General features: G+C 37.2%; 4 protein-coding genes across 4 annotated transcripts; 3 read left to right on the top strand and 1 right to left on the bottom strand.

Annotated features, from left to right (window-relative positions):
* Positions 1–29,035: 29,035 nt before the first annotated feature.
* LOC141638224 (uncharacterized) lies at positions 29,036–39,621 on the top strand. Its single transcript, XM_074447642.1, has 3 exons — positions 29,036–29,278; positions 29,385–31,633; positions 39,468–39,621. Exons 1-3 carry the CDS (start codon positions 29,036–29,038, stop codon positions 39,619–39,621), a joined length of 2,646 nt encoding a protein of 881 aa, XP_074303743.1.
* A 2,884-nt stretch (positions 39,622–42,505) lies between these two features.
* Positions 42,506–43,804, bottom strand: LOC141638212 (putative F-box protein At4g22030). Its single transcript, XM_074447620.1, has one exon. The coding sequence runs from the start codon at positions 43,802–43,804 to the stop codon at positions 42,506–42,508; it is 1,299 nt and encodes a 432-aa protein (XP_074303721.1).
* A 180-nt stretch (positions 43,805–43,984) lies between these two features.
* Positions 43,985–50,171, top strand: LOC141638205 (uncharacterized). The gene is made up of 2 exons (XM_074447610.1): positions 43,985–45,042; positions 45,632–50,171. The coding sequence occupies exons 1-2, from the start codon at positions 43,985–43,987 to the stop codon at positions 50,169–50,171; spliced, it is 5,598 nt and encodes a 1,865-aa protein (XP_074303711.1).
* An 8,524-nt stretch (positions 50,172–58,695) lies between these two features.
* LOC141638197 (putative F-box protein At4g22030) lies at positions 58,696–59,937 on the top strand. Its single transcript, XM_074447605.1, has one exon. It carries the CDS (start codon positions 58,696–58,698, stop codon positions 59,935–59,937), a length of 1,242 nt encoding a protein of 413 aa, XP_074303706.1.
* The last annotated feature ends 12,152 nt before the right edge of the window (positions 59,938–72,089 follow it).

Below are 72,089 nucleotides of genomic sequence, written 5' to 3'. Positions count from 1 at the left end.
AGAGTTGATTCTATGGAACGTCTGGAGTCAAAAATTGCGGAGATAATATGCAAGTTAAAGAAGATATTTCCCCCGTCTTCTTTCAGTTCCATGGAGCATTTGCCTCTTCACCTACCTTATGAAGCGAAAGTTGGAGGACCTGTTCAATATCGATGGATGTATCCATTTGAGAGATTTCGTAATCATTTTTTAAAAAAAAAGGTTGGCAACAAAGCTCGAGAGGAGGGTTCAATATGCAACGCTTTTTTGTTAGAAGAAATTTCAAATTTCTATTCTTTTTATTTCGAAGATCACATTGACACAAAAGTAAAAGACTTAGATGTTGATGTAAATTCCGATGACCAGTTGAAATCTAAGTTACCTGAGTTATTCAATGATGACATGAGAACTACAACCGGGAAATGTATACAGAGGTAGTTAACTGAGAAAGAGTATGAAGAAGCTCATTTTTATGTGCTAAGGAACTGTGGAGATTTTTTAGAGACTTATGAAAAGTAAGTTAATACTTCATCATTACTCAATTGTTTTTTAATTATCAAATTAGATCGAATTTATAGGTAATACATAACTAAAACATGCTTTCCCTACTTATAGGGAATTTGAGACACATATTAAAATCAATTTTCCTGATGTCACATCCTCTGATGATGTTTGGGCATCACATGACAAAAGTTTTCCGAAATGGTTCCGAAATCAAGTAAGTGATGATACATTTTCTTTCAAATTGAACTACACATTTAGATTTCTTATTAGATATTGAAAAAAATATAACAACTTAATTAACATTTTTTTATTCATAGGTTCATAGATTGAAGGATCATCTAATAATAGCTTTAGCATTGGGTCCTAGTAACATGGTGAAGTCTTGGAGACGGTATTCCATCAACGGCTATAAGTTTCGAGCTTTTAAGGAGGGAGTTGATGTTTCGAAGTCTACGTTAAGGAATGGGGTTTTTGTGAATTCAACTGAAGGGTTGGAACCCTAAATTGAGCTTTCTTATTATGCCGAGCAAAGGGTTTATAGGGTTATATTGTTTAAATGTGATTGGCTTGATAATTCCCCACAAGGACTTAGTATCCATAAGATTTATGGACTTGTAGATGTAAACGAGAAAAAGAAACTTCGTGGACATAACCCATTTGTGGCAGCTTTTCAAGTCGATCAAGTTTGTTATGCTCCTTATCCAACCATTAAGAAGGGTAATCAAGGTATTCGATGGTCCACGGTTTTTAAAACCAAGGCAAGATCACAAGTTGATGATCCTATTAAGGAAAATGTCTTTCAAGAATATGTGGTTGTGAATGATCACTTAATTTCACCGATTTTGTTGGGAGATATATAGGATGAAGATGTATACGAAGTGGCAGTGGAAAGAGGTCAAGGGGAATATGACAGAGACGTCGGAGAAGAAGGGGATGAAGATGAAGTTGAAGAACTTATTAGATACAAAAATGAGGAATCAGAGGAAGAAGTAGGAGTGCTTTTTTCAGATGATGAACCTGTTTTGATTTGTAGTGACAGTGATAGTGAGGAGGACTAGTTGTAGTTGTCAATTATTAATACATTTGTAAAAAACTTTAAAGTTTAAACATTCAATAAAATTTGCCCTCTGTTTTTTATTACTTGTCGTTCTAGCCTATTTGGTTTTTTGTTTTATACATGTCGTTTCAGCTTAACATCAATAGTGTGTTTCAATTTCCAAGGTTTGGTTATAAGAAACCTCTCAATTCAGCCAATCGAAAAATTCCCCCTCTTATTCTCCTTAAATTGGGAGATAACCTTTTTCTATGTAGGTAAGATAATACTCCCTCATATTCACTAACATCTTCCATATTTCCTAAATCGGAAAATTCACAAAAATCTTCCACTTTCCTTATTTGTCTATTATTTGTGGTTAATATAACATCTAACCCTACATTCTCTCTCATACTTTTATTTTCCTCCACCTACTATAACTCCGCTAAATATTGGTCCAAAAGTAATGTGGAAGATCATATAGAATATGAGGGAGTAGGACTTAAGACCTTGACAATAGATATACTCCTTCCACAAACCTATTTTCACCTCATTTGCTTTATTGCGGTCTCCAAAATAACACTTTGACCATGTTTTTTTGAAGTCTATATGTTACTTGGTTTTTCTTGAATTTTTTTGTTCGTGAAATATGTCATAAATAAGTGTAACTTTGACTTTCCAAAATCAAATAGGGTGAAAATAAATTTGTGAAGGGAGTATACCGTACATGCATGTTTTAATGCAAGGAGGAACAAATAGAAATATCGTGGATTTAGTAGAATAGTTGAAAGGAGTTGTACGTTAAAATCTGAAAAAAAAAATGTAAGTGAGTCACGCATAACCATCATATCTCAACCAAATTTATGCATTGCCATATTTTATACACAAATTCGCACTTTAAACAGATATTATCTGTCTAAAGTTATAAACGGATAGTATTTCTTCCACAAAATGAGAGTAAATAGTGTGAGTGAGTGGTAAATGGATACTCCGCTTACCCACTCACTTGCATTTTACGAAAGGGATAATATCCATCCGTTTATAGCTTTAGATGAATAGTGTACGTCTACAATAGGACAAATTAATTTTTATAATTGGAGTATGTTATTCAATTCTATTCGGTATGCTCCTCTTAACATTGTAGTGCATGATTATATTATACAATCAAGATATGAAAAATTGAGAATCATAGATGTATAATAAAATAATAAAGAGTGTACTCATTATAAAAACTACTCTTATTTTTTAGTTAGAATCCAGTAGAAATATTTTACTTTTTTATGGTAACTATTAATTACTTTTCTTTCCGTTTTCCATATATGACGTTTTTGTTTTTCGTGGTCATCCTTTAACTTTAATCTTTACAAGTTATAAAAATTACACCATTAAAGTCCTTATGAAAAAAACCTCTATAGGAGTATACTTCATGATATTTTTTCCTTATATTTTGACATTGAAGAGGAAAAGGAGCATCTCGAAAGTGAGAATGACATCTTATATATATATATATATATATATATATATATATATATATATATATATATATATATATATATATATATATATATATATAGTATTAGGATCAAGTGAGTCCATGTCTTACATGTGAGTCCATAAGTCCTCCTTAGAGGCCTTAGATGGGGAAGTTGGATGGCTGAGATTGAAAGCAAAAAAGAGGGTTTAATTAGCTAATATTTCACTCTCTCTCTACATATACTAATTAATCCCTAACTAATCCTAATTATCCACTAATTTAATATATATACATTTCCACTCATTTACTTTCTCACTCATCTTTCACAATTTCAATAATCCAATCTCTCTAAAACCCAAATATTAAAAAAAACCCAACAAATTACTCCCTTTATTCTTCCTCACAGCCCACCACCTACCCTACCGCCGCACGCCACCCGCCTCACAACCCACCACCCAACCCACCACCTCGCCCGACAACACCCTCACCCCACCCGCCACTACTATTACCACGGCACCACCACCAACGCCAAAATATCACCCGCCACTGTCGTTCCCGCCCCTCACGCCACCAACATCAGCCGCCATCTTCCTTCTCTTCTTTTTTTTGTCTTCATTTCGTCACTGCCGCCACGCTACTTACGGCCGTCACCTCTGCTATCAAATATCGACTCGGCCATCACCTCTCCTCTCAGATCTGGAGCTATTAGTGTCGTGGTGGTCGTGCGGTTAGTGGGTTGTATGTAGTGTTTGATTTTTTAAAACAAAATTTCAAAACTAGCCCATAATTTCTCGTTTAGCAAAATTAATGGACTGATTTCTCAGATCTGAAGATGTTATTGTTGTTATTAACATTGGGTTTTGTTTTACGTTTTACAGGAAAACAAAGAACAAGGCAAAGTGTGGTGGGGTCCGTGGTGTATACTAGTATTTTTTTTAATTGGTACTAACATCTCCGTACCAATTAAAAAATGGGGATGGTTGTGTTCAGATTTGTAGATGCACTAACATCTACTCCGTATTTTTTTAAAAAAGTTTTAGATTTGTTTTTTTTTCTTTTTTTTAAGAGAAAACTAGGGGATGGTTGTGTTCAGGGGGGACTCCAATCCTAGATCTACTAATTTTTTTATATTATTATATAAAAAAATTGTTACTTTTTTAAGTTCAAGTTACATTTTACTTTATTAGAATTACACTAATTTTTATTAAAATTACACTTTTTTCTGTTAAAATAACACTTCTTAAAATTATTGTTTTCTTAATTAAAATTACATTTTTCTGTTAGAATTACACTTTTAGTTGTTAGAATTACACTTTTTTCTGTTAAAATTACACTTTTTTTTTGCTAGAATAACACTTTTTTCGGCTAAAATTACACTTTTAGTTGTTAGAATTATACTTTTTTCTGTTAAAATTACACTTTTTTTTGCTAGAATAACACTTTTTTCGGCTAAAATTACACTTTTTGTTGTTAGAATTACACATTTTTCTGTTAAAATTATACTTTTTTTTGCTAGAATAACACTTTTTTGGCTAAAATTACACTTTTTGTTGTTAGAATTACACTTTTTGTTGTTAGAATTACATTATTTTTTGTTAGAATTACACTTGCTCTATTGGACTAATGTTACACTCTCAATGGACTTGGTCATATTCTCATATTCTCATTGGACTAATGTTACATTCTCAATGGACTAAAATTACATTCTCAGTGGACTGAAATTATACTTTTCTGGACTAAAATTACACTTTTCTGGACTAAAATTACATTCTCCTTGACTAGAAATAACAATCTCATTGGACTGAAATTACACTTACCTGGACTAAAATAACACTTTTTGTCATTAACATAACACTCGTAAAATGCTAAATTACAATAACTTGTGATAAAATGACAAAAATTCAAAATATTATTCGTTAAAATCACTCGGAAAAGATTGAAGTTAAACTTGTAAAACGCTAAATTCTCGAAAATATTTCTTAAAATTACACTTTTTGCCGTTAGAATTATACTCGTAAAATCCTAAAATGTCGAAAACTTGTCTCGAAAAAAAAAACGAAAAAAACGAAACAGTCGAAAACTTGTCTCGAAAAAAAAAAACGAAAAAAACCGAAACAGGAAAAATGTTGACAAAATTTTCATAAACTTTGAAGTATAAGACAAAATATGGTGTTAATTGTGTATGATAATGAATTACTGAATGTATTATTAAAACTAGAGAGAGAAGTGAATTAATTAGTGTTAAGTGTGTTTTTTGTTTTCAATCTCAACCTTCCACCATGCATGATCCAAGGGTTGTGGGAGGGACTTATGGACTCAAAAAAAAAAAGGGACTTAGAAGAACTTTGCTCTATATATATATATATAGTGTAAAGATCAAGTAAGTCCATGTCTTACATTTGAGTCTATAAGTCTCATTGTGAGCCTTTAGATGAAGAAGTTGGAGGGCTGAGATTAAAAGCAAAAATAAGGGGATTAATGCCTAACAAAACACTCTCCCTCTCTACTTTACTAATCAACATTAATTAATTATTAATCCACTATATAACATTTTTTCTCACAATAACTTCTCACTCATCCCTCACAATTTCATCCATTCATCTCTCTAAAATCCCAATTAAATCAAATACCCAAAAAATCCACTTCAAAATCAAAAAAATTCAAAATTCAAAATCCAAAAAAAGAAAAAATTCCCCCTCCTCCAGCCACCCCGCCTCCTCTCTAAAATTCAAAATCCAAACAGCCACCCCGCACCCCACCGGCCACCACCATATACACCAATGACAACGACACTCACAACCACCATGATCCACCGCCCAAATCTACCGCACCAACACCACCGCACATCCACACCACGTCCTCGCCACCACTCCTGTCACCACGCAGCCACCACCCACGACACCATCCCCTCGCAACCACCGTTCACTACCCACGACCCTCAATAACACCCACACCACGACCACCGCTACCACCCACAACGCCACCACGAACATCCCCACCCACCACGACCATCGACAACAACTCCCCATATCTCGCCTGCTGCCACCGACCACAACAACCACCCTCAACCAGCCCTTCCACGTCGTCTGCTCCCTCCGCCGCTCACAACAACCAGCCCTCAACCACCTTTTCGATTTTTTTTCATATTTATTTTGTTGTTTTCTCAAATTTTAAAAAACAAGTCCAGCCGCCTACCTTCCTCCGTCATGCCCTCCTTTTCAGATTTGATTTTTTGATTTTTTTTCTTCTTCCATCATCACTGTTTCTCGTTTATTTCAGATCTAACAATTTTTTTTTTTAAAAGTTGTGATGAGGAGGAGTGAAGGTGTTTGTTTTTAAAGTTGTGATGAGGAGGAGTGAGGGTGTTTGTTTTTATTCGTTTCCATCATCACAATTTTTTTCTTCTTGTTATTTGTTTTTATTTGGTGAAATCTCCTTTTTATTATTAGATCTTAAATTATAATTTTAATTATTGGGATATTCTCTCGTGTACCCCTCAACTTTTTCGTTTTCTAAGGTGTACCCCTCGTTTTTCACAAAAAAACTTTGACCGACAATAATTCTCTATTACGAGTTCAGAAAATGGTAATTTTTTTTTGTAAACAAATTATCTCGTCAAGACCTTGAATTTGAAAAAAAAATTCACTGTGTTTTGAACTCGTAGCTGGTAGTTATGTTTGGTCAAACATTTTTTAACGAATAAACTTTGACCGACCATAATTCCCGGCTACGAGTTGAGACGTCGGTGATTTTTTTTCTCAAACTGAAGACCTATTAAAGACGGTCAATGTGGAAACAAAATTTATCGTATTCTGAACTTGTAGCCAATAATTATTGACGGTCAAAGTTTTTTCGCATGAAAAGAGGGGTATATCGTAGAAAATGAAAAAGTTAAGGGGTACACGAGAGAATATCCCATAATTATTTTATGCTATCTTTGTATTTTAATCTTAGATCTATTAAATAGATCTTACATTATTGTTAAAATTTTCAAATTTTAGATTTTAATCTTTTATCTATTAAAATTACATTTTTTTCTATTAAAATTACACTTTTTTTCTGTTAAAATTACATTTTTTCCTATTATTAAAGTTAAATATCATTTTTATGTATAGATGGTAATAGATCTATTTTTTTCAGATCTCGTTTTTATGTATATTTTAAAAAAAAATCGCATTCTTGTTTATTACCATCTATACATAAAAAAAAAATCGCATTCTTGTTACAACTTTTCTCTATACATAAAAAAAAACCGCATTCTTGTTTTTATTTTGTGAATTTTTTTATTTTAGTCTTGCATTTATTAAGTACTTCTCATATAATTTGTTAAAATTATACTTTTCTCCATTAAAATTACACTTTTCTCCATTAAAATTACACTTTTTTCTGTAAAAATTATACTTTTTTCTGCTAGAATAACACTTTTTTCGGCTAAAATTACATTTTTTGTTGTTAGAATTACACTTTTTTCCGTTAGAATTACACTTTCTGTTAAAATTACACTTTTCTTCATTAAAATTACACTTTTTCTGTTAAAATTACACTTTTCTCCATTAAAATTACACTTTTTGTTTTTGTTAAAATTATACTTTTTTCTGCTAGAATAACACTTTTTTCGGCTAAAATTACACTTTTTCTACTAGAATTACACTTACTACTATTGGACTAATGTTACATTCTCCATGGACTTGGTCATATTCTCATATTCTCATTGGACTAATGTTACTCTTAATGGACTAAAATTACATTCTCGATGGATCGAAATTATACTTTTTGACTAAAATTACACTTTTTTTTCGGACTAAAATTACATTCTCCTTGACTAAAAATAACAATCTCATTGGACTGAAATTACACTTACCTGGACTAAAATAACACTTTTTGTCATTAAAATAACACTCGTAAAATGCTAAATTACAATAACTTGTGATAAAATGACAAAAATTCAAAATATTATTCGTTAAAATCACTCAGAAAAGATTGAAGTTAAACTTGTAAAACGCTAAATTCTCGAAAATATTCCTTAAAATTACACTTTTTCCTGTTAGAATTACACTCGTAAAATCCTAAAATGTCGAAAACTTGTCTCGAAAAAAAAAAAAAAAGAAAACCGAAACAGAAAAATGTTAACAAAATTTTCATAAACTTTGAAGTATAAGACAAAATATGGTGTTAATTGTGTATGATAATGAATTAGTGAATGTATTATTAAAACTAGAGAGAGAAGTGAATTAATTAGTGTTAAGTGTGTTTTTTGCTTTCAATCTCAACCTTCCACCATGCATGATCCAAGGGTTGTGGAGGGACTTATGGACTCAAAAAAAAAAGGGACTTAGCAGAAAAAGTGTAATTTTAGCGGAGAAAAGTGTAATTTTAACAGAAAAAAGCGTAATTCTAACAAAAACAAAAAGTGTAATTTTAGCGAAAAAAGTGTTATTCTAGCGAGAAAAAGTATAATTTTAAGAGAAAAAAGTGTAATTTTAATGAAGAAAAGTGTAATTTTAACAGAAAAAGGTGTAATTCTAACAACAAAAAGTGTAATTTTAGCCGAAAAAAGTGTTATTCTAGCAGAAAAAAGTATAATTTTAACAGAAAAAAGTGTAATTTTAATGAAGAAAAGGGTAATTTTAACAGAAAAAAGTGTAATTCTAACAATAAAAAGCGTAATTTTTGCCGAAAAAAGTGTTATTCTAGCAGAAAAAAGTATAATTTTAACAGAAAAAAGTGTAATTTTAACAGAAAAAAGTGTAATTTTAACAGAAAAAAGTGTAATTCTAACAGAAAAAAGTGTAATTCTAACAACAAAAAGTGTAATTTTAGCCGAAAAAAGTGTTATTCTAGCAGAAAAAAGTATAATTTTAGCGAGAAAAAAGTAATTTTAATGGAGACAAGTGTAATTTATTAGATCTAAGACTAAAATAAAACGATCTAATATAACAACAATTGAAGATCTCACAAAATTAAACAACTTATGTGAGATCTTTTTTTCGATCTATTTCAAAAACCTAGATCTAAAATTTTAAAAATAATAAGAAGCCAACAATAAGGAAAAAAAACCACTGAAAAACAAAACGAAACACAGATCTAACAGAAAAACCATTAACCTTCAGATCTTTTTTTTTTAAAAAAAAAACAATATATCATATCCATCACCTAATTTTTTTATTAGAAAAAAATCTGAAACTTTTTAAAAAATAATACGGAGTAGATGTTAGTACATACTACATAGTAGTACAATTAAAAATAAAAATATTAGTACCCAACCGTCCCCACCACACTCCACCTTCTTCTTTGTTTGTTGTAAAACAAACCCAAAAATACACACTACAAACAACTCAAGTTTGAAACAAAACCCAGTTTAGAATTTTTGTTTAAAAAAATTTGATACACAATTTACTACTAATGAAACACACTAAAATAAACAAACAAAATAACCAAAAAAAAAAAATCAAAAGTAGATATATTCAGATCTGGTATGAGAAATAAAAATAAAAAACCAAAAATCAAACACTGTAAAACTGTGAATGGAAGAAGAAGAAAAAAAAGTAGATCTGGAAAACGAAGAAGGGTAGGAAAGTCGTGGTGGGGAAGGGAGCTCCGGGTGGTGGCAATGATGTTGGTTGTCGATGGTGGCAGTGGTGGGTGGGGATGTGGGTGGTAGCGGTGGTCGTGGTGTCAGGTGGTGTGGGTGTCAGATGGAGGTCGGGGTGGTGGAGAGAGAAGGACGGCGTTGTTGGTGGGGTTGGGTGGTGGTGTGTCGGATTATGGTTGTTATTGTGGTGTGGTGGCTGTGTGGACGTGATGGTGGTGTGGTAGTGGTGTGGTGGTCAGAAGGTGGTGGCTGGTGATGTCGTTTTCAGCGTTGTTTTTGTTGTTGTGGGGTGGTGTGTCGGATTCGATGCGTGGTGGTGGGATGGTGGTAGGTGGTGTCGAGTGGTCAGGTGGTGGAGGATGCGAGCGTGGGTGGTGGGTGTGGCCGTGAGGAGGTGAGGGTGGGTGGTGTCGGGATGGAGGGTGAAGGTGGTGGTGGATAGTGGGGGCCAGTGGGTGAGTAAGATGGAGGGAAATGTTTTGATTTCTTTGGTTTTGAATTTCTTTGGTTTTTGAGAAAGGAGAGGTTTTGAGAGATAAAGTGAGTGGAATTGTGTGGATGAGAGATAAATAAGTGTAAAAATAAATTATATATAGTGAATTAGTTTTTAATTAGGTGGATTAGTGAGGGTAGAGTGAGAAAGTATTAAATTGGCTAATTAATCACCTTTTTTCCCTTTTAATCTCAACCATCCATCTCCTTCATTCAATGGTCCTAAAGAGGACTTATGGACTCAAAGGGAAGAGGTGGACTTTCTTGATCCTAATACTATCTATATATATATATATATATATATATATATATATATATATATATATATATATATATATATATATATATATATATATATATGTTGAAGCGTACTGGGATTCGCCACATGTCAACCCAATTTTAAATACAAGTATTAATTACAAATTTGAACATTAAATATAAACATAATAAATGCTTTGTACAAATCTCAAAGAAAATATTAATTACAACTTAATAAATTTTATTACGGTGATTTGATTCTAAATTTATTAAAAAAAATATTTTGATAAAAATTCTAGAATGTAAATAATTACGTTTATTGCGAAAAATGCTTCAAATTGAGTATAATTTTCATTATATTTATTGAAACTTTTGATTTGTAGAGATGATTAAAGTGAGTGTCTCATAATATTTTATGTTTACGTAAAAAGACATTTTTAGAAAGGTATAAAACTTAGACCATTAAATCATAAGAAAAATATATTTGGAAGAGTCATTGTATTTCTTAAAAAACATAACTTAAAGAACACTACTTAGAGATAAATTTTTATGTGGGAATGAAAAAAAATATATTATTGCGAGAAATTGAATAGATATGTGATTTTAATAGGTTTAAATAGTGTGATAGCGAGTATGTGTACGAGTATGTATGTACACAGTGATCGCGAATGCATTTGAATAATCAAAACAAAAGTAATGATTATTAAATAATATAGTATTATAAAAGACATGAAAAAGTAGAAAAAAAATGTTACATTTTCCTTTAATATCTTTAATTAAAATACGTATACGTTAAGTATAAATATTGATTATGTCTAGCTAAATATTACTTTTAGTTAAATATTTTATATGTTATATTTTAAATACTTAATTCTCAAAAAATATTATTTGAGAAAGTTTAACCTATTTTATTTACAGTTAACTCTTAAACATCATTTATATATAGTTGTTTAAAAATGCAAAAGGTGCAATTTTTATAGATATGTTTGACACATAACAGATGCAAAATACAATCAAAACATTTGAATAGTTGAGTTTGAACTCTATATGTTATTACATAAATATCACACGTTATAGAATAAAAGAATTGAAAATTACATAAAATTATATTCAAATCATTTTGAACAAATATTAATTAATTTGGAACCTAACGTATTGTGAAATGATATAAATTGAAAACTTAATGTTGATTGTTGCATTATTCGAATAAATTTTATTTTAATTAATATGATATTTGAACAGTCACAAAATAGTTTATAAAACTTTGATCATCATAATTAATTATCACTTATTAATTTTAATTTAAATTGTATGAATTTTATTTTAAAATATTGAAAATAAATCTATAAAAATGAAATTTATTTTTATTTATAAGTAAAAATATTAAAGGTCATATATAAATTATGTTATTTTTCTTCAATTATAATAATTAAATTTTTAAACAGGATGCGCGAAGTGCATGATACTACCCAGTATATATATAAAACTGGGTTAAAGCGCTGTGGATGCGCCACGTATCAACCCAGCTTTAAATACAAGTATTAATTACAGCTGAACATTAAATATAAACATAATAATTGTTGTATAAATCTCAGTAAAATATTAATTATAGCTTAATAAATTTTATTATAAAATTACATTACATAATTACGGTGATTTTATTCTAAATTTATTAAAAAGTTATTTTGATAAAAATCCTAAAATGTAAATAACTACGTTTATTACGAAAAATGCTTCAAATTGAGTATAATTTCATTATATTTATTGAAATATTTTGATTTGTAGAGATGATTAAAGTGAGTGTCTCATAATATTTTATATTTACGTAAAAATACATTTTGAGAAAGCTATAAAACTTAGACCATTAAATCCTAAGAAAAATATATTTGGAAGAGTCAATTAAATCCTAAGAAAAATATATTTGGAATAGTCGTTGTATTTCTTAAAAACATAACTTAAAACAAAACTACTAAGAGATAAGTTTTTATGTGGTAATGAAAAAAAATATATTGAGAAAAATTGAATACATATGAGATTTTGATAGGTTTAAATAATGTGATAACAAAAGTATGTGTACGAGTATGTATGTACACAGTGATCGCGAATGCATTTGAATAATCAAAGCAAAAGTAATGATTATTAAATAATAGGGCAAATTGATAACTTATACCTACTTTAATACCATTTTTTAAAACTTATACCTAGAATAACTTTCTTTAAAAACTTATACCTAAAATCCTATTTTCTTTCAAATTTAATACCAAATATCAAAAAATGACTTAAATTGACCATTTTACCCTTTCTAATTAACTCACTTATCCTTTATCCACCCCATCATTCCACTAACCCCAACATCCATCTTATATACCCTCACTACATCACCACAAACCACCTCCTCTTCAACCGGCACCTGCCCCGGCGCCATTGCCGCCCCCACAACGGTCTTAATAATAATAAAAAAAAATGAATAAGTAACATGATTTCAGAACTCGAATAAAATCACATCCCTCACTCTTTAACCTCCGTCGTCGCAATCCCCGGATAACTTGAATTCGATTAATAAGAATGACATGATTGGGACTGCGCAATGGAAGTGGGAGTTGGAGCCAGAGTCGATTTTGATGTCAATGAGGATGACGATCTGGAGGGTGAAATTAGGATTCCGTTGAGTTGAGCGCGATTAGGGTCATGATTTTTGTGGATTTCTTGAAAACGTGCTTCATTGTTTTTGTTGGTGGTGTGATTGTGTGGGTGACACACTACTGACACTTGATAGGAAAAGTGGATGACAGTAGAAGAGATTTAGGGGAAGTGTTAATTGTGTTGTTGTTGAGAACAGGTAGGCGACAATAGTATATGGGTGTGTTCGACAGGTTTAAGAGCTAAAACGGGTCGCTAGCGGAACAAATATAAGCTGTCGGTGATAGCAACGGTGGTGGTACCGGTGGGGACGGAGGGGGTTACATGGTGATTGTTATAAAGGTGGGGTTATTAGGTTATATGGTGGAGGGATTAATTAGTAAGGGCAAGTCGGTCTTTTTTTTGTCTTTTTGGTAGTTTTGTATTAAGTTTGAAAGAAAATAGGATTTTAGGTATAAGTTTTTAAAGAAAGTTATTTTAGGTATAAGTTTTAAAAAATGGTATTAAAGTAGGTATAAGTTATCAATTTACCCTAAATAATATAGTATTATAGAAGACATGAAAAAGCAGAAAAAAAACGTTACATTTTTCTTTAATATCTTCAATTAAAATACGTATACGTCAAGTATAAATATTGATTATGACTGTCTAAATACTTTTAGTTAACAATTTTATATGTTATATTTTAAATACTTTGAAGTTAAACCTCAAAAAAATATTATTTGAGAAAGTTTAACCTATTTTATTTACAGGTAAACTCTTAAGCATCATTTATATATATAGTTGTTTAAAAATATAAAAGGTGCAATTTTTATAGATATGTTTGATACATAACAGATGCAATACACAATACAAACATTTGAATAAGTTGAGTTTGAACTCTATATGTTTGATACATAAATATCACACGTTATATATAAGAAAATTAAAAATTTCATAAAATTATATTCACATTATTTTGAACAAATATTAATTGATTTGAAACCTAACGTATTGTGAAATGATATAATTTGAGAACTTAATGCTGACTGTTGCATTTTCGAATAAATTTTATTTTAATTAATATGATATTTGATCAGTCCCAAAATAATTTATAAAACGCTGATCAACATAATTAATTATCACTTATTTGTTTTAATTAAAATTGTATGTATTTTATTTTAACATATGGAAAATAAACCTAAAAAAATTAAATTTGAGAATAATTTATTTTTATTTATAAGTAAAAATATTAAAGGTCTTATATAAATTATGTTCTTTTCTTCAATTATAATAATTAAATTTTAAAACAAATGCCGCAAAGCGCGGATACTACCTAGTATATAAACAAAAATCAATAGATGACTAATAAGACACCTTGAGTTTGATTTTCTTTTTTACTGATTGATTTTTATTATTAGAGGTATATTTATTTTTTAAAATTCTAAAAATCAATAGGTATTGGGTCTTTGTATTAATTGGAATCGTCTTGCGGTCAAAGTTGTAAGATGGTCATTTACATCAATTTATCATTTTCTTTCTAATAGAAAGTTTGTCAAAGTCCAATTTTAGTAAAGGATAAACTTACTTCATCATAATTTATTAGAGTTAGTCTTGGTGAAGACGGGTCGGAGCAAGTGACGGGTAATGCCACTCACAAAACGGATAGGGGGGATAAGGTGGGGGCACCCACATGTGCTTCCCTCTCTCCTCTATTTGGGTCATTTGTGCGAGAAAATGGTGTCCGTCACTCCAAAGTGACGGATACGTGCCGTCTTCAATGAGATTTTGTGAATTTATTAAGGGTTCATCATAGTGATATCGTTTGAATATTTATTCTTACTGCCCTGCGTAAGCTTTTACTAACTAAAATACATACTGAAAACCCAATCTATCCATCAACATCCATAGCTTGAAATTGAGATGCAACAATGTTCAAATTAGGGGCCATTAAAAAAAAAAAAAAAACTCATACTACTACTAACTCAGATGTACATACGCTAAAATATGCATATCGTTTTTTACTACTACTAACTCAGATTTACGTACAATAAAACATGCATATTGTTAAAAAGCATCAACTCGTTCTCTCTCTAGTTTTCTCTCCCCCTTCTCTCTAAAAAACAAAACCCTAAATCCTCCCCCTTTGCTGCCGTCGTTCTCCTCCTTCCTCCCACCGCCACCCATCAACACCCTACCATGTCGCCGGAGATGGGGTCTCTCAAGACCTTTCTCCGGCGACCCGTCTCCTCTCTTCCGATTAACCCTCCTCCCCTTTCTTACCCACACCCGGTTCTGGATCGTACAGATATGCCCGTTTCTCTCGGTCTGCGTGGTGTATCTGGGCTGTTCGGGTCTTATCGGACGAGTTTGTTGAGGTGGTGTGGCAGGGTGGTGCTTGGATCTGGCGATGTTGTGAGTTGGTAGGGAGGCGGTGGCTTCCGTTTTTTTCCTGTGTTCCGCTTTTTTTCCTTAATTTGTTTAATTTCCGCTTTCGTTTTTGTTTCGTCTCTCTTTCTGAGGGTTCTGTCCCCGTCTATCGGTGGTGTCCTTCTCTCAGTTTGAGAGCTTTCGTTTTCTGGTTCGTTTGCAGTTTTCTAATAAGTTAGTAGAAGATCAGCGTTGTTATAGATCGTTATATGGTTTTACATATTTTGTCCGATTCATGGCTACAATAAATCACGTCAGAAGATATGGATACTCGTCAAGGAAGATTCGAAGACCCTCTTATGGATAAAAGCCTTTTACGGTGAATCGATGATAGAGACTCTGTTGCCATTAAGGGACATAGATTGTTAGTCGCTCGTTGATGAGCTGGACTAGGTGGGATGGGCTGCGGTCACCCACTGGCGGCGAGGATTACCTGTTGTGATGGGTAATCTGGCAGGGCTACACACTTCGGTGTGTAGTCGGTTACTGTGCGAGATCGGGAGACTAGGTTAGAGGATGATCAGCTGGTTACATTGTTCACCTGTTTTACATTTGATTAGTCGGTCATCGACCCGTGTTGTTTTGTGGTATCTGCGGTGATCCATTCGGGAATGGTGAGCGGTTAATTAACAGTGCTTGTTGATTGTGGCTGCTAGGATTGGAGAGATCGCGTCATTACGCTACCAGTCTAGAAGTGTTGTGTCATGAGTGTTGTAGTTTTATCTTTGGTATAAAGAGTTTGTATTGAGTTGTATTGTATAAGGTACATTAATATTTTATAATTGTTCTTTTATTGTCTGATTTGATCTACTTCCTCGGGAAACCGAGATGGTGACACTGTCATACACTGGAATGGTCCTTGGTAAGGCGTCCTGGTGTGCGGGGGTGTTACAAAGTGGTATCAGAGTCGACGATTTTGGAACCTGAACCAATGAACCTAATGAATGTAGGGTGTCAACTAAATTGAACCTGGTGTATGTGCGTTGGGAGCCCTAACCGATGCTAGATTTTGGGTGAGAAGGCGCCCTCATTTCAAAATCACAGCCCCATTGAACTTAAGCCAGACACGGGAATAAGGGTAGCTAGTAAGAGTCGTTGGTTGCTTAGTGGTGGTCGTTGTGTGCATCTGTGTTTATGTAAAGCGTATCAATGTGTAAGGAAAAGTCTAGAGTTGGTGAATGAATCGTAGCGAAGAGTGATGAGAGGTAAGCCCATTTAATTGTTCCACAATGGTTGCGTATGTGATAATAGCTGTCTTGTAAATGTTGGTTAAAGGTAAGTATATTATGATTAGCGGAACGTGTAATAATGTAATACATAAGTTAAACCTTGCGGTTACTGTGGTTAAATAGTTACATATGTTTAAGGTGACATGTGAATTATTCTTTAGTAAGAGTAAGGTATGTAGGTAGAAGTAACGACAAGTTGATGATGTATGTGCAAAAGAATTCGTGTTGGTGTGTGTTAATGTGGTAGAAGTAAGCTCTAATAGTGACGAGCCGGTTGCACAGAACTCCGAACGATGTTATTTATTTTGCAGGAACAATGAAAAATATGATTTCGTCTTGACCTTTGGAAACTCGACCGAGTAGATAACTGTACTCGACGGAGTAGACCATACTCGGCCGAGTATAAAGCTGCTCGACCGAGTGTCCGTTTGGTGAAAATTAAAATCGCTACTGACCTTGAAAACTCGACCGAGCAAGAAGGATACTCGACCGAGTAGTCGACACTCGGCCGAGAATGCCCGACACTCGACCGAGTATTGTTTTATCGGGACTTAAGTGGGTTATACAAAAACCCTATTCTCGTCCCATTCTTTCTTATTTCCGCCTCCCATATTCACTTTCCTCTCTCTCTAAAACTCCATACCCTACCTTTCTCAAGCTTTTTGGGTCAATCCTTGGTGATTAATTCATTCTCCCTTGCTATAAATCAACCCAAGGTAAGGTTTTAATTCGATTTTTCTCTTTGTTTTCAAAGTTATGGTATGATTTCAGCTATACTTCGAATTTTCATTTTGGGCAACTGAAATTGAGTCTTCATCTTGTTATTTCTTGGATCTAATCGTATATAAACCTCGTGTATGCCCTTGTTTAAGCAATTTCATGGTTTAAAATTTGATTTCTGTATTCTAGGGTTGCTAAAAACGAAATACTTTCTGTTGTTGTTTATCCTTTGGTTTGAGACAACTTGAAGCTTATAACCATATAATTTGTAAGGTATTTGGTGATTTTCTGATAAAATTTGTCTTAAAAGATCGTTTCAAAATCTGTATACAATTGAAAACAGTCTGTTTTTTTGCGATAAGAGTTGGTGTGTCAATCCCCTGTTAAAACTTGTTCTTTTGCAGCATGGTGAAAACCAGAGGCCTACCCAACAAAAGAACTCGTGCTAATGTCCAGCTTGAGACGGGTCAGTCAAGCAGTGAACTTGTAGTTCCACCGGTGGAGACACATCCATCGGTAATTTTCTCTGATTTCAATCAACGTAAGGCTTTTGTGGCCCTTATGCGTCGTCCTTTCCGTCCCACCCGCTGTATTAATCCTGGTATTCTTGAGACTTTAGGAATTAAGGAGGACATATTTCATATCTTTCGGATTCTGGGTATGGAGGGGTTATATCACCTGAGGAAGAAATCTTACCCCCACTTGACCTTGGAGTTTTTGAGCTCCTATGTTTATGACAAAAAGGGAAAGACCGTCTCTTTTCGCCTCATGAATGAGGATCATGAGCTTACCCTAGATGAGTTTGCTGACCATTTGGGTCTAGAGGCCGAGGGGGAGGGGTACCTTAGTGATGTGGCCAAGAACAGTGGTGCACCTCTTTACCTTCCATATTTGATGGCAGACCTGCCCCTAGTGCCAGTCCCATGCTGATTAATGATGTGCAGCACGTTTCTCTTCGTATGTTTCTGAGGATGTTGACCTGTTTGCTGTACTCGAGAGACGACGTGAGCAAGCTCAATTCTCACGAAGTCATGCTCCTTATGTCTTACCTTAACCTACACCATCAGAAACCATTCTATTACAGTGCTCCAGGGGTAGTGTGCTCTAGTCTTAAGCGCATGGCACAGTCCGATACCCGACACATTGCTTGCGGGGCCATAGTGACCCGCCTAGCTCAGCGCCTAACAGATTTTGAGACCCCACCTCCTGAGGGGGATGAGTATGTAGAGATTGTGCCTACCATGGACGCTCAGTACTGGCGTCAGAACAGATGGTTGAGGAAGATGGATGACGGGTCTTATGCCTGAAGGGTGAGGGGATCTATGTGGATGGTGCTTCCAGACCCAGCCCATCTCCCTGTTGTTGACCATTTGGATGAGTGGGAGCCTTGTGCCATTCCTAGGCCTGAGCCCCAGACCTACCTGATTGACCCAAGGATTCTCTTGGACCTACCTGAGCCTGTCACCGTGCCTGAGGGACAGCAGCAGGTACCTCCCCCACCTCGAGAGCGCCATAGGGTGAGGCAGTCTAGGGCAGACCCGGTTGTACCTGATCCCTCTTACTCCGCCCCTGACTTCTACCCATACCAGTACTCACCCTACCCCACAGTGCACGACCCCAGGATGCAGCCGAGTGACCTGGCTGAGCGGATCTCCACTACTTTGGTGCTCCGCAACATGCATGAGATGGCCCATAACCAGGGCATAGGGACACAGCTAGCACAGCCTGTCTGGTGGAGAGGACCGGGAGTGGACACGAGAGTATTCCACAGCTACGGAGTTGATCCGAGTTACTAGAGGCCACCGGAGGAGACAGGGTTTGGCTGCCTCGCGTGACCGTATGGAACCAACTACGGTAGCCAGCTCGGAGGGGATTACTCAGCAGTAGCAGGTTTTCCAAGAGCGGGCAGTTCAGGTGCAGGTACTTCTGGTGCAGGTGGTGACGATAACATGGAGGAGGGTCCTGGTTATTGATCTTGTGTTGTTATATTGCTTAGATTGACTTCTTTGGTGTCGGATTTATTTCTTTTGTGTTGGATTTATTACTTTTGCGTTGGATGTTCACTTTCGGGATTTATTATTTACTGTTGGATGACTGTACTCGGCCATAAGGCCGTTATTTACTTAACTTATCGTGTGGAGACGTGTTGGATTTCGTTATGTTAGGAATTAGTTATGTTTGGTATTGTTGTGGAGAGTTTGGTTGCAGGTTAATTTGTGAATGCTCTACGTGATGGTGTCAAAAGCCCTCTGCCTGTCATAACTCGACCGAGTATAGCCACTACTCGACCGAGTAGAGCTTACTCGGCCGAGTATACAAATATACTCGACCGAGTAGAGCTTACTCGACCGAGTAGCCATTCATACTCGGCCGATTATTGCTGAGAGACCATGACGTGTGATAGTTACGAATCGCAAGAATTATGTGAATACTTGTATGAAGGAGTCTGTACGTGCCTTATATTGTCGTTTGTGTAATCAATTGTCCAAAAGATGGACTATGATCATGTCACAGGTATGCGATTGCTTGGATAACATTTTAATTTGTAAATGTTTAGTTATATAGCATTGGTTAATATCCAGGAACTTAAATTGTTCGAGGTGATACATGAGTCTTTAAACAATATAGGAATGTAACACAATATCCAGACGATGTTGTAGCCGTCACCAGTCTTATATGTGTATATGTTTGATTACAGTTATAATCGCTCCAACTGGATGAGTGAAACTAGTGGTCGGTACATGTCTAACCTAAAAGCTTATGAATAAAGCTGCTATCATTTGCTAACCCCATATTTGGATTTATATACACTACTTAATTGCGGAAACATTCTGTCTCTATGAGTCACAAGCGTGTAATGTCATAAAGTAAGTTGTGCAACAAGAGTTTATGGGTAATGTCACAGTCATGATGTGTGCGTTGGCTTTGGGTACGGGAAGTAGCTAGCGGTGAACTTCGGGGACGAAGTTCCTATAAGAGGGGAAGAGTAATGTCGCGAGGACAAATGATAAAATTATGTCTATAATACTTGAACCACTTCTACTTCTACGTTGGTATTTGGAATCACACTATGTTACACGTTATTATTGAAGTTCATTACGTTTCCTTGAAGTTGTATCTATGTTATATTATAGGTAGCTTGAACGTTCAATCCTGTATGGGTGTGTAGGATGTGTACTTTTGGTAGTCGTTGTGTTGCTTTCACCGGATTAGTATACGAAAAACATGTGGTATGGGATTTGAACGTACCTTGCTGTGAGTCTATGAGGGAGTATCCTTTCCGTATATTTTGTACGTGTTAACTGTGGTGGTATGTTTGTTGGTTGAATAATGCGATGTGGTGGTAGTATCGAGTACGGCCGGAGTTCGTATGTCGTTATGTGTGTAGTATTGGTGTCTCAAAATAAATATTCTACGGAAATTCTCTACAAAAATAGGACACAGATTTGATTGACTGAAAGTCATTTTGTTAAAAGAATTTTGTTAAATGCAGTCTATAACAATTAATTAATTGTCTTTAAAAAGGAATCTTATCAAATTAAAATCAAACAAAAACGACTTGACTTTTTCAAAGATATTTACTAACCTAATTAATTTTTGGTAAAAGAGAAGCGGACTAACCTAATTAATGTCAATATCTTTCCCTAATCATATACTGTAATTTCCCAATCATAAAGCCTTATTCATAAAGATAATTTCATTTTAATCAAAATTCGAGCCTTAAATCTCGCCTAAGATTGAGCATAATACTACTTAACTTTACTTTTTTTTTTTCTTCTATACACACTCTGTAAGTCATAACATTTAAAATATCAAGCTCCCAACGGCCAACACAAATTGTTCGTATTCTACATCAAAACAATTCCATCGTAGTACCAAAAAAAAAAAATCACTCCCTCCACTTTCATTTCAACATGTCCAAGAGTAGTATGCTTACCAAAGTTACCACTATGGGCACGATCATCGGAAACATGCATCAGTTAGCTTGATTCGGTCATAATCGATGCAAAGGTAAACTTAATATCTGATTGTAGATGAACATTATTCAATCTACTTAAAACATTTGAACATGTTATCAAGCGAGAGGAAGAGTGTATTTTCTCAAACATAGAGTGTATTTACTTGATGTGTGATTGTATCTGTTTTCCATAAATATCTTCTATATCTGAGTTTTACAACAGGTTTTAACATAGTGAGTAGCCCGATCATATCAGCTTCCGGGTTTAGCATGAAGATTTACTGACATGTTGGAGCAGATTGACACCACTTAGGTATGCAAACCATAATAATACTTTCATTTTTAACTATCTTACACATTACTGATAAACATCGTAATATTTTGAATGAACACAGATGTTGCAGGCAGTTTAGCAACTATAGTAAGGTTCAATTCAATTGACCAAGAATAAGGCGTGAAATTGACGACAATTAAACTAATCATTTGTGGAGTACGTACGTATACCCTACATGCAACACTTTTCATTCTCACAACTAATGAATGTTGTATATTTTTAGAAAAGTAAATTGATATCTGTTAAATTTTCCCGCATCTATTTGGGGAGAATAAGCAGAGTAATTTGCCTTCGTCGAGAATTGGAATAAAGTTATTGGAAGCCAATAATAGCGTCCAAAATACGCAACCTACTATTTGGAACGGTAAGTGTTGTAGGAAATTTTATGCAACCTATAAATATTTGGGTGCGTGGTGAGAGTTTGATGGACGATAAATTCCATTATTATGTTCTTCATTAGACATTGATTTAAAGTTTAGTGATTGAGTCATATTGTTTTAAGTATGTTTGAGATAGTTATCCAAATACTTTAGGATATTCTTGTTGGTTTTGTTGTTGTTATGTTGGTGTTTATTACTTTGTACTTAACAACTGAAATAATAGTTTTGTCTATTTTACAAAAGTATCCCCAAAAAAAACAATTATTTGTCTCCAAACCTAATTTAAAAGGTTAAACTGGAAATCAAATATACTTATTGTTACACAACCCTTTAAGCCAACACTTCGTATCTTTTAGCGAGTGTAGGTCATTTTTATTAGTCATGGACAGTCACGGTGTGTATGTGCTACATAAACAAAATTATTACGCACCCCTTTGAGCCAATAATCTTTAGGAATTTGTAAAGTACGTAATTAGAATATAATTTGTGATACTTTATTTAGTTCGTCATTTCATTTATATTCTCGCTTATGTGTTCGCATTATTTTCGGTCACTTTTCTACAGATTGAAACAACACATGTGGAAGGAACCCGCTTAGAGCTATGAAAATGCTATTGAATGTAAAACTCACCCCAACTCAAATCTGTATATAAAAACCCGAGAATTATAAATCTTCAAAGCATATTATTAACTTCGCTTTGATGATAGTCTACTTTGTCGGTTTTGCTACTTTATACGGACTAACTCATATATCACTGAAAAAGTGTGAAAGAACTGATTGGACAAATTTCGGCTAAATTATTGTCAGCTTGAATTCTCAATTGCATTCCTTTTGGGCGTAATTGACACAAACGATGGGAGATGAGAAGGAAGTTAATGGGAAGATATGAGTCAAACAAAAATTTGTTGTTAATGACCTTATAACAGTGTGCAATTCACATAACGAAAGCAACTACTCTGTAACATTCTACAATGCTAAGACATCACATTTTTTACGTGTAAATGCGGTAATAATAAAACTAATAATGTATTGAAGGTGTCAGTGGGGGGTTGTTCAGGTCATATATGATCATGGCTACGTTCAGGTTGGGTTAGTTGGATCAATTCTTAGCTTGGGTATGGGTTGGGTTCAAATCATTGCCGGGTAAGGTTGTTTAGATAAATTTGTCGGGTCGGGTTTGGTCGAGTCAGTTATTATCAGGCAGGCTCATTGTTGGGGCGGTCGTTATCAGATCCGGTAATTATGATAATTTGACGGGTTTGGGACCGGGTTTTGCTTGGTTTCGAGCATCAATTCATTACAAGGTCAATTTTTTTTTTGATTATATTAACACTTTGAGTTGAGTGATGGTCATTATTGAACGAAATTATAAGGTAAGTTACTTTTAAGTATTTTATAAGTCGTTCATAATGTTGATTTATTTTTTTTCTTTATCGGCTTCACTTTTCGTTTGAGTTATATTTCGAGTAAATGTCGATTAGATTTCAATCGAGTCAACTTGGGTTACCTTTTGAGTCAATTTCGGGTGCTATTTCGGGTCAGGTTAGATGTCGGATAAAGTTAGGTAAGATAGAGTCAAAACATTTATCGGATCAATTCATGAATCGTGATAGATGTCATCTCAGACCGGGTAGGACTCGGTTTCGGGTCGAACTCAGTTTCGAGTCGTCGTTAATCGGGTTTTATTGGGTTACGGGTTATCATTGGTTCAAGTCGGGTCGATTTCATACTTTCACGGGTTACGGAGTTTCATCGGGTCACGTCGGGTCAGTTTCAGTTTGCAACATTTTCAGATCCTATCAGGCCGAGTTTGCTCGGGTTCTGGGTGGATCTCATTGGAGTATTATTTATCAATTTGGTGTACTTCCACCATTTAATTTTTTATTGTGTTACTTTTATTTTCTTATTGTTGGATAATTGAAGATTATAATAAAAAAATCTTAGCAGGATTTAACAAGTTAAAAAAAAAAAATCACAAAGTACTATAAATAAACTTACGAAATATAACTTCACAAATATATGCATAAACAAAATAACTTTTAGAAGTTTACTTAAAATCTACTAATGAACTAAACTTTGACTTTCACAACAAAAAAACCACACACAATTTCTACTTCGATCAACACTTTTCATAGCCACCCGTGCAATGCACGGGTACAAAAACTAGTTGAAGTTCATTACGTTTCCTTGAAATTGTATATATGTTATATTGTAGGTAGCTTGAACGTTCAATCCTGTATGGGTGTGTAGGATGTGTACTTTTGGTAGTCGTTGTGTTGCTTTCACCGGATTAGTATACGAAAAACATGTGGTATGGGATTTGAACGTACCTTGCTGTGAGTCTATGAGGGAGTATCCTTTCCGTATATTTTGTACGTGTTAACTGTGGTGGTATGTTTGTTGGTTGAATAATGCGATGTGGTGGTAGTATCGAGTACGGCCGGAGTTCGTATGTCGTTATGTGTGTGGATTGTGTTTTCGGGGTCTTGTTGTTGATGTCGTGGAGACGGAACTTCGGGGACGAAGTTCTTTTTAAGGGGGAAGACCGTAATACCCAGGATATTTAAGGACCTTGTTGATGACTCGTTGACCAAGACCGACATTGGGGAGGAATGGGGAAGGACCGGACTTACAACACATATTTGATAGGATGACTTACTCGACCTAGTAGAGGCTACTCGGCCGAGTATCTTCAATACTCGACCGAGTAGAGCCTACTCGGCCGAGTACTGCGGTACTCGACCGAGTATGGTCTGCTTTGTTGACGCGTTAATATAAAAAACGAAGTTCGCGAGATTTATTTTATTTCCCATTTTCTCGACAGTTCCTCTTTCTCTAACCCTAGCCTGCCTCCCTCTCCTATCACCCATTTCTACACACTCTCATGAGTATAGGATAAACCTTCACAAAGGGAAGGACGGGATTCACTTAGAAAGGATGGCGTGCGTGGCTGTCGCCGTCGAGGCATGTGATAGGTAAGTTTCTGCCTTGTGCTTCTTTTGGGTAGTTCGTTGAGGATAGTTGTGTAATAGGAATGGTTATCGTTGTAGGATGCGTACTAAAGTCCTGCTTGGCTGTTATAGATGTCTCCCATGGTCGTGTCGAGATAGGGTTTCCCTACTCAGTTTACTGTTCATTGTTAAGACATGGTTGTTTTGGTGAATATTGTTATCTCACGATCATCGGAGTATGAGTGTTGTGGTGACGGTGTTGGTGTGGAGATGTTGTGACTACTGTGATGTTGTGTGATTGTGATTATGATTGTGGTGGAGTCACTTGCGGGAGTGGCTTCACACCCTAGTTCGCCCTCCGTGGAACCCGCCACGGGAGGGGATGTGCACATTAAGGGACATGGATTGTTAGTCGCTCGTTGATGAGCTGGACAAGGTGGGATGGGCTGCGGTCACTCACTGGCGGCGAGGATTACCTGTTGCGATGGGTAATCTGGCGGGGCTACACACTTTGGTGTGTAGTCGGTTATTGTGCGAGATCGGGAGACCGGGTTAGAGGATGATCACCGTGGTTACATTGTTCACTGTTTTACATTTGATTAGTCGATCGACCCCGTGTTGTTTTGTGGTATCTGCGGTGATCCATTCGGGATAGTGAGCGATTGGCTTAGCGACTCTCGTTGATTGTGGTCGCTAGGATTGGAGGGATCGAGTCATCACGCTACCGGTCTAGAAGTCTTTGTGTCATGAGTGTTGTAGTTTTATCTTTGGTATAAAGAGTTTGTATTTAGTTGTATTGTATAAGCTACATTAATATTTTATAATTGTTCTTTTATTGTCTGATTTGATCTACTTCCTCGGGAAACCGAGATGGTGACACCGTCATACACTGGAATGGTCCTTGGTAAGGCGTCCTGGTGTGCGGGGGTGTTACACACAACTCAGCCATTTGTCATCCCGTAAAAGGATAGAAGCACCGTTATCAATAGACCAGGTGAGGTGGTTTTGAGGGTAGCCCCCCCACCCCAACATTCCTCCAAATATGGGAGCCATAGGAGAAGGAGCGGGGGAAGGGGGACAAGTATTTGCTATGGATGGCTTTGGCACTCAGGGGGGATTTATCGAGGAGGAGTTTAAAGCTAAGTTTGGTAGAGAGAGCATCATTGAGCGGTTTGATGGCTCTGATGCCAAGACCACCGAGGGAGAGAGGAAGGGTGACGAGGTCCCAGTTAGCAAGATGAAGCTTGCTAGCAAAAGTACTAGACCAGAGGAAGCTTCTAGTAGCTCTATCAATGTCGCGAAGAATAGAGGAGGGGAGACGGATGCATTGCATCACATGAGAAGGGATGGCATTGAGGGTGGACTTGATGAGACAGATTCTATCGGCTCGAGAGAGGAACCTAGTATTCCAGGTGGCAAGCTTGATGTGAATGTTATCGAGGATAAAGTGAAGGTCAGATCTTTTGGGTTTTTTCCCAAGGAGGGGGAACCCAAGATAAGTGCCAAGGTTGTTGGCCCTTTTAATATTGAGGGCATCTTCAAAGAGTTTTATCTCGGAAGGGGGGGAGGGGGGTGTTCTTGGAAAAAATGAGCTTGCTCTTAAGGCAATTAATTTTTTGCCCAGAGGTGGAGCAGAAGGAAAGGATGGTGTCTTGGAGGGTTCAAAGGTTCCTGTCCGTCGTCCTCCCAATAACAAGGATGTCATCAGCGAAAAGGAGATGAGAGTAGCGCCGCCTTTCCCAAGGGGAAAAGGAGTCCAGTCGTTATCACATCAAGCTTGGTGGATAAGGTTGGAAAGGGCTTCCATGCAAATGATGAAAATATAAGGGGAGAGATGGTCTCTTTGGCGGATTCCACGGGAGGGAAGAAAGTTATCGAGAGGGGAACCGTTAAGGTTGACATGAGCGGAGACCATGAAAATGCAACTCATGATGAGAGCTATATTTTCCTGGTCAATGTTGACAGAGAAGAGGCAGGTTCTTATGAAATCCCATTCAAGCCCACAAAGGCCTTCTCTAAGTCGAGTTTGAGAGCGAACCACCCAAGCTTGCTTTTGGAAGAGTGCATCGAGTGAAGGATCTCAGAAGCAATGATGAAGTTTGTGTCAGTTCCCCTTCCGGGAATGGAGCGGCCTTGGTTGAGGGAGATGATATTATGCATGTGGGGCTTAAGACGGTTGACAATGATTTTTGTGACCATCTTATAGGTGGTATTACAGAGGTGATGGGGTGAAAGTTGGTAATGAATTGAGGGGAAGGAATTTTTCGGATGAGGGAGATAGTTGTTAGATTTATGGTGATGGGGACAAGCTTAGTGGAAAAGATGCGTTGGATGAAGGGGATGATGTCAACATTAACTACATCCCAACAATTTTTGAAGAACCAGGCTTTGAGGGAGATAGTTGTTCCATTACTAATTGCTAACCAAAAAACATAGTTCTTTGATAATTCCCAACTATCATTAATTTAAGATAAAATAGAAAAAAATGATCTTTAAAAGCACAAAATTTACTCTATAATTCTATAACGAAGAATATAATTTATACTCCTTTATAAACTCATAAATAAACTGAAAGAGTTGCTTACCATATTTTCTTTGCACAAAATCTCATTTGTGACGGCACGTATCCGTCACTTTGGAGTGACGGATACCATTTTCCCTCACAAATGACCCAAATAGAGGAGAGAGGGAATCACATGGGGGTGCCCCCACCTTGTCCCCCTATTCGTTTTGTGAGTGTCATTATCCGTCACTTGCTCCGACCCGTCTTCAGCAAGACTAATTGTTTTCTTTGATACCACTTAACATTGCTAGGAGTATTATCTGTACATGCAAAAAGAAAACATAAATAAATATCAACAAAATTAAGAATACAAAATATAACAAATAGAAAAAAAAAAAACATATTAATGTTACATTAATAAAACAACTACCACTACTACTATTGTAAGTTAAATTTAAAAAAAAAACATAATGAATCAACTATTGCGTTCTTAAGGGAAAAAATCAAAAAGGAAAAGGAGAAGCTTTGAAATTTAAAGTATAAAATTTGGATTGAAACTTTGATCGTAAAGGCAATATATATATATATATATATATATATATATATATATATATATATATATATATATATATATATATATATATAAAACAATTTGAGGTTGATGTAAATACTACTCCGTAATTAAGTCTTCATACTAACATAATTGATACATAAAATATTTATTTAATTCAAACGATAAAGTTCAATATAATTCGGTACTTTAATTCATATAGGATTGGGTAGTTAATAGAATTGTTATACGATATTTTTTTTAGTTATAATTATTTAGCATTATTTATTAGACTGAGGCGTTTGGCTAATGTCGAAGACTCTATAATCGCTCGAAAAAAGCTTCCTTTTATTAATATAGATAGATAAATAGATAGATAAAGATATAGATATAGATTTATCATTATCGACCGAAACAACGCTCGCAATGTTCAAGGAAAGATCCTCGACCCACATAAGACTACCTTGTTATCTTCTCTACGAACAAAAGAAAAACAACTACCATAAACAGATTATAAATAACAAAAATATTCTCAAAAATTAAACTAATTATATCGTCTCTAGCTTCCACTTCTGCGAAGATGCCATGCCACTTTGCTTCTTTGAGTCCGGTTAGGACCGCTTAATAGCACATCCGCTCCCTCCTTTTCTAGCCCCCTCATCACTCTCTCATTATCTTCCCATAATTTTTGTTAGGTACGAGTATGTTATAGCTAATCTGAGTTAGTTAGTTTGTTACAAGTTTGTTAAATGCCACTTTTGTAGTTAGTTACAATAGGTTAAGATGAGTTAGTTAGCCCAGACTTGTCTATAAATACCTTCATGTAATCATTGTTTCAGCATTCAATACAACAATTACATTCTCATTCTCTTCTTCTCTCTTTCTCTTCTATCTCTACAATAATCAATTACTCGAGCTATCAAACTTAGCTCCTGTATTAGTTCTGGGTTTAGTACTCGAATTATATAGAATTCCTGTACTATAACATTGGTATCAGTAGTCTCGATCCTGCGACCTAAGGTGCTACAATGGCGAAAGTAAATAAAGAATCTGGGAATGAATTGGACGACAAATTAAAGTCCTTACAAGAGCGATTCAAAGAAGAATTGGAGGAACAAAATGCCCAATTACAGCAGCAAAACAAGGAATATCAGCAACAAATGGCAGAATTAAGGGTCGAAATGCTGCAATTTATGAAGCATATGGAGAAAAGATCCAGAATTGGGGATGATGATGATGATCCTGCCAGTGTTCATCTTTCTAAATCAGGGGTTCCAAGTTTTCGAACCCGCACACAACAAATCCTCTTATGGGTATGCTCCTAAACTACAATTCCCTACTTTTAATGGTTTAAGTGCGCGTTCTTGGGTGAAAAAGTGCAAAAGATACTTTGATTTGTGCCAAATCCCAGAAGAACAACGAATTGATTTGATGTCCTTACACATGTTAGATAAAGCAGAAATTTGGGTAAATAGTTATTTGGGCACTGTTAAGCAAATTGAGTGGGAAACTTTTGTGACTGATTTGTATGCAAGATTTCCTGATAATCATGAGAATAATGTTGTTGAATTGTTTAATAAATTGGAACAAACTGGATCTTTGGAGGATTATGTGGATAAGTTTGAATCTTTAAAAGCATTTATGTTGCAAAAAAATAAGTGTTTAACTGAGAATTATTTTGTGGAGAGTTTTGTTGGAGGATTGAAGCCAAGTTTAAAGCCATTTGTTAGAGCATTTCAACCTGTCACCATTGCTAAGGCACTTGAACTTGCTCGTTTGCAAGAAGAAAATTTGTCCATAAAATTCAATAAATTCAGTTCCAACACAAAATCTTTCACAGCAACTACAAAACAGCCCCCTTTGTTACCTACTCCTTCATTTTCCAAGAATACTTATACACCCCAACCTCAAACAGTGATTTCTCCTACTGTTAGTGTGGGTTCATCAACTGAGAAACCATTGAAAATGCCTACAAGGAAGGAGATGGACGACAGAAAGGCTAAAGGCCTTTGCATGTATTGTGGTGATCCTTATACTCCTGGCCATCACCTTATACATAAAAAACCCACCTTGTTTTGGATTGAAACTGATGATCAGGAAGACTCTCAGGATGATTTTGAGTCTTTAGATGAGGAGGAAGGTTTGTCTGTGGCTTGCATATCAGCAAATGCTATCACTGGTTCAACTAATTTTCAAACCATGAGGGTCACTGGATTTCACAACAAAAGACCATTGCAAATTTTAATTGACAGTGGTAGTACTCATAACTTTGTGGATGAAGGGACTGCTACGAAACTTGGGTGTAAAATAGAGGAAATTACCCCCAAGGCAGTTAAGGTGGCAGATGGGAAACAAATTTTAGTGAAACAAATTTGTAAAGGATTTTCATGGAAGCTCCAGAACACCACCTTCACTTCAGATTTGATGGTTTTACCCTTAGGCTGTTGTGATATTGTCTTAGGGGTTCAATGGTTGTCTTCTTTGGGACCAATCGTTTGGGATTTTCAAAAATTAACAATGGAATTTCACTTACATGGGACAAAGCATTTGTTAAGGGGTCTTGCACCAAAAAAGTTTAAGTCTGTTAGTGGGAAGCACATGAATAAATTGTTTGATCAAGAGGGGCAGTTTGCTTTACTGCAAGTTTGTGACATGCCATCCTCATACTGGACAGAACAAATTGAATGCTCACTGCTAATGGTTGCCCCTGCAATTGATAGTACAGGTGCTATGGATACCATACTAACTAAGTATGGTGGGCTGTTTGAGGAACCCACAACACTACCTCCATTCAGGCCTCATTTTGACCACATAATTCCAGTAAAGGTTGGTTCTCACCCTGTGAATAAACGGCCTTATAGATACCCTGTTTTACAAAAGAATATCATTGAAAAAATGGTGAATGAGTTGTTAGACAAAGGTGTAATTCAAACCAGTTGCAATCCTTATGCCTCTCCTGTGGTTTTGGTGGGCAAGAAAGATGGGTCATGGAGATTATGTGTGGATTATAGGGATGTAAATAATCAAACTGTGAAGGATAAATTTCCAATACCTCTTTTGGATGATTTATTGGATGAACTTGGTGGAGCTAGTGTATTCACAAAACTGGATCTCAGGGCTGGTTACCATCAATTAAGAATGCACAAAGAAGATGTCTACAAAACAGCATTCAAGACTCATGAAGGGCACTATGAATTTGTGGTTATGCCATTCGGACTTACTAATGCTCCTGCCTCATTTCAGAGTCTTATGAATTACATTCTCAAACCTTTCCTCAGGAAATTTGTGTTAGTCTTTTTTGATGATATATTGATCTATAGCAAGGATCATGATACTCATTTGAAACATGTTGAGAGTGTGTTTTCTGTGCTCTTATCCAACAATTTATTCCTGAAAAAAAGCAAGTGTGCTTTTGCTGTTGCCAAGGTTAAATATTTGGGACACTACATCTCAACAGCAGGAGTTGCCACTGATCCAAGTAAAGTTGCAGCAGTTCAGTCTTGGCCTCTTCCCTCTACTTTGAAACAACTTCGAGGATTTTTGGGGTTATCAGGGTATTACAGGCGGTTTGTCAAAGGCTATGGGCAGATTGTCAAACCATTGACTGACCTACTCAAGAAAGACAAGTTTTCTTGGAATAAAGAAGCTAACACAGCCTTTGACACCCTCAAGACTTTGTGTAACACCCCCATTTATTTAAGGGCCTGAACTAGGACTCCTCAGATAAAGAAGGGTGTTACCATCTCGGAAATCCGAGGCAGTAGATAACAAAGGGAAAGATAACAGTACTTTAAATTAAAAAGGTTATAATGTTTACAACGGAAATAACACATGTCTTAAATAAAAATAAAGTCTGGGCAACTAAACAAAATAAAGGTGAGCTAGCTCTAAGTCAGGTGATCCATGCTCTCTCCCTGCCAGCTCCCAATGTCTCAACAACCTGTCAATCTGCTCCCCATAAAAGGATCATCACAGGGATACACGAATACACAGGGTCAACCGCGAGGTTGAGTAGGTAATACGATATAATAAAGAATGCAATGCTATGCTCCTCCAATCAACTCCATCACACACATCCCCGGCACGCCCAGCCATACCGATCCCCGGTAGACTATATATATCGACCGTAGTCGATCTGCCCGCTCGCAGCGGAGGACACCAGGGCAAGTCCTGCAGAACCCGCCTGGGCCTTAATCACAACAATCTCATCTCCTCCAACTCCAACTCCAATGCAATGCAATGTATGAAATATATGAAACAAAAATGCTCAACAGGATAAATAAGATAGTCAGCTATGTCATATAATTCCAAACATGTCAACTCTTTACAATCATAAAATTCAATAAGTGTATTCCCCTACCTCAGAACTGCAGTCAATTAGTCGGAAGCTCAGTGATAATCCACAATAATTCGCCCTCTGAAAGATAATGAAATGATAACCAATTACTTAACTATTCCCATTCCCAAAATAGAAATTACTAAAAATAGAATTTCTTAAAATGGAAACTTTCCCGATATAGTAACTTTTCTCTTTTAACAAACCCGACTCAAAATCCATCTCTAATTATTTTAATGCACTCGGGAATTAATTAATTAATTTAGAATACGACCCGATACGAAATATAACGATTAAATCAATAAAAACCGTTTCGAACAACCAAAACAGCCCGTACCCCTTCACACTCATCCACGCACCACCACAGGCCACCGTGAGGCCGTGTCAACCACCAGCCCCAACACCCACTTCAAACCAGCCACCCGAGACCACCTCCAGTAGGGTCGACTCCCGCCGGCGAGGTGAACCACGGCCGCCAAACACCTGGTTCACCACCACGCAACGCCAAACATCCCTTTTCTCCACTCACCACCACCGCACCTATTAACTACTCCCTGCCCAAACCACCACCATTCTTCTCGCCGCCAACCCATGAACACCGACAACACAGCACCACCTCGTCGACCTCCCCCTAGTCGACGGTGGCGCCACCCAAAACCCACTGGTCTAAACTCCCCTGAAAACCGTGTATAAACCTGTTTCCTACCCCCTTATCGACACCGCCTCCCTCTGCCCCTACAACCACCTAAGACCACCCTAACCGCCACCAAAGCACTCGTCACCAACCACCCTTTACGTATACCCAGACACCAGCCACCATTATCCCCTCCCTAAGACACACAACAACTGCCAAAACTCGACATAAAACAAAAACAGAGAAAGGAGTTTAACTTCTTACCTTGCCGCCACCACAACAGCCACCACGGCCACCCACAGCCGTCGACAAAAGTCCCTAGCCCTTCCTTGCTTTGCTGTCAACACTCACGGCCACACCCTCTCCCTCTCTATGCGTGAATTCTGGTGTTTTGGTGTTGGTGAAGGAGGGAGGCGTGTGAGATGAGGGGTGTGTATGGTTAGGGTAAAATTAGGTTAAAACTTAGGTTAAAGATCAAGTTAGAAGGTAAATGGGTCATGGGTATGGGTAACGTGATATGGGTCATGGGTATGGGTAACGTGATTGGTAAAAGGGTAAACTTGGTCTTACGATATCAACACGACTAAACAATTACTCGACTCGATAGGCAATATAAAATACGGGGTATTACAGTCTTCCCCCCTTAAAATGAACTTCGTCCCGAAGTTCGCTCAACTACCAAACAGATTTTCTAGTACGAGGATTCGTGAACTCAAGCGGATCAAACGGAATGTTACATTCTACCCTCCTAAAAAGAAAGTTACGTCCCGGAACTTACTTCATGCAAACTTATCACCACTCATGAACTCATGCAAACTATCAGAGCACCATAACAGCAGCAGTTTAATCACACAACATAGAGGCCTCATTTGTGTGGGTACCACGCAACGAAACATCAGCTTGATCAAAACTACGATCCACAACTCGATCAAAACCTCAATCTATAACAAATGGAACATAAACATTAAGATTTTACAATCCTACCCAACTAAAAACATGGTTACGTCCTCGTAACCTCTTCTCAACTTTCATATTCCTATGTAACAAAACACTCAACAACATGTAACAAAAAGAACACGTGATAAAAGATTGCGCAGAAACATTAACGTCGAAAACAAGGTTTTATTATGGGATTAACTGATTGTCAACAAGTAACACTTATTACTTAGCTCATGCTTGACTTAAAACACAACATCAAACTAAAAGAACAACAAGAAGGAGCCAAAGGTTTACACGGTTTCATAACAGGCCGATCATGGTGTTCCTAGCCCTAACCTAACGGTTCTTAGGTCGCGCCTCCTCTGATTCTGGTGACTTCTATGTCATTCCCTTCCTGGTTCACCTCTTCCCCAATGTCTGGCATGGATGGCTCAGTCGTACTTTCGGCATCCGATACGTTAGCGTAAAATTCGTATCTCAGGTCGCCTGCTATAAAGTCAAAGGTATACTCGGGCGGGTATCTGGCCCCGCCGCAGTAATTGGGGTCACGAAATAGCCTCATGCAATGGGTGGTCAACTCTCTCATATAGAAGCGTTTGCTGTCCTTTAGTATGCCGTCGTCGGGATAGAATCGATAAGGGTATACGCTCTTAATCGAGTATTAGTTAAGTACTCGGGGTGCCCATTATGGCCATACTTGTCCATGACAAAGACAAAGTTTCTCACAATGCTCATTAAAGTCAGCGTCAAGTGACATGTAACAGTCTTGCGGGTGTACATTGTAGGGATCCATCCTACAAAATGGAAAGTTAACAAATTAAGACACAAGGGTGTTAAGACAAGGATTCGTCCTCGAGGTTTAAGTGTGCGAAAGCTATATAACAAGTTTTCAGGGTAACTGTTGTAATACCAGGGTTTTGGTCAACTCAAGATCATCACAGTTCGCATTATCTACCAGGGGACAACCACTTTAGGAATATCAACCGCAAGAATACACGTAAACCAGCATACAATCTAACATTGACTCCACCAAATTCCTCTCCTAAGTCAAAACCATTACCAATTTCGAACAATTGACCCGCCCTACCACTAATAAATCACCAGGAGTATTAAAACATGCGGTACATAAGCACTACTTAACACCTTGAAACCATAGAAAACTTAACACGTAATCAAAACCTTTTGACTCATCAGACATACAACACGAATTAGTCAATTTGTTTGATATAAATTCTGAAACATACTCGCTAATAAAAGTAACAACATATGATCCCTGACAACAACAACATTAATTCCATATCACACATGTGTTTGACATTTTAGCAACCATATCGTTCAATTGTGTCCCGCAACTTAGTACAACTCATTTTCAGCAAAACAAACGATATCGCATAACGAGTTTAAACATACATTTGCCATCATATATTTTGTAGAATTCTAGCTATGGTAAAAGATTAGCAACTTGGACAACTTCTCTGATTTGCACGACTTAAATAACTAGGCAACTCGTAGGCTCAATTAAATGCAACTATAATAACTATCATTAAAACCAATGCATATCAGGTGAATCATCCAAGGGTTATCCTATTATAATTGTCAACATAGTTATCATAACAATCTTTATTTTAATATAATTGATAGTAACGACTCGAGAATATAAATATGCCGGTTGTCGTGTTATATCAAACAGTTTCCTTTATATCACGCCCATACAATTGCAAGAATCACTTTAGTATTTTTACGATATTGTAATAACGAACATATTCAATAACAAAAATAACAACACTGTTTATTATCATGTTATAGGTTTAGGTTCAACCGAAATAATTTAATGCAATGGAAGCAATAGGTATAACTATAGGCACACAGGCTCACAAAAAGGACCTTAGGACTCCGATGACATCCTACATGTGGTAATATTTAGGCATAACCATTACTACCATTCATGTGTAGACATTTAGACCTAATTATTATAATTATTCATGCGTGTATGTTAGAACAGTCAAATTAACTTTTGACGCTATCAACTTACCAAGATATGACAATATAGTTTTATATTTATATATATACCCGACCACTATGCAAATAAGATGCACACCCAGAGACATTACATCATGCCAAATGTATACAAAGTATGCAAACAACTGGACTCGTATAAACATTTCACCCTCGATTAAGAATCAAATTAAGCTATCCAATTTTACTCATGCTATCATGCCAACAATGTTATCAACTAAGTTTTAATTTTATCACTTGTTAAGATATATAACTACTGAACATGCGTGCTACTATCATCATATAAAACATTATAATTTCACCTTACTAAGGCTCATGAATTAATCAAACAACTGTGTGAAAACTTAGCATAGAACGCACATTTACAGGTCATGATTCACGTTGTAACTTTCAAAAATCACGAATAAACAGCCGTTCAACGAAAACTTAAGTTATATTACTTTTCATAACATACAGAGAGTTAATAATTTGTGATAAAAAGAATGGGGTCGAAAGTTCAAGAATTCAATTTCTAAAGAATTTTACAACTCAGTTGGTCCAAACAAGTATGTGACAACAATTGGTCCGAAACTTGGGTCAATTCGCAAACCTTACCTTTTAATATAGAGACATCAAGAATTTTCGTGGCTTATCAATTTGAAAACGTATGCGAAACCTCTAGTCGATGGAGTTGGAATTATGCAAAAATCATTTACACAAATTAAATGAGGATTTTTACAAAATCGTCGGTCAACACATCACTGCACAAGAACTTCCCAACCACAGCCCACTAAAACATTTATTACTCTTAATCCGTATACCCTATAAGCATGAAACCAACGCCAAAAGAACACTAACTCACGAGGCTATTTCTCATAAAATTTTCATCCGTAGAAAATTAACAGGAAGGAAATGACAGCAAGATCAATTACAGAGTAAAATCAAACAAAACGGATTTCAACACTAAATCATTCATTTTCCATGTTCCAAGCTCTTACAACCATACTATCGATACTAACTCATCCTAACTTAAATCTCACACTTTTGTATTTACGTAAACATCTATCCCATAGAAGTCCCTTCGCCTCCCGACCTACCCCTTACATCTAATCACGATTGCTACGACTAGAAACAAGCAATTCAATGGTGTCTGTCATTACTATCACGATACTATACTAGCGTGGCTTTGGGATCACATAACCACATATTACCAGACATAATAGCACTATCAACACGTCATTCACATCCATCCAGATAAATATCATAAATTCGCAATTATTCTCATGCTCACGATTACCACAATCCAACGCTTCATTGATTATCCATCCAGATAAATATCATAATTTCATCACTAGGTCTCAAGGTATACATCAACTCGCTTATATCCAAGGTTTTCCTTCTAACTACCCCATTCACTCGTTTTCTCTTGGGTTGCCTGGTTCAAAACTGAGAGGGCAAAAGAGCACGCATTAAGGGCGCCTTCTTAACCGCACTGTGAGCTCCTAACAGTTTATTCCCAGGAGTTCATTTTATTTAGACACATCCTACGTTCATTGGGTTCATTGGTTTAGGCCTGAGGATCGTTCGCTCTGATACCACTTTGTAACACCCCCATTTATTTAAGGGCCTGAACTAGGACTCCTCAGATAAAGAAGGGTGTTACCATCTCGGAAATCCGAGGCAGTAGATAACAAAGGGAAAGATAACGATTTTTAAATTAAAAAGGTTATAATGTTTACAACGGAAATAACACATGTCTTAAATAAAAATAAAGTCTGGCAACTAAACAAAATAAAGGTGAGCTAGCTCTAAGTCAGGTGATCCATGCTCTCTCCCTGCCAGCTCCCAATGTCTCAACAACCTGTCAATCTGCTCCCCATAAAAGGATCATCACAGGGATACACGAATACACAGGGTCAACCGCGAGGTTGAGTAGGTAATACGATATAATAAAGAATGCAATGCTATGCTCCTCCAATCAACTCCATCACACACATCCCCGGCACGCCCAGCCATACCGATCCCCGGTAGACTATATATATCGACCGTAGTCGATCTGCCCGCTCGCAGCGGAGGACACCAGGGCAAGTCCTGCAGAACCCGCCTGGGCCTTAATCACAACAATCTCATCTCCTCCAACTCCAACTCCAATGCAATGCAATGTATGAAATATATGAAACAAAAATGCTCAACAGGATAAATAAGATAGTCAGCTATGTCATATAATTCCAAACATGTCAACTCTTTACAATCATAAAATTCAATAAGTGTATTCCCCTACCTCAGAACTGCAGTCAATTAGTCGGAAGCTCAGTGATAATCCACAATAATTCGCCCTCTGAAAGATAATGAAATGATAACCAATTACTTAACTATTCCCATTCCCAAAATAGAAATTACTAAAAATAGAATTTCTTAAAATGGAAACTTTCCCGATATAGTAACTTTTCTCTTTTAACAAACCCGACTCAAAATCCATCTCTAATTATTTTAATGCACTCGGGAATTAATTAATTAATTTAGAATACGACCCGATACGAAATATAACGATTAAATCAATAAAAACCGTTTCGAACAACCAAAACAGCCCGTACCCCTTCACACTCATCCACGCACCACCACAGGCCACCGTGAGGCCGTGTCAACCACCAGCCCCAACACCCACTTCAAACCAAATGCCCACCCGAGACCACCTCCGGTAGGGTCGACTCCGCGCGGCGAGGTGAACCACGGCCGCCAAACACCTGGTTCACCACCACGCAACGCCAAACATCCCTTTTCTCCACTCACCACCACCGCACCTATTAACTACTCCCCCGCCCAAACCACCACCATTCTTCTCGCCGCCAACCCATGAACACCGACAACACAGCACCACCTCGTCGACCTCCCCCTAGTCGACGGTGGCGCCACCCAAAACCCACTGGTCTAAACTCCCCTGAAAACCGTGTATAAACCTGTTTCCTACCCCCTTATCGACACCGCCTCCCTCTGCCCCTACAACCACCTAAGACCACCCTAACCGCCACCAAAGCACTCGTCACCAACCACCCTTTACGTATACCCAGACACCAGCCACCATTATCCCCTCCCTAAGACACACAACAACTGCCAAAACTCGACATAAAACAAAAACAGAGAAGGGAGTTTAACTTCTTACCTTGCCGCCACCACAACAGCCACCACGGCCACCCACAGCCGTCGACAAAAGTCCCTAGCCCTTCCTTGCTTTGCTGTCAACACTCACGGCCACACCCTCTCCCTCTCTATGCGTGAATTCTGGTGTTTTGGTGTTGGTGAAGGAGGGAGGCGTGTGAGATGAGGGGTGTGTATGGTTAGGGTAAAATTAGGTTAAAACTTAGGTTAAAGATCAAGTTAGAAGGTAAATGGGTCATGGGTATGGGTAACGTGATATGGGTCATGGGTATGGGTAACGTGATTGGTAAAAGGGTAAACTTGGTCTTACGATATCAACACGACTAAACAATTACTCGACTCGATAGGCAATATAAAATACGGGGTATTACACTTTGCTTTGTGAATCTCCAATACTTAGACTTCCTGATTTCAATGAAGAATTTGTGATTGAGACTGATGCTTCAGGGCATGGTATTGGAGCTGTTCTTATGCAGCAGGGTCATCCTTTGGCTTATATCAGTAAAGCCTTAAGCCCTAAGAACCAAGCTAAATCACCTATGAAAGAGAATTGATTCTTTGTGGTTTATCTTTGTCTGACGAAATGGAGCTCTTATCTGCTTAATAGGCATTTCATAATTAAGACAGATCAAAAGAGTTTAAAGTATCTACTTTGGAGCGAGAAGATTTCAAATCCTTCTCAACAAGACCTTATGACCAAACTCATGGGGTATGATTTTGAGATACGATATAAAAGGGTTCGAGAAAATAAAGTAGCGGATGCACTTTGTCTAGATCGACCAAATCGGATCTTCAATTAATGGTCATTAACGCAGAACAAACTGATCTCTATCAAAAGGTGGTTGAGTCTTGGGAATTAGATCCTGATTTGAAGAAGCTTATTACGGACTTAAGCACAAATCCTGATCTCCATAAGCATCATACATGGTGTAATTCCCAATTAAGGAGAAAAGGAAAATTAGTGGTGGGACTTAATATTGAGTTAAGAAAAGAAATTTTAAAATGGTTTCACAACTCGCCCGTGGAGGACATTCAGCGGGATACTACCTTGCATAAGATTCAATCCTTGTTCTATTGGAAGGGTATGAAGAAGGATATTCACGAACATATTCGTACTTGTGATGTGTGTCAGAAATGCAAGTATGATAATGCTAAGTATCCTGGCATGTTACAACCATTGCCAATCCCTGAGACTGTTTGGTCTACTGTTTCTATGGATTTTATAGAAGGCTTACCTACTTCTAACGGGAAGAATGTTATCTTTGTGATGGTGGACAGGTTGAGTAAGGCAGCCCATTTCATAGCTTTAGCTCATCCTTTTTCTGCAACAACGGTAGCCCAGGCTTACATGGATAATGTTTTCAAGTTACATGGTTTACCAGACTCTATTGTAAGTGACAGAGACACTATCTTCCTTAGTAACTTCTGGACTGAGTTGTTCAAAATTCAAGGTATTGACTTATTACGATCAACTGCCTACCACCCTCAAACGGATGGTCAAACAGAGGTGGTAAATAGATGTCTTGAGACCTATCTAAGGTGCATGTGTCATGAGCATCCTCACACATGGAGCAAGTGGCTTCCCCTGGCTGAGTGGTGGCATCTCACTAACTTCCATTGTTCACTTCATACAACTCCTTATGAAGTGTTATATGGTCAAGCCGCACCACTCCATTTACCCTATTTGCCAGGTTCTTCTCTCAATGACACTGTTGACAGAAGCCTTCAGCAGCGAGAACAGGTTATGAGAATGCTGCAATTCCAACTTCAGAAGGCTCAAAACAGAATGAAGCAGCATGCAGACAAAAATAGGAGTGAACGTGCATTTAATGTTGGCGATTGGGTCTATTTGAAGCTGCAATCTTATAGGCAAATGTCCATACAGCAGCGCAGTAATGAAAAGTTGAGTCCCAAGTATTATGGCCCTTTCCAAGTCGTGGATAAGATTGGCAAGGTTGCCTATCAGTTGCACCTTCCTTCTTCTGCTCAGATTCATTCAGTATTTCACGTTTCTCAGTTAAAGAAATGCCATGATCCTTCTCAAGCAGCTGGTGTCTTACATGCCCTCTTTCATGATTCTGCCATACCTAAGGAGCCTGAAGCTATCCTAGAAAGGCGGCTGGTAAAACGAGGCAGAGTTGCTGCTACGAAAGTTTTGATTAAATGGCTAGGATTTCCTCCAGAAGATGCTACTTGGATGTTTTACAATGATTTTGAGGCCCAGTTTCCTAATTCTAATCTTTGAGGACAAAGATTTTTTTGAAGGAGGGAAGACTTGTTATAGCTAATCTAAGTTAGTTAGTTAGTTTGTTACAAGTTTGTTAAATGGCAGCTGTAAGTTAGTTACAATAGGCTGTTAAGATGAGTTAGTTAGCTCAGCTTGTCTATAAATACCTTCATGTAATCATTGTTTCAGCATTCAATACAACAATTACATTCTCATTCTCTTCTTCTCTCTTTCTCTTCTATCTCTACAATAATCAATTACTCGAGCTATCAAACTTAGCTCCTGTATTAGTTCTGGGTTTAGTACTCGAATTATATAGAATTCCTGTACTATAACAGAGTATGATTTAGTCCACCTGGCCAATGTGAGCTGTGATTGTTTGGTAGAGATTTGAGGGTAAAATTAATTATTAAGTTAGAATTAAAAGACACTAGTTATTCAATTTTATTTATTTTCAAATAAATGAATTAACTTTCTCATTTACTTTTACACTAGTCAATTAAGTTCATTTCAATGTATTCGTTCTTCATAATTTCTATTATTCCATTCACCCAATTTAGTTGATTGAATTAATCAATGTCTCAAATCAATTAATTCAATTTTGAAAACTTATTCGAATCCAGCTCGTTAATTTTCAGGTGAAAGACAATATCTAACTAGATAATGATTTTTTTTAGAATAACTAGAACAATTTAAAACTAACATATTAATTTTTAAGCATTTATTCTTTAACTATTTATGAACTACCGAATTGGTATACGGTTGAATTTTCCTGTAAAAGAATAATGGTAAAACAACTAATGAAACACAAATACAAATACAATGTAGATGCAAACTTCAAGCAAGTTTAATCTTTCAGTAAGTAAAAGTAAGAAATTAAGGTTACGATTTCTACAAATATTATTCTTGTCCTTTTTACAAGAATGTACAAATCAAAGATAAATAATGAAAGAATAAATAAATTTAATAATCTAAGAATCAATTAGTCTTGCTGAAAACGGTCGGAAGCAGTGACGGATAATGCCACTCACAAAACAGATAGGGGGGACAAAGTGGGGACACCCCATGTGCTTCCCTTTCTCCTCTATTTGGGTCATTTGTGAGGAAAATGATATCCGTCACTCCAAAGTGACGGATATGTCTTGTGACAAATGAGATTTTGTGTCTAAGAATAAACCTATCTAGTTGACTATACATTGTCCAAAGCCAAATCAAAAGAGTTTGCTAGCAAACTCTCCTTTAGGACTTCCATCCTCACATAACCAAGAACAATTTGATTCATTCACAAAATCCCTAAGCTCGGATACACTTCTTCCCAATTTCAAAGCCATTTTCATTTCAAACAATTCCCCATTTTCCCTCTTACCTAAATCACTCTCTTCAACATTATTCTCAACACTTTCTTCCAATAAACTTAAAAAACCAGCACAATTCCTATACATCTCAAATACCATCCCTACTTGTCCACCATGTTGTACACTATTCACCACACTAGCCATTGACCCGGCCGCAGCCGCCACGAGCCCCGCCCACGGACCCCCATGTCCGGAAAAGACCGACGACACGGCCGCAACCCCCATGAGTGTTGGACCTACTTTAGCTAAGATTTTATTAAACTTCAATGCTTTATTCCCTAGTCTAATGTAATCCTTTTTGTCCCTTCTTTCTATAACTCCTACAATATCTCTCAATTTTTCCTCTAAATCCTTACTCCATCCATTTTTCCCATCTTTCGTAATAACACCGTCAACTAATGACGGTTTATTACTCGAATTAGGCCACCAAACCGCGGGCTTAAGCGTCTTAGGGTACTTTTCAAGCATGGCACCTAAGAGAGGAAGAGGGTACGCTCTATCCAAAGCTAGAACCTTCGCCATAGCGTCTTCAACGTATTTATCATTGATGTTTTCGAGTGTAAGTTGGGTTTGGATGTCGGTTCGTAGTTGTTTAAACAACCGAACAGCAGTCCGTTGTTCCTCAACCAATTGAGAAGGTTGGATTTTGTTCATAAGTAAGATTACCCCAGTTGCAGCTGAAAAGAGTACTACCGAAGATAACTTCAACGGTAATGTGTGGTTCCCGCCCACGCTAGCTACACCCGCCATCGTTGCGGCCGTTAACGTGAGCATGTTTAGTGAGTTTAATAATAATGCATTCCAATTCTCACGTTGTTCACCAACGTTATGGTGCATCTCAATTCTATCTAATACCGCTTCAAGAACAATGTGGAGCTTAAGAAGCGTCTTTGTCACGGTATTAATATTAATACCGCCGCCATTGTTCGTTGTGTTATTCTCCAACGGGAGTGGTGTAGTTTTCGTGTTTTTATTGTTGATGAAGATGGTGTTTGATCGATTTTGCTCTCTCGATCTTTTATCTGAAGGAGATAATTGTGGAATTGATAATACGGATCTAATCGTGATCGGACGGTTAAATATTTGTGGTGTTTGGTAGGGTGGCCTTGTAAGTAATGTCATTGATGATGACCAAGAAGGTAAGGTAATAACCATACTGGAATTATTACGCTGTTTTTCAATATATAAACAGGCAGGACGATTAATGTTAAAATTAAATATACGTGGTTGTTTTAAATTTGAATGACGAAAATAATGTTATTGTTGTAGGTTTAGATGAAGAATTGTTTGGGACTTTTCTAGAGAGATGTGAGTTAGAGTGATAAAGTGAGGATAATGACCAAAAAAATTCCCCCAACGAACCCCCCTGATCCACCACCATCACCTTCTCCCCGGCCACCAAGGGTCCCTGTCACCATCCCCAGAATTCCGATTGCCACCATGAGTCATCTGAGGACCACCTCGCACTCTAGCCATCGAATCCCTTCAACAAACCTTAACCCACCCTTGCCAACCGCCTCCTCTCCACCACTAACCCAGCCACCGGCGACGGTTTCTTACCGTTCTGCTTTAACTAATTCGATTCCTCACCCACAAATACCAAAAACCCCCATCTTTTCCTCCTCTTCCCCCAAATCAAATGACCCGATCTTTCCCCCAAATCATGTCGAACCCAGAATTAATCTACCACCGGCGATCTTAAATTCCATAAAATCAACCTGGGAAAACACTTTAATTATCAAGCTCACTGGAAAATCAATTGATTCTAACCATCTTTCATCGTCCCTCCGCTCTTTGTGGAAGTGTCAAAATCAAGTCCGACTGATCGGTCTGGGTCGTGGGTTTTACTCGTGTAAAATTGAAAAACCGTCTGATCTTCAGAATATTAGAAGCAATGGGCCATGGTTTGTGCTTGGTCATTATGTCCATATCCAACCGTGGTGTCCTAATTTTCAGCCATCCTCAGCGACAATTAATTCTGTCCCCACTTGGATTATCCTCCCTGAGTTGCCTATTGAATATCATCGCACTGACATTCTCCAGGCTGTCGGAAATGCTTTAGGCGGGTTTATCAAGTTTGATTCGAATGGGTTGAGTAACAATAATGCTCGATTTGCGCGGCTGTCTGTTCATTTGGATCATTCTCAACCTCCCCCAACCAAAGTTTGGATTGGCTCCTTCTGCCAAGAGGTACGGCTTGCTGAAAAACAAATTTTCTGCTTTACGTGTCAAAGTCGATGTAATGGGGCATGTGGGGTTACTTGCGAAATTCCGGTTAAGAGTGGTCCCCTTCCTGCTGACTCTGGTTTTCCTGTTTCTGAGGCTCCCTTACCTACTAGCCATGAGTCTTCTGATAAAAGCTGGACCATGGTTCCATTTAGAGGAAAAAGCAAGTTCCCTTTTTTCTTTCCAAAAACTGTGCCAAACACTAATATAGCTTCCTTCCCATCAACTCCCCCTGACCATTCAAAATTGAGTAGTACTACCTTGTCCCCACCCGTAAAGCTTAACTTTCTTTTTTACCTCCATAATTTTAATCCTTACCTCTATCAACCTACCCTACCCCTTCCCTCCTCCCTTTTTATCATTTCCAATACTTTAACCCCCTTTATCAGCAACAAAAAAGTCTCCACAAAAAATTCCAACCCAACTAAAAATGACAGACCCCATTCTCCTCCGCTGCTGCGTACCCTCTACCTATCGCCCACCACAAATCCTGTTCCACCAAGACAACGACCAGATCTTTCCCTCACCCTTAACCATACTCCTTCTCCACCCCGAGGCTCCAATAAAGGCCTCCTCCCAACCCCCACCTCTTACCCTACCAGAGGTACCTGTAAACCAAACCATCTTCATATTCGAACCTCTCCTCGTCTCGCTTCAAGTACCCGCACCTGTCCTGCGAGCCATCATAGCCAACCCGTTCCAACCCCCTCCTCAGTGCCTGTCCTTAAGCCTTCTCACTTCCCGGAGACCCAACAGATTAATTGCCCCAGCTCATCTACCAGATTTGACCGACCTCTTGAATCTGCCTCCTGCTCTCCTTTGCTTCCTGAAATGGTTTGTGAACTACAAAGATCACTCCCCTCTGGCTCCCGTGCTGCCGGAAGCCCTGGAGTTCCTGTCGGACCCCATTCCCATTTTGCCTCGATTGAGGACAGTCTCATTGTTGACCTCTTTGGAGAAAGACCTCCTAGTTGCAAGCTTCTCCAATACGGTGAAGATTTTCAGAACAGCAATCCCATTGAACAAACTGAACATTTGGGCAAGCTGGGCTGCCCTCGGATGGGATCGCAGAGAACTCCTATTGATTCTGACGGGGTCAACCATCAAAGTCTCCAGCACCCTCCTAGGCAGAGAACTAGACGCGGAGGAGGACGCGGGAAAACCAGAGGCTCTGGCCGGGCCTGTTAACTCCCTTCCTCTTCCGCCTAACATGAATATTCTTTATTGGAATTGTCGTGGCATTGCCCGCCCATCCTTTACCACCCATCTCTCATATCTTGTTAATGCCCATAAACCCCACATCGTCATTCTCTCTGAAACCCGTGTCAGCTCGCCCAATTCCTTGGCTATTGTGCGTGGTCTTCATTTTGACTCTTGGGAAATCCTCGACCCTGCGGGTTTTACAGGCGGTATTATCATGTTGTGGAATTCTATGGATGTTGATATTACTCTTGTTGACAAGGCCGATCAGATGATTAATGTGGTGGCTCAGGTTCGGTCTTCTAATCTTGTTTTCTTTCTTTCCGCTGTTTATGCCAACCCTAAATTTAAACGTAGAGTTAATTTGTGGAATGAGTTAAAAGCTTTGTCTGTGAACCTCAATCATCCTTGGGTTTGCATTGGAGACTTCAATGAGGTTACTGGACCCTTAGAAAAATTAGGTGGTTGTGGTATTAAATGGAATAGAGTGAACCTGTTTAAGTCGACCATGAATGATTGTAATCTGATTGACCTTGGTTTCTCTGGCCCCAAATTTACTTGGACAAATAAGAGACGTAATCACCCAATTTTTGAGCGCCTCGACCGGGTTTGGGTTAATCAATCGTGGCTTGACCATTACCCCAATTCCCATAATTCCCATCTCACCCGCCTCTCCTCTGACCACTGCCCGATTATCCTTAGGTCTTCTCTGACTGAATGCCATCAACCCAAAGCCTTTAAATTCGAATCCTTTTGGGCCACTGACCCTAACTTTCTCCCTCTCGTTGACCTCACTTGGTCCTCCTCCTCCGATTGCGTCCCTACCAAACTTTTCTCCCTTAGTGTGGTCCTTGGGGACTGGGCGGCCAATGCCTTTGGTAACCTTTTCCAGAGCAAGAAATCTCTTAATGGACGCCTACTTGGTGTTCAACGTGACCTCTGCCGCCATCCCAACTCGACTTTCCTTAACAATCTCAATGACTCTCTCCTTAATGAATTGAACCACATTCTTGATTTGGAACATTCCTTTTGGAAAGATCGCTCCCGCATAAATTGGTTGGTGGATGGCGATAGAAACACGTCCTTTTTCCAGAAATCTGTAACTTTACGTCGCAGCTTCAACAGGATCCTTTCCTTAGTCGATGATGTCGGCCTCACCATCTCCGGTCATGACAACCTTTCTACTCACATCACAAATTTCTTCGCAAAACTATACACCTCTGAAAAATCCTTTGTCACTCGTGTTTTGCCTAACCACCATCCCCCCCTTACTTCCTTCTTTGTCCCCTCTGAAGATGAGATCCGCGTTGCTCTCTTTTCCCTTGGCTCTAAGAAAGCCCCAGGGCCTGATGGGTTTCATGCGGGCTTTTTCAAAAACTGCTGGCACATCATTAAAGGCGACCTTATCCTTTGTATCCAAACCATTTTCCGCACCAAGTGTATGCCAGGAGCCATTAACAAAACTGCCATTTCTCTCATCCCTAAAATCCCCTCCCCCCAAACCATTACTAACTTCCGGCCCATCAGCCTTTGTAACACCACCTATAAAACCGTGACCAAAATCATTGTCAACCGCCTGAAACCTTTGATGCACAAGATTATTTCCCCCAACCAAGGTAGTTCAATCCCTGGAAGAGGAACGGATACTAACTATATCGTTGCTACTGAAATTCTTCATTCTATGCACACTTCTAAAAATAAATTAGGTTGGTTCGCTCTCAAACTTGACCTTGAAAAGGCCTTTGATCGTCTTGAATGGGACTTTATCCTCTCCTGCCTCACTCAGGCTCAGATTGATAGAGACACGATCTCCCTTATCATGAGCTGTATCTCCTCCCCCTCCACCCAAGTCTCCTTCAATGGTTCGCTTCTGCCTAGTTTCTCCCCCTCTAGAGGCATTAGACAAGGTGACCCTCTCTCTCCTTACCTCTTTATTATTTGTATGGAGGCCCTTTCAACCCTCATCCATCAGTCCTGCTCTGATCTTGATTGGACCCCGTTTCCCCTTGGCAAGGGAGGTGCTTCGTTCTCTCATCTCCTTTTTGCGGATGACATTCTGCTGTTTGGGAGTGCTTCTGAGAACAACCTTTGCGCCCTCCAAGACACTCTCCTGAGCTTCTGCTCCTCCTCGGGACAGAAAATTAACTGTTCTAAAAGCAAACTCATTTTTTCTAAATACACTTCTGTGGAGAATATTAACATGTTTGAGACTTCCCTTGGAATTAAGACTACCTCCAACCTCGGTACTTACCTTGGTTTTCCCCTTAAAGGAACCAAACCCAAGAAGGCTGATCTTCGGTTCATCTTAGATAATATCCATTCCAAGTTGGCAAATTGGAAAACCCGCTTCCTTTCCAAAGCGGGCAGACTTTGCCTTATTAAATCTACTTTAAATGTTATCCCCTCTCATATCATGCAATGTATTCGCCTCCCCGCCCTCACCCTCACTGAAATTGATAAGTGTGTTCGCACCTTCCTCTGGTCGGGCACTTCCTCCCGTAAACTTCACCTCTCTAATTGGGATCTGGTTACCAAACCTTTGATTCTGGGTGGCCTTGGAATTAAAGCGTCCCGCCCCCTTAATGATGCTTACTCCGCCAAGCTGACTTGGAAAATCCTTTATGAAAAAACTTCCCTCGCCTCTAGAGCCTTGTGTAGTAAATACAATTCCCCCCGCCTGACCTCCTTTAGGACCGGGTCCCACATTTGGAAAAATGTGGGCTTTGGTGCTCCTATTCTCCAAAGCTATCTCATGTGGTCCATTGGAGATGGGACTTCTATTTCCCTCTGGACCGATAGGTGGTCTCCCCTTGGGCCTTTAAGGGGTGTCATTCATGGCCCCCTTAATGAAAGTTCTAACAATGCCAGTCTTTGTTCCATTATCTCTAATGGGTCGTGGAGCTTTGAGAGCCTAGATTTTGTCCTTCCCTGTGATATCATTAATTCCATTTTAGCCATCCCCCTTCCCTCCCCCGGTCGATTGGACATCTTAACTACCTCTCTCGCCCCCAAGAATAAATTTTCCATCGGTTCCACGTACTCCTCCCTCTGCAGCCAAACCCCTTGCCCGCCCTCTGTCACACCTGATCTGGGATGGCTCTGGGATCTCCCAACTCTCCCAAAAATCAAGTTCTTCCTCTGGCTTACCTGGTGGGATAAACTACCCCAAAATCTTAACCTCTTTAAACGCGGCATTATTCTCTCCCATTCCTGCTCCATCTGCCCTAGCCCTTCCCTTGAGGAATCTACTCTCCATCTCCTTCGCGATTGTAGTTTTGCCTCGTCGGTTTGGGCTCAGTTTGATGTCTTACCCTCTTTCTTCTCCCTTGACCTCCAGCCTTGGATTCATTCGAACTGTACGTCTTCTAACCCCTCCTGGCCCACAAACTTTTCTTTCCTTCTTTGGCGTCTTTGGACCAGAAGATGTGATTTCCTGTTCTCCACCCCCTCGCCCACCCCTTGCCATGTGTTTTGTGGATCCACTTCCGCCCTTTCTGCTGCCTGGACCGCGGCTAACTCTGGCCCGCCTGTCCCTGTTTGTGCCCCTCCTTCCGCCTTCTGCTACCCGTGTAGCTGGGCTCTCCCTCCGCATAGTTGGCTTAAGGTCAACGTGGATGCGGCTTTCTCCCCTTCCTCTTCCTTAGCTGGTATTGGGTGTGTTGTTAGGAATGATTTTGGGTCTTGGGTTAGGGGTTGGTCGTCTCGTTTGTTTGGCCCTAACCCTTTTGTTTGTGAGATCCTTGCCATTCGGGAGGGACTCCGGTTTTGCGCTCAATCTTTGGATAAGTGTATTATTGCCTCTGATTGTCTTATTGCGGTCACCAACATCTTGAGTATTGCCCCTCCGTGTGGTCCTTTTACTAACATTGTCCTTGAGTGTAGGGATCTTTTGGAAGGCTCTCCCCATTTGAAGCTAATGTTTGAGAAGAGGTCGGCTAATGAAGTTGCGGATTCTCTTGCCAAGTTTTCTCTAAATGATACCACCTCTTGTAATGGTTGTTTTATTTGGGACCTAGCCCCCTCTTTTGTTAGCAATTTGTGTACTAAAGACTTTGTTTCGGCCAATGAGCCGCTTCCCCCCGACCCGCCCCCTTGATGTATCTTTCTTGAACTGGATTCCTTTTTAATTAATGTTCTTTCGATCCAAAAAAAAGATGAAGAATTGTTTTGGGATGATAATGAAGGTGACCTAATATATATATAGGCGAAGCAATGCAATTAAATAAAGTTGGTAAAAGAAAGGAAGAGCATGCGATTGGAAGATGTTGACCGGTGGTTGCTTTGACTAGGCACATAGAATGTTAGAATGGACCTTTTCGTACTTTTAATTATTTTGTCAAGCCTTGACCTTTTGCATACGCCATACGATCATCTACGACACATTCCGATCAAACCTGTTAAGTCATTTTCATTAGTTATTCTCCTCTTATAAGAGCTTGTAATCAATTGGTCAGGTTAAAAACTGGTCAGGTTGATTACAAGGACTTCATTCATTTGGGTGGCTAACATAGTAACATTATTATATTACCAGCACCGTTGAGTTCAGTTCGAATTATTAATGTTACGGTAAATTAAAACGAGTAGTTTTTTATTTAGATTGATTGATTTTGTCAAGTTATAACTATTTTATTAGATGATTCATTCCGGTATTGTATAGTTGCACAAGACATTAGTGCGTTAATAAATTATTGTGTCGGTCAGTATTCCGTTTATGTTGTTACGGAGTACTATTCAATTAATTAACCATATATTTTTAACTAGAAGTGACCAATCTAGCTAGTATGTAGGCCGGGTTAGCACGACCTTCGTTCCATCTCCCATGCACGGATGCGTGACTGACCCGACTTTCCACCTTCCCTTAATCCCTAACACGGTATGTTTCATCTGCAACTTGTCCAAACTATTACAAGTAATAAAGAGGAAAAAAAAAAATTGTCCAATGCATCAGGCCCTACCCACCGAAAACCCAAAATTAGTCTGAATCAACTCTGAGTCATTCATATTCGGGCTGCCCCCGCCTTCCTCGTGCGGACCAGGCTGGCCAGCCCTGCACCGGTTTGACCTATCCAATTTTTTTTTTTTTTTTTTTTTTTTTTGGTCAAAGGGAACATTATATTAAAAAAGAAGCAAAGAGTTCAAGTACATCATGGAGGGGGGTCGGGGTTAAGAGGCGTGCAAGCCTCTAAAAAGTCAAGAATACATAAGTTCGTAACAAAAGATGGGGCAAGTTCCCAAATAAAACATCCATTAGCAAGGCTTGTGTCCGCCGCGGAGAATTAGGCGACAGCATCCGCAACCCTATTAGCCGATCTCGTCTCAAACACAAGCTCCAGTCTTGGTGAAGCTTTTAATAGTTCCCTACACTCAATGATGATGTTAGCAAGGGGACCGCACGGATGGTCCGAGCTAAGAATAGTCTTTACAGCATTAATACAGTCAGAAGCAATCACAAAATTATCAGTGGACAAAACGGCAAAACGGATCCCTTCTCTAATAGCAAGGACCTCACTAAGAAAGGGGGTAGTAGCAAAACACCGGCTAGACCACCCATGAACCCAAGAGCCAATAAAGTCCCTAACAACACACCCAAAACAAGTAACCGAGGAGGAGGGGGAGAAGGCCGCATCTACATTGTATCAGTCCATTAACTATAATAGCATTTTGAACAAAGTAGTAATGGATTTTGAATTCTTTTTACTATTGATTATTATTCAATTTTATATAGGATAAGAATTGAAGTTATTATTTTTTTTATTGAGTCCATTGATTTGTTGCATGTTTTGACTTTGAATTGATATGCATGTTTACTTATCTTACATCTTTGTAGATTTAGTTATGACATAAGGAATGATGAATGCTTACAATTTAATTTAATTACTTTGTTTTTGTAGTAATGTTGAAACTTGTTGTACTTTGCTGAAAGATTATCACTCTAGCTCAGTGTAGTTGCATCCTAATTTTACTTTCAACAGTTTGACTTTCTGAAAAAATATAAAATCAACATTCCTTGATAAGTAATAATCTCAAAAAGGAAGATTTCTTTTGGCTTGATAACCACGGAATGACAATTAATTAACGAGAAATAAGCAAGTCAAAGTGTAATTAGATACTTATCATGATTACAAGCTTTATATTTGACAGTTTGAGTGTGAAATCAAATGGGATCGTTTTATCCCATTTGTTGGCTATTTTGAATTATTTAGGGTATGTAGGTTTAAGACGGGTCAAATATGTTGATGTGGTATAAAAAGAAAAAGTAGAATACATAGGAAAAAAATTCAGGTCATATATGTTAGGGAGGTTATTATGTTACGATAGAGTAAAAGAGATGAAATCTTCGAATTAAAGAATATTTACGGATAGAATAAAAGAGAGAAATGGAAGAAGTTATCGGATAAACTTTCTAGTAATAATGGGCATAAAAGAAAACTTCATATAGAGAGCAGTTTTTTTTTTTTTTTTGACAGCACATATAGAGAGCAGTTAGTGTTGTCACTTGTGTATGATGGTTTTATACAAAGATAACATAGAACTGATCAAAACATAAGTATATCAATGGGCAAAATAACTATTAAAAGAATCATTTTCCTATAAATATATATGAGGCAATCTTATATAAGTATTTGTGTATATAGAGTTGCATGAATTATTTTTAGTCTTCCCTAATAGACATAAATAATAGACTTAAATATCAAATGATAATTAAAGTCATAAATAATAAGAGGTAATATTCATAACCTGAATTTAAATCTTGATAACATTTTATGTCCTTATAAGCGAGTCTCCTCACACCAAAAAACACTATTAACACTAATATTTATTTAGTCTTGTACTAGTACTCGTAGTATTTATTTTTGGTTAAAACACTTGCTCTCTTTATTTAGTCTTGTACTTAGTATTTATTTTTGGTTAAAATATACCATCACAAAAAAAAAAGAAATGAAATAAAAAAGACGAAGTGAATAATGACTAGTACGCAGGAACTATTTTAACCTTGCTATTGACCAGCTGTGACCATATTATTGGGAATCTTAAAAATAACAAAGGTTCTGTTTGGCAAAACTATATGAAAAGGTAGCTGAAACCTGAAAAACTAACTGAAATCTGAAAAAGTAACTGATAAGGTAGCTGAAAATTAGGAGCTTATAAGGTAACTGATTATATAAAAATGTGTTTGGCAAACTAGCCGAAAAGGTAGTTGATTTTGGTAAAATGACGTAAAAAGATATGAAAATTGTTTAATATTATAGAATAAAGGGGTACAAAATAGAAAATAAGTCATTTCAGGTACCCGATTTCTCAAATGTTACATGTGGTAGCATTTCATTTCAGGTACTTTATTTGATCAAATAAGTTACCTGAAGTGTCGTGCCAAACGGAGCCTAAGTAAACGATAGGAACTAAATACAAATTAATTAGAATCAATTTTCACAATTTAGCGTAATTCGGAAATAATTTTCTTTAATGTTAGGAGTATTGTAACTCAACAAATTGTTTAATTGTTTGAGATCTATGGTCGACTTGTTCTACATCTTGACTTGGAATTGAATATAGACCTTTGTATATTTGAATAGAACGGGAGTCTGATTTAAGACTTTTGACAATGATGTGTGTGATTTTATTAGGTTTTCAGGTGTCTTTGCACTAAGCTTGTCTTCCATATCAAAAAAAATCATATACTATTACAAGTAAATCAGTAATTTTAATTTGTTCGGAAAAATTCGTATAACCCATGTATTTTTCATGATTCAATTTACTTTGAAAGATGAAAATTCATCTAATTAAGTTATAGTATTATGTATTTTTCCAAATCTTTCACAATCGACTAAATTCAAAAGGCCGTTCATATATCGAAAAACATGGAGCTTTTCACTCTTCATGCATCAGTTGAAAAACGATATAACGTGCAAGAATTATGGTGGTTCAAGTATCTACCAATGTCATCCATCTCGATGCACCGCCGGACCCTCTTCGTTCTATTATGCGTGAAGACCTTCTGTATGGAGCGCTTTCTCTTTTTGTTCCTTAGTTCTCGGGCTTAGCCCTATTATGTGCCAAAAAAACTTGACTACATGCGGTAATATATAAAACCCTAAATAATAAATAAATCATTAAATAATATTTGTGGAAGTTCATATTTCAAGGAACAGAGATTTTATACTCTTTCCAAATCCTATGCAATTAAGTAGTACTAATCCTACTCACAAAAAGGTCCCTTTGTTTTTCCAAAATGGGGTTTTATAACAAACAATTTAACGAAATAGGGTGACATTGAAACTAATTACCCAAAATGGGTCCACGTAGGCTCGGTTTTAGCGTTGCTAGGTCGGATTAAGGTCGCTCGGGAGAGCGACTTGAAGCCAAAACGCTCGGCATTGAGCGACTTAGACAATTTTTTTTTTAAAAAAAAAAAAAAAAACCAAAAACGTAACTGATGGGAATCGAACCCGCAAACTAAAACAATCACTTAACACCCCCTAACCATAACACCAAGGATAATGTTATGACTTATTTGGGAGATTAAAATTAAATATTTAATATTAATAGCAATAAATGCATTTTGGGACTTTAACAACAATTACTCAATATTTTATTTAAGCACTTAGATTTAACATATAACTTTGATTGCTTTGGTGGTTATGTAGTGTAGAATAAGTGCATTTTTGTGGATGGTCTTGAGTTCGAATCTGTTAAACAGCGCATTTTTTTTTTTTTAAAAAATTCCTTTTCCGATAAAGAGAAAATATTATGTGTAGTATATATAATCTCACATCTTCTCCCAGTTTAACCTTACAACAATCTTCTTTTATCACCAAAAATTAATTTATTGAACTCTATACGAATATAATGTCTTCTACAAGGTCTCATGATTTAACTCGCGAAAACCGCCGGCCAACACGTCAATATTATGGGGGGAGACGATTTTATGGTGGGGAAAATACTTCCATGCACCCAAGAGTTAATGCTCCAAATAGTTTTGATGCAAATCCCTCTTTTATGAACCCTATGGCGCCTCCCCATTTGCCTTTTGGTTATCTCTACCCAGGCATGCCAATGATGATGCCGTTTGTTGCACCGGTTCCGTTTCTTCCTGTATTGGATTTTGGGCTACATTATAAGATAATGGAGCAGATTAATTATTACTTCAGTGATGAAAATCTAGCTAAGGATGTATATTTGCGTCAGAGAATGGATAAAGATGGATGGGTTTCTATTGCCGTAATTTCAAATTTTCCTAGGATTAAGAATTTAACGTATGACAGACGCTTAATATTAGAAGCTATGAGGCCCTCGACTGTAGTCGAAGTACAAGGTAATAAAATCAGGAGACGAGGTGATTGGAGGAGATGGGTATTACCATCCTCCCTGCAATTCCCACCCTCTTAAGCATCGCAAAGAGTTTAAAACTAGCAGATCGATCACACGGTCGAATCAACTCCTGTGCTACAACATTACAAAGATATATGCTGCTCACAACGACAAATTAAATTAAAGGATCTTCAATTCGTGGGTATATTATTATTTGTTGGATTCCTCAATAATTGTTCTCTATGTCTTAATAACGACTTTGTATGTTGTTGAGCAATAGGAAAGGTTTCATTCTCTTTTGCTATGCTTGGCGCCCGAGTTTGAGCCTTTTTAATCTATATATATATAGGGTCATGTTTAATTTGCGTATTATAACTTCGTCTATTTGGCTATTTTATCCTTATTTCTATAATTATTTCTATTGAGTTGTTGATTCACTTTGGTTGTAACGATGATAACCTTTTAAATTAACTTTGGTATTACATATGTTATTATAGACGCTAACCAATGAGATTATTGTTCGAATAGATACTGACCATTTTTGTATATAATGAAGTCGAAAATAAGTGAAATTAAAAGACTTTTTATTGGCTAGTATGTACGGTACCGTGCCGACTAAAGTGGCAAACAACATGAAACTGTAAGAAAGCACCAAAACTTTCTATAAAGAGTGGATGAAATTAACATATATTTATGACACTAGTAATAATCAGTTTGAGATTGGGGTAAAGAATTTTGCTTTCTAATTTCAGTTGAGGTAGGTAACCATATGGCGTAGGACCTTTAAGATAAACAAATCCGAGATAATACTGATTACTGTAGTTTAATTCTCATCAAATCGTAGGATTAAGCAAATAATTACGAGGATGGCTGTCATCCTGATTTAGAGGAAGGACTTAAATGACGGCTGTAATGGATATTCAAAATAAACCTTTCTTATTTCAACTATCAAGTAGCTTTGCCTAAATGATTTAATAACATACACTATGAGATGTAGATCTATACGATCATGACTCATGAGAATGTACATAGTCTAAAAAATAAAAATAGTTAATTAATAGAATGAAAAGAATGTAGCTAGCCTAGACCTGGCCACGACCCACGGGTTGAATCTCTCGGTCTTATGGATAGGGACATGCCGACTCAAACTTAACTCTAACTCGACATGATACGCTTTTGGCCGGACCAAGCCTCGCATGGGGGACACAGGTCGGGCTTCATATGGAGACAGGGGCTGGGCAGAGCCGAGCCAGGTTGGCCCTTGTTATTGGTCAGCTATAGTAAAGGTTGCGAATAATAGTAATCATATTAGCAAGAATATTACTCCCTCTGTCTCAATCAATTTATTCACCATTTATTAAAGTACCTCATAAAAAAAATATAAAAAAATAAACAGGTGATTGAGATATGAGACGTAATAAGAGTGTGATCATATAACAGACTTATATTTTGAATGATTTTTTTTTATATATATATGACATTTTATTTTAACGACATTCAAGCATCCTAACTGTATATGAGTGGACCGGGACCGGATCATACAAAATGGACCACATTTAGTTTTTTATGCAAATTGTATTTAAAAAACAATAATTTACGTGTTATTATAAATTTATTATTTCAAAATATAGGTAAATATAGTTCATCCGAATTATAAATACCAACTAACTAAACAAAATTTATAATTGTTTAAAAGAATATATATTTCATATTATAAACACCTAATATATATACTACTCATTGTTTAAGGAAATAGGGAAGGAAACACTGAATTGGAGGGAGTATGTATTAAAAGTCAGTTCGATCTGTGGTACGGTCCACACAGTCCAATCGATTTGGTACAGAACTGGACCAAAAATCGAATGAACCAAAATTATCTAACCGTGGCCAGACCATGAATAAATTGTGTCACCCGATTTGATTTTCGGTGCGGATCATTGAGTGAACAGCCCTAGTGATGACAAAGCCTAATTAAGAAAAGTATTATTAAGCTTATAGCCTCTATATTAGAACGAATCAAGGAACTCAAAATTTTACTTCACCACCATATGTTGAACATTGAAAAGACCAAGTTAATCCTCTTACATAGCCATGAATAATTGAATAGTGGTGGACCTTATGATTAGAGTTGGCATAAAGGGCCGGTGGGCGGCACGGTCAGGCACGACCCACGACACGGCACGACACGGCCCGGTGAGAAAATCGAGGAAGCACGGGCACGGCACGACTGGGCTTGAGACGGGCTCCGGCGCAATTTTCTTCAAAAATCCGTGCCTAGGCACGGCACGGCCCAGGCACGGCGGAGCCCGGCACGGACAAGGCACGACGGGCTTGGCACGAAGAATGACCCGTTGATCATTATTTATTAAACAAAAAGTACATTAATATTTAATAAAATATATATTTAAACCATTAATTATCATTTATTAAACAAAAAGTACATTAATATTTAATAAAATATATATTTAAACCATTAATCATTATTTATTAAACAAAAAGTACTAAAACTATATCAATTATATAACGTTTTTTTTAAATAAAAAAAATATTAAGGCACATGGGCCGGCCTACGGACAAGGCATGAAAAGCCCATGGGCAAGGCACGGCCCGAGCACGAAAATGGCCGTGCCTTGAGCGGGCCGCGGCGTAGGTTTGGATTAGTGGGCCTGGCACGGCACGGCCCGAGGAGCCCAATATCCGTGCTTGGGCCGGGCCAATTTTGGGGGAAGGCACGATGGGCCGGCACGCGGGCCAACCCAGCACGACCCATTGCCTACTCTATTTATGATGTACTAAGTACACAAGGAATGAACAAGTCTAAACCAAAGCCTAATGATGACAAAGCCTAATTAAGAAAAGCCTAATTAAGAAAAGTAGTATTAAGCTTATAGCCTATATATTAGAACAAATCAAAGAACTCAAAATTTTACTACACCATGCATATATTGAACATGGAAAAGACCAAGTTAATCCTCGTAGTATAGCCATGAATAATTGAATAGTGGTGGACCTTATGATGTACTAAGTACACAAGGAATGAACAAGTCTAAACCAAAGCCAAGTCAAAACCAAAAAAATACATAAATTTGGTCAACAAATTCAATGTTGACCCATTTGTCTTCTTTGTACCCCATACTATATATACACCATTCCTCCACCTTTCTAGCTCATAAATTCACAATCCACAAAACCAACTTCTCAAAAACCAAACTTTCTCACAACAATCAAACACCAAAAACACTAAAAATAGAAACAAAGAAAAAGGAAGATTTCATAATTACATTCATATTATTTCCGTCCAAAATATAGTCATGATTTCATTACAAGCTTGCACAAACCTCTCATTATCTACAAACCATCTCTTTTCGACCCGAAATCTTCAAATTTCGAGCATAAATCGACCCACAACATACCTAAAGAAACCCATGATTGTAGTGCCAAAGCTACCAAATATTGATCTTACCAAAAACCTAGTCATGCAGGACATAAACGGAGTAAAGACAATAACGTCTAGTCCGAAAAATATGACGACCGATAAACAAGACGACGTCAAAATCAAGCTTTACGCAATTTTAGAGGCGATTTCTGATAGAATTGAGATGCATAACAACGTGAAAGAGCAACGTGACAATTGGAATTCATTGTTGTTAAACTCTATTAACATGATCACGTTAAGTGCGGCAACAATGGCGGGTGTTTCGACCATGGGAGAAGATAACTTGGCGTTGAAGGTATCTTCCGTAGTGTTATTCACAGCTGCAACAGGATTGCTTTTAATTATGAACAAGATTCAACCTTCTCAATTAGCCCAAGAGCAGAGAAATTCGGTTAGGTTGTTCAAGCAGCTTAAAACACGAGTCGAGACCACATTGACTGTAGGGAACCCGACCCGTTTAGACGTTGACGGGTTTATGGAGCAAGTATTGGCTTTGGATAGAGCGTACCCGCTTCCTCTATTGGGAGCGATGCTTGATAAATTCCCGGAGACGTACAAGCCAGCCAGATGGTGGCCCACAAGGAAACCGTCGTCTTTGAATAAAATGACGTCGTTTGGGAGTAATGGTTGGAATAAAGAATTGGAGGAAGAAATGAGAGACATTGTTGAAGTGATTGAGAAAAAGGACATTGAGGATTATGTCAGGCTAGGTAACAAGGCATTGAAATTAAATAAAATGTTGGCGGTCGTGGGCCCGGTTCTTACCGGGATTGCGGCCGTTGGGTCAGGTTTTGCAGGGCATGGGGCCGTGTGGGGCGGGGTGGTGGCGGCTGTGGCTGGGTCAATGGCGGGAGTTGTGAACACAATAGAGCATGGAGGGCAAGTAGGGATGGTATTTGAGATGTATAGGAATTGTGGAGGGTTTTTTAATCTTTTGGATGAGACAATTGAGACAAGTTTAGAAGAAAGGGATTTTGGAAAAAGAGAAAATGGAGAATTGTTTGAGATGAAAATGGCTTTGAAATTGGGAAGGAGTTTATCAGAATTAAGAGATTTGGCTGATAAATCAAGAAGAAATGGAGGGTTTGTTGATGAATTTGCAAGCAAACTTTTTTGAAGCAAGATTAGGGTACATATATTACTTAGACGATCTTAGATGTAATTATGGGAATTCTTTCATTCTTTTATTTATTTTGATCATGTACAAAGATGTAATTAGAGAGGGTTAGGGTTAGGGTTAAATCATTCTTTCATATGTTATGATTATATAGCTAGACTAGATGTAATTATATTAATATTTTTGAACTAACATGAGATTTAGGGTATAATCTCTAATTTTGCAAGTGATCTTGAATGTAAATTATCTGGATTTTGAGCATATGTTATCCAAAAATGGTTTTTTAAATATTGGTTTTACCTTAATTTATAATTCTTATGTAACCTATTTAGTGATAGATGAACCATCTCAACCAAAAACCTTAAGGTGATGGTTGAAGCCCAACTATTATAAATAGATGAACCAACTCAACCAAAACCTTAAGGTGATGGTTGAAACCCAGACCAACTATTATAAATATTCATATTACTAGTTTGGATGCCCGTGCGTTGCAACGGGGTAATTAACTTAGTTGAAAAAAATTGGTTATAAGGTCTTAATATTTACATCTTATCTGTAATCATTTATTTAGATATGATCAAAAGTCAAAACATCTTATTTAAGAGACGCAAAAGATGTTAGGTTGATACCTAAGTTCCAAGGATGCCTCATATTTATAATCATAAGACCATTACATCTTATGTTAATCTTTCGATGTGGGACAATTCTATTATTTTTATATAATCCTACATTATTTTTCAATGTGGGACATATAACATACTAAGAAGCACACAATTTTATATATGTACAAATTATATGAAATCTATACGCTAATGATATCATTTTTACCACGAATCAAATTATGTTATTTTCATAATTTTCTTAATGATATTTTTTTGCCAAATAAAATGTAAAATTTTTTATATAAAAATTAGAAACATCACTTGAATATAATATAGGAAATAAATTTTATAATAATTAAAAGATTCTCCACTTTATTTTTTACATCAAAAAATATTATTTATAATACTTTCCTAAATTAATTTTTAAGATCACCCCACCTTATGTGAATTTTCTAATGTGGGACAATTCAACTATTTATATGTAGTATATTTACTACACCTACATTATTTTTCAATGTGGGACAAATAACATACGAAAAAGTACACCATCTTTTTTGCACCTATTTCGATATCCAACCCGATTTAATAATGAGAAAATATTATACTATCTATTTATATTTGTACGTTTTTTTCATTTTTTGTCATAGTTAAAATATGTACAAATGATATGATTTAAATTACATTTTTTTTCCTAACACGACTTTTAAGATGTAATTGAGGGACAATAGAATGTATAAACAAATGCAAAATATTTCTTTTTTCTGGTGCGATTTTGATTAATGGTTAAAAAATATGATGTATTTTAGTTACTCAAATGTAATGAGTCATAATAATTACCTATATTTGAAAGTTAAAAAGATTTAATTCTACTATTTATCAAAGTAAAAAAGCTCATTATTGATTTGTTTGTGGATTCAAGATCTTTTATGCAACACTTGATTGTATTATAATTCATAAATTTTCTATTTTAGTGCAGAGATTATCATTATATGACACAAACAAATTTATGTATATTTAGCACTCATTTTATTTTTTAGTTATGAGTTTGTCTTAAATAAAGTTATTATACTATCGATTGTCTTAAAATAAATATTATAATATCACTAATATAGTAATATATAATCGTTTTTATAAATATCTACGTGATTAATATTTGTATGGTATTGTTGTAATTAAGATTTGCCGTTAATACAAACTCTTATAATAACTCTCTAAGATAATTTTTAATCGATTCAAAAGATTTTGGGTTGATACCCCTAAGTTATGACTCATATTTATAATCATGTGATACTTCACCTCATGATAATCTTCTAATGTGAGACAATTCAACTATTTATATGTAGTATATTTACCACACCTACATTATTTTTCAATGTGGGACAAACAATATACTTAGAAATACACCATCTTTTTCACACCTAATTCGACATCTAACCCAGTTTAATTAATAATAATAAGCAAATACTATAGGAGTACTATTTATTAATATTCGTATAATACATTTTTTTAACTTCTTATCGTAATTAAAATATGTGCAAATAATATGATACTATATTCTAATGCTAGCATTTATTTACCACGAATCTAATTATATAATTTTTCAAAAAAAAAAAAATTATGTTACTTTGTTGCTAAATGAGATGTATAAGTTTTTATATAAAAATTATAAACATTACTTGGACATATAAAAAATATATATATCATATCGTGGAGTTAATGATATAAACTCTTAAGAGTTCTCCAAGACAATGTTTAAGAGACTCAGAAGGTTTTGGGTTGGTATTTAGGTTCTAAGGATACCTTCTATTTATAATCATATGATCACCCACCTTATGCTAAACTTTCGATGTGGGATAATTCTATTATTTATACGTAATATATTCACCACACCAACATATTTTTCAATGTGGGACAAATAACATACTTAGAAATACACCATCTTTTTCGTACATAATTCGACATTTAACTCAGGTTAATAATAATGAGCAAATACTATACTCTCTCGATTCAAGACCAAATACAACATTCATTTTTTTACACTATTCATGAACGAATAGAATCTTTACGATTCCTTGCAATATGTAAGACAAAATATGGTCATGTGGGATCTTATTTGATTCACCTATAAAGTACAATGAGAATATCAAATTTTAAATTTTTTATAATGTAAACTTAAAGATATTTACGTTGTACGTTGTAATTTGTGTTTTGGCAAGTGTGTAAATGAAAATGTTGTATTTGGTCTTGAATGGAGGGAGTACTATTTATTAATATTCGCACGTTTTTTTTATAATATTTTTTTGCAAATGAGATGTATAAGTTTTTATATAAAGATTATAAACATCACTTGAATATAATACATAATATAGAAAAAATATGTATATATCATACTGTGAAGATAATGATATAAACTCTTAAGAGCTCTCCAAAACAATACTTAAAAGACTCAAAAGGTTTTTGGTTGGTATATAGGTTCCAATGATGACTTCTATTTATAATCATAGGATCATCCACCTTATGTTAATCTTTCGATGTGGGACAATTATATAATTTATACGTATTATAATCACCACACTAACATTGTTTTTCAATGTGGGACATATAACATATTAAAAGAAGTACACCATCTTTAATACTCGTATATGCAAATCATATGAAATCTATACTCTAATGAAATCATTTTTTGCCACGAATCTAATTATATTATTTTCATAATTTTTATAACGACATTTTTTTGCCAGATGAAATGTCAAAGTTTTTATATAAAAATTAGAAACTTCTCATGAATATAAAATAGGAAATATAGATACTATAATAATTAAAAGATTCTCCACTTTATTTTTTATGTGGAAAATATTATTTATGAAACTTTCCTAAATTAATTTTTGATGATGTGGACGCTCTAGAATCGCTCGAAAAAACTCTCTTTTATGTATATATATATATATAGATTTAGTCATTATCATTGGCTTAGTATTGTGTATTCGAGTTATGTATTCTCGCCAGTGTCCTCACTATATGAACTTGCAAAAATATTAGCTAGATTGATGGTTGAATGGATTTTACCAGCTTATTAAGCATCGCCCTAGTCGACTGCATGTGACAGGATTTATCAATTAATGGATTGATAAATTACTAGTTTAAATCCCGCGCAATGAAAAAAGCGTTGCCTAACCGAGTAACCGGAGCTCACTTATAAAGTTATAAACTAATTAAATCAAATATAGTTCCTGTACAACCTGAATTTACAACTCCAACTTAATCACATTAACAAATACAAGTACAAAATATATCGTCACAAATATAATTAAAAGAAGGTACAAGGTTTGAACCCAAAACAAAGCAATACTGAAACAAAAAGTAACAATACGAGCTATTTAGCGGAAAACAAAAATATAAGAGGTCGATACCGCTACATTTTGGGGCTCATCGGCTACACCTCTTTTCTCAATTTATAATCTCCCTCCCTCTATTGAATTAATAGTAGTATTTGAGGGCACTTAATAATAACGTTGATCCTTCAGTCGTATTGCAATAAGAAACGCTTAAAATCTATTGGAGTTCCCTAGCCTATTGATTTCTTTTCTCTTCCCTCTTAAGTGTCTATTTAGTGTGTGAATCAATATGAGGTTGAGTAACTAATGGGAATAAAGAGGCGATTAGTCTTCTTCATTCAATAAGTCTCACATTAATTTTACTAATCATCTAGGAGTCTACTTTGTGTGCCTTTTTCCTTGTGCCACGTGTGATTAAGAAAATGCTCAAGTAACTCTTTTTATATTATTGTATATTGTATAGATGTTAATAATGGTGAGTGTTTAGTAATATGAAAAGGTTTAATTAATTCCTTCAAAATGTTTTTGTTCCGGGTATAATTCCAGAGCAGTGATTAGTTACCACCCGTGGCTCGTAGAATAATGTCTTGAGCTGAATCCTTCTTGCTCCTATCGTCCCACTCGGCCTCTCCTGCAACAATGAACGAACTGAGGGCTTGGGCTGTGTGCCAGCGTACTCACTCCGACGCTCAAGTCGGAAACTTAAAGGATTAAGCTGTGTTACTTGGCTAGATGCGTATTGTAGAGAGATAAGGGAGATATTACCAGATGAATAGTGTATTTAGGTTATAATTGTGAGATCCTTTCCTCAATGAAGGTTGAGGAGTATTTATAGACTTTCACCTTTTGTCACGTAGTGGCCAAGTGGCCAAGTGGCTAGCAGGTGGAAAGACTGATCTACCCCTCGGCCGAGGGACCTATGGCAGGCCGGCGGACAATGTTGACTCGCCGCCGAGGGGTCTTGGATATGAGTACGCGGATGTGTGTCCCGGCTGGCAGGTTGTCACGCCGAGACCTAGGTGGCAGGCCGATGGGATGCATCGGCTAGGCTATCTAAGTCGTTGACTTGCTGTGGATATCTTTGACCTTGCTCAGTGTGTTGACTTGGTCAGCGGTGCAGAATATGCCCCATCAGTTTTATTACAAAAATTTCAATTTTAATTATAAATTATGAAATTTATTAACATGTTTTATTACAAAAATTTCAATAAAAATGTCAATATTAATTATAAATTATGAAATTTGATGTAAGTTTGTAAGGGTTATATAAATTTTGGAAGACAACATATTTAATATACAAAATTAATTTAAGAATAATGATAATATCCTTTAATATTATAGATATAAGTGAATTAAATTAATTTATAGATAAATATTTTAAATTAATGTCATGTAATAATAAATTGATAATCCATGTCACATTAAAAATACGCAACATCACATTTAAATATGCCACTTCACATTAAATTTTAATCTGGGTGACTTTTTGGATCCTACGTGGCTTTGTCTAGGTGCATTTATTTATCATTTTAGGGTAGCCTTTTAATTATATTTTATAGAATTCTATGTATTTCAAGACTGTATATTTTTAAATGGATCAACAACTAATTGCTCGAACAAATATTAACAATACGATAAAAATATCAAAACTAAAGCAGATAAACCCGTGAATTTCACGGGTCACAAACATAGTTGTAAATTTATTTGGTATATAAAAAGTTTCACAATTTCCCATATTTGATCTCTTCTTATTGTCCCAAGCCATTTTTGCTCCGACCATTTTTCAAAATTCTTTTAAATGTTTGTGTTGCATGTTTAGTTGTGTTTAAGGTATCTATTAGAGGGCTTATAATATTTGTTATCCTCGATGTTTTTATGTAATTTTTTTTAAATGATTATTTTGGTAGGTTATTCTACAAGCCGTTTCCTTTGATTTTGTTATTTGACATCAGATATTGACATTTTAACTCTAGTACTACTAATTTTCTATTAACTAATATTGTAAATTTATTTGGTAATGTTACAATTTTTATAGTGTCGACGATAATTAGTAAAACGTCGACGATGTTTAGCAGGTTGAATTTAAATTTACAACACATATTTTATATTCATAGACTCATTCTCGTTTTACACCCAAGCTCATCTTCTAATCAATGTCTTTTGACATCTCATTTCTCATTTAAAGAAAATCATCCATCCATTTTGCTCTAATTCAACTTATTTACTTGTAGATACCACATTTCTGCACCTCCCGCAAACCACCCGGTGATGATTGGGCTGCATGTTTGGTACGCTGAACGATTTGTGACAGTCCGTAAGTTTATCGTCAAGTGATCGCTCAAACATTTATGTCTACCTCTTAATTGTCATCTACGTACCGATACGGTCGTTTTGACAGTAATTAGAGTACATTTGGAGTTCGAGCCTAGAACCGTCTTCATTTTCTGACAGCCATTAAAATGCCGAGTCGAAATGTTCTGGAATGTTCCGGATATTTCTATTCCATATTTTATAAATCTTTTATAAATCTTTAGTCTTTGGTAAACAATTTCCCGTAATATTCACACAAAATATTAAGGAAAACCAAATTATTCCGTTATTCCATAAACTAAACACGGAAATCTTTCTTCCGCATGAGGAAACCACTTGGGAATAGACGCAGCAGGTGCTGCGCCTCTTCCAAGAGACGCAGTGCCTGCTGCGCCTCTTCCCAAGTCCTTTTCTGCGTATTTTTCGTATCGTTTCATATCTTTCGAGATTTACTTCCAAAGTCTCTCCGAAAACCCTACTTCCTCCACGTGATTAGTATAAATAGAGACCTTCGGTCTCACATATTTTCACGCGCGAGTGTCCCCCCTTCTCTTCTACCTTTGCATTCTAGATCACGTTCTTACTTTTTGGCGTCTACGTGCTTGAACTTTCGACCACGTAAGCTCAGATCTTTCAGAGTACCAGCCTCGTTTTGCATGTGTAGATACCTCATTTCTGCACCTCTCGCAAACCACCCGGTGATGATTGGGCCGCATGTTTGATACGCGGAACGATTTGTGACAGTTCGTAAGTTTATTGTCAAGTGATTGCTCAAATATTAATGTCTACCTCTTAGTTGTCATTTACGTGCCGATACGGTCGTTTTGACAGTAATTAGAGTACATTTGGAGTCCGGGCCTAAAATCGTCTTCATTTTCTGATAACCGTTAAATCCCGAGTCAGAATGTTCTGGAATGTTCCGGATATTTCTATTCCATATTTATAAATATTTCACAATCTTTATCCTTTGGTAAACAATTTCCCGTAATATTCATACAAGATATTAAGGAAAACCAAAATATTCCGTCCTATCATAACTTAAACACGGACATTTTTCTTCCGCAGGAGGAAACCCCTTGGAAACAGACGCAGCAGGTGCTGCGCCTCTTCCAAGAGACGCAGTGACTGCTGCGCCTCTTCCCAGGTCCTTTTCTGCGTGTTTTTCGTATCTTTTTTTATATCTTTCCGAAATTCACTTTCAAAGACTCTCCGAAACCCTAATTCCTTCACGTGATTAATATGAATAGGAGCCTTCGCTCCTCATATTTCTCACGCGAGTGTCCGCCCTTCTCTTCTCCCTTTGCATTCTAGACCTTTGTTCTTACTTTTTGGCGTCTACGTGCTTGAACATTCGACCACGTCAGCTCGGTTCCTTCTGAGTACCAGCCTCGTTTGCATGACCGACCAATTTGACCAACTCTACATCAATAAACTTAATTAATCTAATCGTTTTCCTCTTACGAGGGCACTTTCATATTTGCATTATAGTTCGAGTCGAGCATCGCTAATCGATAACTTAGTCCTTCTCGTTTCGTCAAATAAGTAAGTCTGAGGGTGTATAATCTCTCTTTTATTATTGTTGTTTACTTTTTGTATCACTAATGTAAGGTTTATGTCGAAAATACCAATTAAAACTGATTTCTAAAACCGTGCCTTAAAACCTCTTTTTACGGATTTCCAGAAGACAAACCGTCGAGAAAGGACGCAGCAACTGCTGCGCCTCTTCGAAGGAGCGCAATTCCTGCTGCGCCTCTTCGTGAGGCCGCCAGCAGCTTCTCGCTTCCTTTCTTCTTCCTTCGTCCTCTGTAATTCGTTCGTCAAAATTTGTTTCGTTTGTTTCCTGTTAATTCTTTGACATAATAGCTTATCATCTCACATGTATATTATTTATCATTCATTCACATGTTTAATTCGTCATTAAATTCGACTTAAATCCCTTATAATCTGATATTTGCGGGTTTTCGTCATTAAATTCAATCCGGGTTGTAGAGATTCGATTTGTTCATATCGGGTTTCTGGAATTCGATCCTTGATATATTTTTCATCTGTTTATTGTCATATTCATCACATATTCGTCATTAATTCATCATGTTTAGTCTATTTTTGTTCACCTATGTCACTAATCAATCATTCTTCCATGTAAATAATTCGTCTTATATTCCGTTTCATCCATGTTTATTGCTTTTATGACCATCATTCACATGTAAATAACCTGATAATCACTTCTATCCGAGTATATATATTATAAATCAATCATTAAATTAACCCACGAACATTAACGATTTGCAGTTCCGGCTTCACAGCCAGAACTCATCCTTGGAACAGACGCAGCAACTGCTGCGCCTCTTCCAAAGGACGCAGTCCTGCTGCGCCTGTTCCAGGTTGAGTTCTGTCTCTGAACTCCGTTGTTGCTTGACTTAGTTTAATTAGCTTACGTATAATTGACTATTATTCGTGTCGTCGCCTTAATTTCTGTTCGTCAATTCTTTCTTTTATTCTTTTTCCCAAATTATCCGTTTTAAAGGTATTTTCGACATAAATCGCTAACCCGATGTAATTATTGTAACTTCTTATTATTGTAATTTTATTCCTTGTATTTTGTATCCATTTGTATGTTTTCACATGTAATTGAGCATTAAATCCTATTTCGACCCAATTGTATGCTAAACTATGTGTCAACCGACTTAGTTAAATTCACATGCTAGGATTAAAACTTGGATGTTGCATTGCATGCATGTAATTGACAATATATCAAGTATAGATGATGTCCCTAATCATTAGTAGAGGCCGTTATCGAGGCGGGTCGGATTAGGTGTTCGATCAAAAGAGCTTCCTAATACGTACCCTCACCCCTTACTCCAGATCTCTGTGAAAATCCGTGTTCATTGGCATCCACGAGAGTCATTCTAGACATATAATGCTAAGGGTAACGACTGCTTAGTGTTCATGTCATTACTTTGTGTCTTGACATGACACGAGGAATTCGAACGGTTCCAATTTCCCATAAAAATTGGTGGCGACTCCAACAAAATGCAAACGCTTCTTCTCTCTCTCCCAAGCGCCCCCGTGGGCCCCCGCTGTCCACAGTTTGGCGACTCCGCCGGGGATAATACACTTACGTGTAGCCAAGGGTGAAACTTGAACAAGGTTAGAGAATAATTTGTACAAGATAATTGTCGGTTTTCATAACTCGGTCTTCCTAGACCGTTTCATTCGGCCTTCCTAGGCTCAACCCAACCCATTCGACCAATCGTCCCGTCTAAACGGTCCTAATTCTTATTTGGGCCTAAGGATGGATAGCGATTGACGTCATCCATACCATGATGCTTACTCTTGTTTGTATCAAGGGCCTTCACTACTTGAAGAAATGGACTAGGAATCGGCCTTACTCTTGTTTGGTACGAGCCTCTCCACAGACTTCGGGTTTGATGGTTCGGTATGGCAACCCACCCTTTAAACCAAAACCCTTTTAAATGCACTCAGTATCCCGTTATAATGCTTGCATAAATGTTTGTACCTTACGTGATCACCATTTCTAAACGAAACCATGACGATTTTTGCAAAAATCAAAACCCCGTTTTAATCAAAATTTCGAAAAAAGGCCATTCGATTAGCGCAAAACCCAGTCGAAATTTTGTCCGATTGTCGAGTCAAAATTCGGGCCACAAACCCATTTCAAAACCTCACTTTGAGTCCAGTCCTACGACTACACTATAGTTGATTAGGATACACATTTTCCAAAACTTTGTCCTTTCTTCAAAGCTCACTCAACACAAGTGGCACACACCCACTTCACAAGTCAAAACATTTCTTCTTTTAGCAAGTGTGTTAGAATAGTCGATCGTGTTTTGATTCGTCATCGATCTCTTATCCAGTTTTCAAGATGCCTGGAACCAGCGACACGAACCTCAACCAACTTCAAGATGGTAATGATCGAATCCTAGCCGCGCTAGCTCAAATCCAAGTTACTCAGGACCAAGTGTATGATCGCCTTGACACCATCGAGGGTCGGATCTACGCCGTAGAGGGGAGATTGCCCCCTCACGAAAGTGAAGTAGTAGGTGACTTCGCGAGTGAATCCAAGGACGAAAATTCTCCCATGGGACTAAATGTAGTTGAGAAAAGACTCCAATACTTAGAGGAGCAATTGATGTACCTTAAAGGGGATGACATTTATAGGGAGAATAATCGCAAGTATGAGGCCGTCAACTCCAAATTGCCAACCAACTTCAATATGACGGATATCCCTAAATTCAAGGGGCACGAAAACCCTTTGAACCATATCCGTGCCTTCAAGGATTACATGTCTATCAAAGGCATCAAACCCGAGATGTTCTTAGGGATCTTTCCTTCATCTCTTGACACCATCCCAAAACAATGGTTCTACTCTTTAGAACACAAGAAGATCGCTACTTGGGAAGATGCCGTGATCGAATTTGCTAAGCAATACGCGGATAATGTTGAGATCCAAGTTAACATGCGCACTCTAGAGGTTCTTACCCAAAATGACAAAGAAGGATTCACCGACTTCCTAAGTAGGTGGAGGAAGACTAGTACCCAACTAGTTGAATGCCCGGATGAGGCCACCCTTGTGGAGAAGTTCGTGGACAATCTCAAGCCCATCTATGCCAATCATTTGAGATACCAAAACATCAAGACTTTCAAAGACTTAACCGTACTAGGGACAAGGATTGAAGATGACATTCGTAAAGGGCTCTTGTCCAAAACGGTAGGTCGAGGATATCAAGGCTCAACAAGTCGTTCATACGGCTCCACTAGCAAGACTGATGAAGTTAACCTTCTCGAGCCATCCAAGAAAAGTACCCCACCAAGGAAATTCACAAATATTGGGGACACTTACTCCAACGCTCTAAAAAGGTTAATGAAACAAGGCAAACTCCAACCCATTGGACCTACTCCCGAACCCGAAAAGAAATCCAAATTCTGGGACGAGAACTCGTACTGTGAGTACCATAGGGGCAAGGGGCATGACACAGAAAAATGCTACAAATTGAAAAATGTGCTTCAAGACATGATTGAAGATGGTCGACTACCAATACCGCCGGGAGGTAAACCCAACAACACTCAGAACCCTCTTGGGATTCTAGTGATTACAAGTGACTAATCTACCTTAGATTGTTCACACCTCATTTCTCCAATTGAATATGGGATCCATACAATCGAGGGTGAGGGGTTCTACTCTACTATCTCCCTTACCATTTCCGACTTCATCACATGGGCAAGGAGTGTGGATAGACAAGTTTGGGAATTAGAAAATGTGGTGACAACTTTACATGATCCCAACGCAACATCCAAGGAGCATGTGCCACTAATCTTCTCTCAAAATGCTACTATGCAAGAAATAATCACCGTGGTTGATAAACTAGTCGAACAAATCACATGAATAGAAGATGGAATCATGAGAATGAGGGAACTAGCTACGATCAATGGAGTATGGGCCGATGATGATGAGGACGAGTACCTCATTGAAAACTCCCTAGTCAAGGAAATAGTCCAAAATGGTGAAGACCAAGATGTGGACCACCTAACTCGTTCAGGGCGTCCATATCAAAGTACTACTCAAAATGGTCCAACCAACGAAGATGACTCCACTGACCATTTGCTCAAGCAATTACAGAAGACAAAGGCTGATCTTTCAGTCTGGCAATTAGTAGCAAGCTCGTTCCCACATCGCCAAGCTTTACTGCAAGCTTTGGCCAAGCTAAATGTAGCACATAACTCGACACCCGAAGATGTAGTTAACTTGGTCTTCCAAGAATCACCAAAGCTAAGTAATCCTATTACTTTCTCAGACGAAGATTTGCCACCTTTTGGCGCTAGTCACAACTTGGCTCTTTACATCACTGTCATTTTTCTAAAGAAGAACGTGCCAATGACCTTGGTA

Source organism: Silene latifolia, chromosome 2 (assembly GCF_048544455.1).
Source record: "Silene latifolia isolate original U9 population chromosome 2, ASM4854445v1, whole genome shotgun sequence".
In the NCBI taxonomy this organism is placed as follows: Eukaryota; Viridiplantae; Streptophyta; class Magnoliopsida; order Caryophyllales; family Caryophyllaceae; genus Silene; species Silene latifolia.
The sequence above is the reverse complement of the archived record's forward strand: the minus strand, read 5'-3'. Positions and strand labels throughout refer to the sequence as shown.

Bases quoted from the DNA above. Each gene is read 5' to 3' on its own strand.
- LOC141638224 (XM_074447642.1), top strand. From the start codon at position 29,036: ATGGCGAAAGTAAATAAAGAATCTGGGAATGAATTGGACGACAAATTA. The intron at 29,279-29,384 runs GTTCCAAGTTTT...TGGGTGAAAAAG, and splicing joins TTCATCTTTCTAAATCAGGG to TGCAAAAGATACTTTGATTT. The intron at 31,634-39,467 runs GTTTTCTTGGAA...TCCAATACTTAG, and splicing joins GACCTACTCAAGAAAGACAA to ACTTCCTGATTTCAATGAAG.
- LOC141638197 (XM_074447605.1), top strand. From the start codon at position 58,696: ATGATTTCATTACAAGCTTGCACAAACCTCTCATTATCTACAAACCAT.
- LOC141638205 (XM_074447610.1), top strand. From the start codon at position 43,985: ATGACCAAAAAAATTCCCCCAACGAACCCCCCTGATCCACCACCATCA. The intron at 45,043-45,631 runs GTTCCCTTTTTT...GAGACCCAACAG, and splicing joins CCATTTAGAGGAAAAAGCAA to ATTAATTGCCCCAGCTCATC.
- LOC141638212 (XM_074447620.1), bottom strand. From the start codon at position 43,804: ATGGTTATTACCTTACCTTCTTGGTCATCATCAATGACATTACTTACA.